The 59,818-nt window shown below is 41.6% G+C and overlaps 3 protein-coding genes and 3 non-coding genes across 8 annotated transcripts; all 6 read right to left on the bottom strand.

Moving 5' to 3' along the window:
• Positions 1–1,050: 1,050 nt before the first annotated feature.
• saga (S-antigen; retina and pineal gland (arrestin) a) lies at positions 1,051–18,560 on the bottom strand. The gene is made up of 16 exons (XM_088914957.1): positions 18,487–18,560; positions 17,890–18,020; positions 16,143–16,203; positions 15,119–15,163; positions 14,584–14,777; positions 13,357–13,416; positions 12,257–12,324; positions 10,643–10,778; positions 8,122–8,206; positions 7,474–7,546; positions 6,827–6,964; positions 6,356–6,433; positions 5,129–5,152; positions 4,399–4,451; positions 3,665–3,674; positions 1,051–2,771 (listed from the first exon to the last, which is right to left on the bottom strand). Exons 2-16 carry the CDS (start codon positions 17,938–17,940, stop codon positions 2,672–2,674), a joined length of 1,176 nt encoding a protein of 391 aa, XP_088771083.1. The 5' UTR covers positions 17,941–18,020; positions 18,487–18,560; the 3' UTR covers positions 1,051–2,671.
• A 3,031-nt stretch (positions 18,561–21,591) lies between these two features.
• On the bottom strand, positions 21,592–42,431 carry atg16l1 (autophagy related 16 like 1). Of its 2 annotated transcripts, XM_088913955.1 has the most exons (20): positions 42,331–42,431; positions 40,966–41,083; positions 40,511–40,604; positions 40,237–40,342; positions 40,044–40,117; positions 38,467–38,718; positions 37,925–37,990; positions 35,982–36,068; positions 35,105–35,164; positions 34,740–34,787; positions 34,136–34,238; positions 33,483–33,588; positions 32,498–32,568; positions 30,705–30,776; positions 29,546–29,666; positions 28,234–28,339; positions 27,171–27,320; positions 26,447–26,494; positions 26,170–26,271; positions 21,592–25,473 (listed from the first exon to the last, which is right to left on the bottom strand). In XM_088913955.1, exons 2-20 carry the CDS (start codon positions 41,075–41,077, stop codon positions 25,380–25,382), a joined length of 1,872 nt encoding a protein of 623 aa, XP_088770081.1. In that variant the 5' UTR covers positions 41,078–41,083; positions 42,331–42,431; the 3' UTR covers positions 21,592–25,379. The 2 variants fall into 2 exon arrangements, with proteins under 2 accessions (XP_088770081.1, XP_088770082.1); XM_088913956.1 differs by lacking the exon at positions 34,740–34,787.
• On the bottom strand, positions 29,845–30,111 carry LOC148836580 (small Cajal body-specific RNA 6). Its single transcript, XR_016091030.1, has one exon.
• LOC148836579 (small Cajal body-specific RNA 6) lies at positions 32,987–33,251 on the bottom strand. Its single transcript, XR_016091031.1, has one exon.
• On the bottom strand, positions 33,833–34,100 carry LOC148836578 (small Cajal body-specific RNA 6). The gene has a single exon (XR_016091032.1).
• Positions 42,432–47,271: 4,840 nt separating the features above from the next.
• cldn15lb (claudin 15-like b) lies at positions 47,272–59,544 on the bottom strand. Of its 2 annotated transcripts, XM_088912522.1 has the most exons (6): positions 59,398–59,544; positions 58,196–58,462; positions 49,869–50,033; positions 49,102–49,183; positions 48,806–48,916; positions 47,272–47,555 (listed from the first exon to the last, which is right to left on the bottom strand). In XM_088912522.1, the coding sequence occupies exons 2-6, from the start codon at positions 58,413–58,415 to the stop codon at positions 47,468–47,470; spliced, it is 666 nt and encodes a 221-aa protein (XP_088768648.1). In that variant the 5' UTR covers positions 58,416–58,462; positions 59,398–59,544; the 3' UTR covers positions 47,272–47,467. The 2 variants fall into 2 exon arrangements, with proteins under 2 accessions (XP_088768648.1, XP_088768649.1); XM_088912523.1 differs by lacking the exons at positions 58,196–58,462; positions 59,398–59,544 and adding an exon at positions 53,581–53,988.
• Between the last annotated feature and the right edge of the window lie 274 nt (positions 59,545–59,818).

The following is a 59,818-nucleotide window of genomic DNA, read 5'->3' as shown; positions in this document are numbered from 1 at the left end:
TGGAAATAAAGCACAACCTTTTCCCTTTGCATTACAGCAGGTCTTCTAGTACATATTCTTATGATACATTGAAACACAAATGATTAAAAAGTCAGAGTGATATCAAATTCACAATAAAAATACAATATGACCTGTAACCTACTTGTTTGTGAAGAAAATGCAGCACCAGTCCTACAATCAATTCAGTGACATATTACTCTAGCAGTTCTATAAATGTTCACTTTCTTCATGTATCATTTTTAAAATACAAAATACTAAGTGTCCTGATGGAAGTGAGAGAGAGCCACTACAAGATCACACGCATTCCTAACTGTATTCCTTTCTCGTGTCCAGTGGATCATGAAGTATCTCAGGTCTTATTCATTTTTACTGATAGACCTATTGTTATTTCATGGAACTAAAACCCTTTTCTTATTTCAAAATTTAGTGTTGCCACTGGAATTGACGACCAGAATAACTTCTACACAATAAATTAAAACGTGAAAGACAATTAATGAATAATAAATTAACACACATTATCCAAACCCTCTATATCACAACTTAAAATTGACCTTATAATTTAAATTGTAATGAATTTGTTCAATGACAGTTTCCCTCTTAACAGGAGACCCTAGGTATACAGATATCCATTTCCCTCAACAGCAAGTATCATGATTGTTAATGGCATGGTAATTAACATGACTCTTAGTCTTGACAGCTGACAGCTTAGTTTGCTGTATTTTTTAATTCCAGTCACATTGTGGGACATGACAACACATTTCAACTTCATAAAATAGGATGTAAAGAAAGAGACCACAGATTAATGTTATTGACCATGTTATTTTCTGGTTTTTGCAAGTTTTACGTACTCCAAACAGGGATTTTCTGTATCTCAGATACTGAATTGGTGCTCTTAAAAATGCTTGTTTCTTGTGCAGTTTCTTGATATACGTCCTTCGCATATGCATCAGAATGTGTTGTGCTTTTTGACAAGACACTCTTTAACAACCATTAATGAATCTGTGCAAGAACACTGTACTAAAGACATCAGCAAAATTGTGCTCATTATAATAAACCTTTATTAAAAAAGAAAAGCCATTACAGACCATGCAGGTAAAAGCTCTGGGAGATTTATGAATGAAAAATAATACATTACAGATAAAGTAAAAGGAATGGAGGAACGCCATCAGATAGCACTCCACCATCAATAATTCAGACGTGATCTGGGATGGCTTTACACTTAACAGACTCCATACAATAACAGGCAGTGCTACTGGACTTTACTCTGTTACCTTAGGTAAAATAGCACTACAGGTCTGTAAGAGTTAACAGCTTTCTCTCCCATATACACTACATCTTCATAACACTTGATGCAGCCAAGATATCTACAATAACTTAACTCCTGCAGTTTTAATATATTTACTACAGTCAGAGTGCAGCAAAGAGCTCTCATACAGATGGTCACATCTTCTCCAGATCACCCAAAACAAACCTAGAAATTAAGGTGAAGGTATAGGATTTCTGTTTTAATTTAGGTCTTATTTTGCACACTTTTTTTATAAGACAACTGTACTGATACCATTCTTGTACACGCTCTACAATTAAGATACTTCTTATTCCTGTTGTAAAGGTCATTAACTTTCTGTGGTTTATCTCAACATCACTACCCTTTTTTGTGCTCATGCTGTTGTTGAGTTACAGCATACTCCCCACTAATCTCCTGTCACAAAACTCACTTTCCAAAACTGGGGAGACTGGAGTACCAGCTCAGCACTCTCAGAACTGTAGCAGACTGCGGCATCTAAAATGTTGTCCTATCATTTGTCCTCTGCGGGGCTATCCAGTCCTGGTGCAGCAGAGTATGTTTGCCATTTGTCATTCCAATCCAGCTGCCTGCTGGTTTAATTGGGCCAGTGTAACAGCATTTCCCAGCTCTTCCTTTAAAGAGATCTGGGAAACCTGCCCCATGCCAGCCCTCCACATGCCAAATTCCACAGTTAGCCCCCAGAATCCCCAGGAGGATACAGTCATTCAGGTCATTGCTGAGAGAGCTACACAACCCGGAGAATAACATTACTGAAATCCTATTATATATATCCTATATTCTCTTTCAGTGGCAAACACTTGCAGATAGCAAGTTATCTGAACAAATGTCTGAACCTACTGTAGAATTCAGAAAAAGTCCTTGTGCCTGGATGACTGAGTGGCAGTCAGCTTGAGCATAAAAGGAGTCAGCTGTGGGTTATGTCCTGGACAAACGACAGCTGAGCTCCTCTCTATTTAAACGCCAGCTGTCTGACTAGCAGGTGTCTGAAGGAGCCAGAAAGAGGAGCTGAGATAACACTAGGGCACTGGAAGAAAGCTGACAAGCTGAACGGACTGACTGGCAGAAGATGACGAGCCAGAGAAAGTTTCTTTGTTTTTCATGTCGTTATTTATATAAACAAATGGATGGAACAGGCGAAAAGACGTTGGCGCGCTGCTGTTACTGACCAGCTGGTCACACCGACCAGTAAGTCCGTGGCCCTTGGATTGTTTAACTACACCACAGCCTGTCACGTTCTGATACTCACTCCCTGGAATACTGATATAAAGTGCAACCACAGGCTCTCGCTACCTAAATTCTCTAGATATTAAAGAGGACGGGCATGTCCACTATGTCAGCTGCAGTGCCCTCTTGCCCTGGCAGCTCTCATTCTGCGGGGGAGATGTTGCCTTCCTCTTCATCCTCCACCATACCCTTCAAGTAGGATCTCTTGAACTCCTCGAACACCATGTCCTCTTCCAGCTCGCTGCCGGGAGACACCATACAGTTTAGACCAGACTGCGCGGCCTGGAAAGAAGTGGCTTTTATGATCTGCCTCCCCCCCCCCATGTAATCCGTTTTTTTAAGAGCTGCCAACAACATGATCACAAGATAGAAACAACGAGAGAAGGAAGTGAAAACAAAGACACAAAACAGGATACAAGCCACCGGGCAGTTTATATAACAGGAAAAAACATCTGCATGAAAAGACCCCTTTTATGTGTCTGGGGAAAAGTCCAGTTTTCCTTGAGCTCCTTGAGTTCTAAAAAAAAATGATACTTTAAATAACTTCCTTTTAGCCTACATTATCACATTTAGCCTACATTTCTCTTTTCACAAACAAAAGTCATTGTAATGGGCTGTTGCTGCAAGTACTAGCAGTTGCTTTTAAAATAAAACTGGACAGTGAAGACAGAAAGGAAGACATTAAAGCTGGGTGGTCACACAGCAGCAAGTCAACTCATTTTTGATAGTGGCCAGTTCCTCTGCTGCCATCATGAATTGGTTTCCTACACCTCAGCAGTTTTAATTGCAAAGGGTAACAGTAACAGCAAATTACACAAGGTTCAATGTCAGTCTCAGGTGTGGAGAACTTATGAATTATTTCTGGAACTGATATTTCAGATTTATGTGGTGTTTAAAGCGGTGCGGTGTCTCTGGTGCCCCTTTATGATCTACAGATCAACACAACAGTGGTTTCCAGTGTCCATTTTGGACTATCAACTCCCCTGAAGAAGCCTTGAATGGAAACTCAGTAAAACAATTAAGGGGGTGAAGTCCTGTTCTACTTGAACACTCCAATATGAAATCTGTCTCACAGTACTTGTAATGGGAAACAGCAATTGGCAGAGCTTAGTGGAAACATCACTGATTCTTTACCTTTCTTTCACTGCGTGTAAGATGCCAATTGAAGCAGAAAAAAAAGAGAAAAGGGAAAACAAATTAGAGAGCAAGAAATTGCATTGGAGCTCAACAATGAAGGATTACATCTATCACTCTCATACAAATTGTTCTCTCCCGCACTTTTTATTAATTTGCCCTTCAGCTTAACAGGATGATTGGCGTGAATGTGAATTCTGAACCAACCCTGTACGTTTCACAGCAAAGCTTTAGACCTTAGAGTAAATAAGAACTGTGAAAGGGAGCAGACCTCTTATCTCTAACAGATCGATTGTATTTTTTCCCCAACGTCCCCGTGTGTAACTGCTCTGCGACCAGCCCACCCACAGCATGTCTGCCCTTGTAACACATCATACTAGTCACAGGTGGAGCGATTTACTTGTTTGCAATAATCAGGTACCAGTAATAAAAACAATTATAGACACTTTCATGCAAGGACTAGGGGACAATCTATGGGGCTCAAAATGCTTTTCTTTCTATTGGCCTTTCATAACATATTATTTGCTCCACTCAGACATTCTCTTTTGCTGCCCCAGTCTTAGACTCACTCCCAGCTTGCACCCAGGCTCATTTTCTTGCTGACAGCAAGCCGATACACAGCTAAGCAACAGGAGCCTTCGCACATTTTTACTCCATTTCCGATTTGAAAACCATCAAGCTTGTTTTTAATTCCACTGAGTATCATTAGCTGCTTTATTTGATCAGCAACGTACCGGATTCAGGTTTAGGATGCATCAGCCTGAAAGGCACTTCCAGCCCAATCTCACTGGAAAGCAGAGACTCAGATTAGAGACCTGGAGTCACCAGTTACAGTTTTTTATGCAACAAATTAGGGGTTGCAAATGTCATTTATAAACATGTTATAGATGGGATATATTAACAGAGTGATAAAGATAATATAATCACCACCTTCTACTGTAGATTATTTGCATGTTAGGAATAAACCCCAGTCCTGAACCATTACCCTAATTCTAGGGCCATTTGGGAAAAGTTGCATCTGTCTTATCTATTTACATATTCTGCAACCCCCGAACTAAAGTGTGATCAAGTCATCTCAATTTTATCCCAAAGTTCCCCAGGAGAGACTTCAATTTACAATCAATAAAGGTACAGGACACTACCCTCACAGAACAGAACAATAGGTCTTAAAAACATTCAGTACTTTTTTTCTCAGCAGTGACCTCTGAATGATGCATTTTGGTTTGCTCAAACTGGAAATAACAGTCACATCACATTTTGGGCAATAAAAACAACATATATTATACATCCTTAGGTTACTTCTCTTAGAGAAAAGACATTTTTTGACAGTAGGTATTGACCAAGAAGTATTTGTTTTGCAGTAGAAAAACTTTTTTTTATCTTTGAGTTTTTGAATCAATAACTGCCTTTCAATAAACTACAAAAAAAGGGCATACACTGAAGAGAAAATATTGAACAACTTGCCTGGCACCCATATCTCCCACAATCCTACAAAGCAAAAGACAAAAGCAGCTTTAAACCTCTATTCAATCAGACATGAACCTACAGTAGATGGTTTTCACAACAAAGCCTTATCACACATTTCTGAGATTCTAGAGCAATGGTGTCAAATTCAGTTCCTGGAGAGCCCAAACTGAGCTCTCAGTTACACAGTGGCTCCAATCATTTCATTAACCACATAAGAGTAATACTGGTAACCTGGCTCTCAGGTGTTTCAGAAGTAACTGTACCTTTAATGAGGTAGGTACTGTATTTAGAGTATTAAAGTGCAAAAGACCTAAATGAACAACCAGTATATGACTAAGATACAGTAAACCATCAGTTAAATGGAGGGCCTGCAGGGCTGGGAAGGATGGAACTGCCTGGTCGAATATGTGCGTCTGCTGCACACTCATGACCCTAACTGATGGCTTAAGATCTGCTGCAGATTCAATTTGCTAGCAGATGTGACCTGCTGTCTCTCAGGCGCCTGCCAGGACCTGAGGTGCACAGCATCATACTGCAGCACCACTGTACCAAACTGTCAGCCTCCCTCTGCTGCTGTCTTGATCGCCGCTTGGAGTCCTGGCAAAAGGTGTCACTCTTCAGTTACATCTTACACTAAGCTCTGCCAAAAAAGGTCACTCTCTACATTCTGGAAGAGCGGTGTGCCAAGAAGTCATACCTGCTGTCCTTAAGCTAGGCCTTTTATGAGGGTTCAAGCAGTGATTTAGATTAAAGTGTAGCTGGTGCTTCCAAATCATGAGGAACATGGAAAGCCATAGCAATAAAGTAAATTTAAATCACATTTTTTCCACAAGCGAAAGTGTCATTACTATCGGTGCTAACATTTCTTATTAAATGGTAATATGAGCCTGCTACTTAAAGTTTGTTAATTTTAAGAAAAAGAGATGAAACGGTTTTGTCCTATGAGGCTGTGTGTGAGGTGGTTAAGGAAGGAGCTGCAGGGCAGTTCGTATTCCAGTCATTATTTCATCTGTTCTCATCTACCAGTGCAGTGTCTTGAAGGCAGAGGAAAAAAAAACCCTTATTCTAAACTTTCCATTTCTGTACTGATATGAAACTCGCATTTAAAAAAAAACTTGTGTGTCAATGTGTTACTCGTCATCCTGGTTCTACTACCACTGGAGCTGCAGTACTGCTGGGGACTGTCCTGCCTGTCTGGATCAGCCGAGTCCCCAGTCTACACACCCGCCAGCAATGATCTTCACCACAATCCTGTAGGCCACCAGGATTCCCAGGATCTCCTTCAGGATACCTTCCTTCACTCTGCAGGATGGGGAAGGAAATCCATTAGCCCTCACAGGAAGGACAGCTCCTCCATCCACGTCACCGCATGTTGTCAGTTGTTCTTTTCCCAGAAGCCAATTAACCTTTAGTTAATTAAGCCTCAGAATAAATCAGTGTAGTGCTCTGTTCTATCCCCTAAGTAGTGACACATTGGAGACAGATGCTTAGAGAGCTGCTGTTTTATAATGAAACATTTTAGTAAAAGCACATGAAGTGGCCTGCTGTTATTTTACCATTTTGAAAGACCAACTCTTTGACACGAACAGTGATGTGACAGTCCTTAATGGAGTGCTATTGTGCCACCTCCTGCTGTGTGGCCTCAGTGCCAGTGAAGGACTGGGACACACTGTCCTGGCGGTTTTGTCCACTCACATGCTGGTAGAAGCCAAATTGGTGTCTTCGTGCTTCAGTTTCCCATCAAGGGACAGGCCCCGCCTCTCCCGGTTGTTAGCCAATAGCGGCAGCAGAGTGTAGACCTTCTTGAGGCTGGTGCCAGGAGGCACGTGGTCACTGGCACACCACAGAAAGCCATGTTAGAGCTGGAGCACGATCACAGGGCAAGATAGCAGAAAGTTTAGCTGTGAGCACATTTAACTAACTATAGAGACAGAAACAGCTCCAGCAAATTGTTTTCTTTGCCTGGACAGGAGAGGGGCTGCTCTGTCTCAGTGAGGACAAGTGCCACCTCTCTCTGTGCCCAGTGTAACCCTGAACTCTACATGGTTCTTCTGAAAGCCACAGTTAAAGGCAATAGTTTGGTACCTTTCATCTGAAGCCGCAATACTTAATGCATCTAGCTAAATGAGGTTTCTTTGCTTTAATACTTTTTAGTTGGTTTATTTTCAAATCTTATTGGCTTCGAAACAGGCAGATCCAATGCTGTAGTCCTCTATGGAAAGAATGCCTTGTAATCCTAGTATTTTCTAGTAATTTCTATTTTATTATTAAGATTACTGCTGGAAGGTATTCTCTTATCATATCCTTTTATGAAGGTACACATTTCTGTTAAGGATAGTCACCTGGGTTCCTCCATAGCCACGGGCTTGACATACTTATCGTTGGAATACAGCACCACATTGGTGACCTGCTCCACTGAGAAAACAGAGCACAGAACAAGGTCAGTCGCAGCTAGCTGGCATCGGCCTAGCAGGCTCACTGAAGAGACCGCGTCTCCACAGCCCTCTCATTGATTTCAATAGGGAAACATGAACCAGGTGCCACAGGTGGCAACTAAGTGGAAATGTATGCACGACCAAGAACAGAAGGCACTTCTTTGCACAGAGGGTTGTAGGAGTCTGGAACAAGCTAAAAAGCAACATCTATGAAGCTGATATCCTGACGTCCTTTGAGAAAAGGCTGGATGAGATTGTCCAGTCCCTCCCCGCAACCAAATGCTGTAAATGGGTGGAAAATAACCTTTCTTATGCTGTTATCTCATTCTTCAGCATCATGGGCATGATTCTATCATGTGCCATTAACGCTAACTGAACACTTTAATATAGGCCTTTTGTCCTACTGCTGTTGTCTTGTATCAGAAGTATAAACCATTCCTTGAGACAAACAGGCACATCATGGCTGAGACACGGTGTCAGGAATAATTGGAACATGGTGTCATACACGTATATTATTTAACAGACCTGAACCAACACCCTAACACATGTCCTCACCTGTTAAAGTTATGTTCTTTACTGTCTTGTTGGAGCTGTTATTAATGGCGACATGAACATTGATGGGCTCTCCATGATAGTATGTCTGGAGACAAAGGAGAGAAGAGAAAGAGGTTCATCATTTTTATTCCTATAAACGTATTCTTCCTTTTTTCAGTTTTGTTGCAACTGTTTTGTTTGCCTGGGAAACACTCCTGCACCCCAGTACTGCAATATCATTTTACTAGTAACACAGATTTTACAAATAACACCAATTTTCATGTTAAAAAAACAAATTGGAATAAGCGTTAAAATTTAAGAAATTTGAGATTGTGTGACTGGGACATCAGCCTTGAGAAGCCCTGTTTTCTTATTGCTTTTTTCCTCTGCAAGTAGCCTGCATAGATTTTGAACCTGCTCTGCATGAGATGACAAAGACAGTGGGGAACTAAATAAAAGGTCAGGAGAAAAATGCATGTGTTTCACCTTACATTCCTTTGAATTTCAAAGCAGATAGTTTAGTTTCCTGTATAAACTCCTGTTAGAACTAAAAGTCAACGGCGATGAATGTCGAGCCGCAGACATCTACAGCACTAATTGTAGTAGAGTAATTGCATGTCTGTAAAACTATAGAACTTTAATTGTATCTGTTCTATCATTCACTGTGGTAGCCTGGTTTGGTAAGGTGAATAGAAACAGACTGAGCAGGATGGTGAAAACAGCCAGCAAACTCATTGGTGCACAACAGCTACAGCGGCCAGACATCTACATCAAACTACTTGTAGCAGTGCAGAGGGCCAGGATAATTACCGACTGTCATGACCGCCCTTTGCACAGCAAATTTAAGCTCCCTCCATCATGAAGTCAGGAAGTTAAACGACCCAGATTTCAGCACAATAGAACTAAGTTAACCTTTATTCCCTGTGTTATTAACCTGCTTAATTTGAACAACTGATTTTACTGTATATTTTACTTTAGTTTTTCATCTTGTCTGCATCTTACTTATTTCACACACTGTTTCTTTGTTTTTCTGTAAATTGGGAAGATTACTTAAGCAGCTAACTTGTTTTATGAAAGCATGTTTCTTATTTGTTAACAGGGTCATAGCGTGAAATGCATTGTGTATTGTGTTATGTCTTTTACCTGCCTGCAAAGCAAATTTCCCATCTGGGACAATAAAGGAAGTAAGTCTGATCTGGGAGTGGTAGATAAAATGCATTTGTTTAACCCCTCAGCCAAATAATTTGCTTTCCTTTCAGCTAGAAATAAATCATTCTCCAGAACTGACTCTACTTCTCACTTTTTGTTCTGTGGTACACAATGAGGAGACACTTACCATGTCACTATCAAATCATCATGCGGATTCTTGCAGATTGGTTTAAACTTTAAAATGACCACAGTTTCCCCACTGGTATTTTAATACCACACAACAAATGGATGACACTTTTGAGAGACAGTTTCAAGCTAATCATTGTTTTAATACTGTACTATTACAGAATCACACTTTTTGGACACAGTTTAAAGCTAAATTGGAGAAATGACTTAATTTTAAGCAAGATATGTTTGTTACATCACAGCTGCATAAATCCCATCTTCAAAAAATAATGAATTGCACACGGAGTTAACTGCTCTAGAGTGTGTTCCACAACACTCTTTTTTTCAGAGGCTTTGGCATTGGAAATCAACCTGGCTTGAAAAGAATTAAATTCACTGCTTAGACACTGTGCCAATTTCATAATGCAAAGTACTAGGCAGAATTGTATTCTTAATGGCAGTCAACCCAGCCACTCTGTAACTCTATCTTAGTGATTCCAATCTGGGCCAATCTGTCATAGGAGCTGAAACCAACCTCACGGGCTGTCCAGGCATCATTGGATCCTGGCTTCTCTTTCATGAGATTTCTATGAAATGTTTGTCTGCTAGGATCCATGGTGCCAGCAGGGGGCAGTGGAGGTTTGGATTGCTGCTGCTGACAGTCAACACTGGTTTCAGGGGGACGCCAGTGTCACTGTGTGACTGGATTGTGGGAGTCCTATGTTGGATGAGTGGGAGGGGGGAGGGTTGTGTGGCGTGAGGTAAAGGCCATTTCCTTTGTCTTTTTGCATTTGGTTTTTTTTTAAATTGACAAAAAAAAACATTTGTGGAACTGCTTTCTTCTTCTCAACCTACACATTAAGTTCAAATCTTCCAATTCCATTCACCTTAAAATCAGAAAATATAGGTAGCAACCATTCTGTTTTGCCTGCTTTTGTCAGACACAAAAACCAAGCCAGAATCATATCTTGCAAGAGATCAGGTGAACCCCACACTGGTGCAGACTGTCTGCGGAGTGTATCCATCAGACTCATCTGGCTGGCAGAAGGAGTCCGAGCTGCTTTTTGAGAAGGCCCATTTGACGTCAGTCAGAGCCTCACAGGTCTGCTGCAAGCATTCACTAATAAATCACCTTACACTAACCATTCAGGATGTTCATCTCTGCAGTCTTTCCACTGGCGCAATATCTTTTTTTCAATTTTTAGATGAATTTCACAAGACTGCATACCTCCTTTTCCAGACTGACTTCCACGTGCAGGGGCTTGTCTGACATGATGAACTCTCTGGTGGTCTCCACCTTGGGCGGGGGGCCTCTCTGCTCTGGGGCGTACTGCACCTTGCGGATCGCAAGGCGGACAGAGCTCCTGGAGAGGGCAAGGTCGGGGAGAGGAGAGAGTGGGGGGTGAATGCTAATGTAAGCAGCGGTCGGGCAGTCCCTCACCATTTAAACCAATTTAACCCACTGATGTGGCCCCTTTTAGTGTTGCTCACTGTCTGAAAGCATTAAAACACCATAGCTCCAGTCCAGGGTGGCACAGCGATACAGTGGTTAACATTGCTGCGTCACAGTGCTGAGGCCCTGAATTCAATTCCAGTCCTGGGGTGCTATCTGTGTGGAATTTGTATGTTCTCCCTGTGTTCACGTGGTTTTCCTATGGGTGCTCTGCTTTCCTCCCACAGACCAAAGACATACTGATAGGTTAATTGGTTTCTGGAGCAAGTGTGTGCCCTGCGATAGACTGGCATCCCGTAAAGGCTGTATTCCACCTCATGCCCGTTGCTTGCCAGGGCTCCAGTTTGCCCTGCAAGCCTGAATTGGATGAAGCAGTTAGAAAATGGAGGGAAGGATGGATCTCCTGTCAAACTCAAATCCACTGTGGCTGACCTGCTGGACTGACTACAGTTTCACATCAAACACAGAAACTCCCCAAATTCCAGCTGATCTGTGCAAAGTGATCCATGCAGTACACCACACGTCACATGGGTGCTTCTGAGCTCCAGGAAAATAAGTGTGATAGGGGTCTGTAGAGTCTTCTGTGTCCTCATTAGGACAATGAGGGAAGCCAACAGAATGTTTAGATGCATAGAAAAAGAGTAAATTTGCATCCAGGAAAGTTATGCTCAAGAGCTTTACAGCAATTATTGAGATCGTATTTAGAATACCAAATTCAGTTTTGGTCACCATATCATAAAACAGATTACAGTCTTAAAAAGGGTTAAAAGAAGAGCAAAAATGATTCCTAGTCTAAGGAGATTATCATAAATTAAAGAACTTAATGCTTCTCAGTCTAGAACAAAGGACAAGAGATTCAAGCAATTCTAAGGCATAAAGAGTCAACCCAGGGGCATTATTTCAGATATGTGACCAGAAAGATACTGGGTCACATTTGGAAGCTGAAAGGAAATTTAATTAGCATGGAGAATAGGAATTGCTTCTTTACTAGGATTACCTGGAACAAGCTTCCCAGCCAAGGAGTTGGGTAGCCAACCAAAATTCTGGGCTCCTTCAAGAAGTAGCTTGATGATATGATAGATTCACCGACACATATTTAACTATTACATGACCCAGATGGTTCAAATGACATCCTCCTTTAATTCTCTTATTTGTTAACAAAAATTGTATAACAGCATCAGAAACTTGTCAGACCCAGGCAAGGGTCTATCCCAGAAGCAAAGGGTATATACCCTGGACAGGAAACCATTCCATCGCAACCTAGTCTGGAATCGAACCCAGAACAATTAGCAGTGCTAGAAGCTTCCCATGGACATCAATCACTTCAGACACTTCGTGCAGAGCAAGGGTGGTTAGAAACCTGACAAGAATAGTTACATCTGCTCTTACCGCTTGTGAACCTTGTCATCCTGGTTATCTGCACAGAAGGCCTTTATCTCAAAATCCACAGCGCAGTACTGTTGACAGAGAAGAGAACAGATGTTACAGATGCCATAGCTAGGAGCTGGAGAGAAGGACAGGCAGGAGGAAAATGGATTAGGAATGAAAAGGGAGGAACGAGCAAGGAGAGAGAAGAATGACTGATCTTCTCTTTCTGCCCTCTCTTTTCTCTTCCATTCCTGTTGGAGCTAAAGCTGTTTTGGAAAGCACACTCCAGAACTTGACTATTCAAACTAAATAAATTGTTTTATGAGCTAGATGTCATAAACATAGCAAAATGGGCTGATAATCAGTGTCTCTTTCTTTCATACAATTCAATTTGAATTCATCCATTTGAGTTAGTGATCAGTTAAATAAAGCTTTAGGCACCTAAACAACACCCTGGCGTTGAGGTAGAATAAAGGCTATTGGTAAGATTACACATGCCCTAGGCTTTGGGATTTCTGAGGAGAATATAGCTTCATGTGAACACCCAGTCTCAGTCTGTTTGAGAGGTGCAAGTCAGAAGGCACGGAGGAGCTGGAAACGTATGAATCGGTCGCCTCTGCGGGTGGATGTACTGCAGGATGTTGTCCACACGGCTCATTCTTTCCTGGGCTGTAGAGAAGCCCCAGCTGAGAAGCTGAGTGATTTACACTTCCAAATCAGTGGAAATAAAAAAAATTATTGCCCTTCCCAATTTTGCAAAACAAATGACTCAACATAAATTATACTTCCCCTTTTTCTGATATTTTTTATTACGCCACAGGCTCTAGAGTTCTTGGTAGTTCACCGCTGGCATTACCCTTCAACACCCATCCAGCAGGAAAGCCGAACCTCACTGTCAGGCCTCACAAGAGCCTTGGAAACACTGCAGTCTTGCAACTGGTCAGCTAGGTTGTTTGAAAAGTGTGCAGGTAGCTGATGAACATTTTTTCTTGTGTGAAGAACAAAAAGCTTGGAACTTACTGGTGGTGTGGGAGCAACAAGAGAAGCACAAAGCCACCTTGTGGTGTAGATACCCCATAAGGCACACTGAGCCCTCATCTTCCGGAATATTCCTGTCTTACCTTTCCCGCATCTGTAGGAGCCGGCTGCAGACCAACGGAACAAGGCAGATTGTCCGGGAACTGAAACAGAAACAACCTCATTACTGTGGCTCTCTATGGTTATACCCCCGCCACTTATTGGAGATTATTCATCTTTGCAGATGCTTGATTCATAATAAAGCATACAGTGGGTTTCACTGAGACTCAAATATTGAACAAACCTGTGCTATACTACAAAATGCTAAAATCTTTTTCCCTACAGAGAGCTTCACCCTTACAGCATGTGTTCTGTAGGGTTTTCTGCAAATTTCTTTGAAGTTTTTTATATGTTAACGTCAATCACAGCAAGTCAGTAAATAGGAAAAGGAATGAAACCAGCAAACCAGGAAAGTGGTAGGGATTATGAAGACACTAGGGGTAAATCCATTAGCCCTATTGTGCAATTGCAACATGAACAAAAAACAAAGAAAGCCCTGGAACTTCAAAGCAAGGAGCAAACAAATATGTAAAACAAAAGAGCAGACAATAGAGAAATAGAAATTGAAATGTTTTCCACATCCATTAATTGGATGACTGGCCATACACTGAGAGGAGGTTCTATCACTGGCATAGAATGTGGGTGACTGTAGGTCTGCAGGTTTTCTAGGTCTCAGCACTTGAAGAGCAGAAAGAAGCTGTTGAATTAATAATCAGTCAGCTGACAAGGCTTGTTAAGTGCTCAGTTGGAATGAAAACCTGCAGACACACTGACATTTGAGGTGCAGAATGGCCAGTCCTGGGCCTTAGATGTTAACTGCTGGAGAGTCATCCTGTTCCATTTTTGTCACACCTGTTATTACAAGTACAAACACCACTCAGCAACTGCAACAGGCCACTTATTACTGGGTTACCCTGGTAACAGTGCACATTTGAGTGTTCTGGGACTAGGATTGGGTGGGGCTTTAGTCACTTAGTGCAAGACGTGCTCCTCCTCCATTTGGCACTAACTCTAGAGCACTCTGGGATGCACAATGTGTTGAAAGACCAATAGGAGAGGGTCTGGGAGGAGTTTGTCCACTGGTGTTTATCTCCTGCCCCTGTGCGGTACTTGAGTTGCAGCATTAAAAGCCGAGTCACCTCCATTAGCAATTCCATATGGGCTCAGGAATACAAAGGAAATTTTGATGGCCATTTCAATGTCTTTTAAAAAACTCATGGCAATTGCGAAGTGCCTGAACCTGTGCTCCCGTGCGCCGACCGGCCCCTCACCTCGAAGAAGAAGGGGTAGGAGTTGTCACCGAGCTTGCGCAGCAAGCGCTCTTGTGTCTTGGTGTGTGTCTTCCTGTCCTGAAGAGGAGGGTACACCTGCCGGGTGGACAGGTAGATATCCCGGCGGAAGGCGATGCCCATGACATCCATGTCATCCCTCCCGTACCGGAAGGTGCAGGACAGCATGATGTACACTAGGGGAAGATTGGGACAGTCGCTGTGGTGAACACACTGTAACACAGGAGGCTTTAGTCTAGCTGCTCAGCCATTGAACATGTACAAAAGGAAAGAGGGCTCCTGCTCTTGAGAGAACAGCCAGCACCCTTTTCACTTCTGCTTTGTTTTTCCACAAAAGTATAGAATGATTTTATTTACCACAAGAAATTAATAATGAATAATATTAATAATGAATGAATTAAACTTTTTTATGTTTTTGCCTCAAGACATGCACCTTAGACATCCTGCTAATGTAACATCAGTTAAGACCATCTTAACTCCAACAAACCAACAAGTGTTTAGGGCTTCACACTCTTACCTTTTTTTCCTTTTAACAACTCAGGGTCCACCAGGACAACACCATCTAATTCACGGAAGGAAGAGAACAGCATCATATTTTAAAATGTACAATGTCTGATAGAGGGCCGTTATTTGATTTAGACAACAAGATACAAAGATGTATCAATAAGAAAAAAATATTGTTCTAATTATTTTCTACTTAAATTCTGTGCATCACAGCAATTTGGCATTCTTTACAGGTTTTAAAAAAACGTTGAGAACCTACTGAAAACCATTAAAAAAAAGGCTGGTGTGTGGGACGATGGAGCCCCCAGACACTTCAAACAAACCTTTAGTCACCCTACTTCAATACAGAAGAGACTGGTGTTTCTTGGTTCTGGTAATGTCTAACTGCTTAGAGAGTAGTGAGCACTTGGGCACGTAAAACTTCACTGAAAATGGGGTGCCTTGAAATCCAACCGTTTTCTAACTGCTTGTTCCAGTTCAGGTTCTTGGGGAATTAAACCCAGGGCCCCAGTGCAGCGAGGCAGCAATGCTACCCACTGCACCACCATGCCGCCCTGCCCTGAAATCTCTTTATGAAAAGATCAACAATATGAAAGGCATCGAGCTATCAGTTCCAAGAAAACTCGAGTGAGGATCCAGCCAGCTTTTGTGATGGATAGAGGTGATGAGACACCACATGCAGCAAATGGACCAGGGGCTCACAGCCAGCACTGGAAAGCATCTTAGCAGTAGAGCAAGCCAGGGTCCCATTAATTTCTGTCCATTAAGAAACCTATTATGATGGCCAGTGCTGATGACCGCCAGATGGAGTTCACCAAGGCATAGCTACAGGGGCAATTTAATGTTCTAATTTACTGGCACAGACACATTGAAGAGAAGTGGTCCACATGCTTTCAAGCCAAAGAGGATTGTATTTGGGAGTTAGGTGAAGACCTGGCAACTAGAACCACTACAAGTATCTTATGTGAATTTATCCACCACCCTAAAACTCTCTGAAATGCATAAGTTCCGGGTCTCCCCTTTGAAAGAGAGCTTACCCACAGGATCCACAAAGTCAACATGGTCCACAAAGTCCCTCTTGCCCATGTAGACGCCAACCTGGAGGGTCAAAGGAGAAAAGAGGGTCAAGCAGGACTTCTAGCAAAGAGGGAGGACTAGGACTGTGCACAAAGGTGATTAACTTACAGAACTAGTGAGCATCTATCATTCTGAAGAAGAAAACACGTGACAGCGTTGACACTGAACTAGTAGGATAAAACAAAAACTGTGTGGGAATCTATTTAGGTTTTGTTTTTTCATCGGAAAATATTCTGGGTAGTAGGTAAACCTAGCTAAACACAAAGAAAAAGGCTAATCTCCATGAGCATGGATTCAAAGAAAAGTCCAAATTTAGAGCATGTAAAAAGAAGCCATTTCCTCTTGAGTGTAAGCAGTGTGCCAGACAGAACATCCCTTGGGGCAGGTGATTTCAGTCTGGCATTGTTCTCCAAATATATACAGCCTGATCGCTGGCTTCTGTCCATGAAGGGGACAGCACAGTGAAGAATGGAAGACTGGAGGGTTTGAAATAGCTGCTGCACCTCTAGACGGAAACGCAAGAGGACCGAGGAACAGGATAGGAAAGCTCTGAGAGAGAGGGGTTATGCTATCTTTTGTTAATGCGGTTTCCTTGGAGGAAGATATTTTTTTATAAAGTAACAGAAGGCCAGTGGCAAACTGCAATGGCTGGTTTAACATATGAAAAATGAATAAAAAGTGCTCACAAGCAGCAAGGAGCAAACTAGCTGAGAGGTGGAAACCAACACCTTCTAACCTCTGTATATATGAAATGCCTTGAATTCCAATCAAAAGTATACCCAGAAGTGCTGTAGATCCAAGTGTTCCCCAGTCAAGATGTTCCTTTCTCAACAGTGTGTTTGAGGCCTGAAGCATTCTCATTTTAACAACAGCTTAAACTAATGTTGCGGTTTTGGATCTGTCTCTTAAGGTGATTATTGAGTTTAACAGAACAGATTAAGAAATAAACATCCTACACAGTGTGTGGGTCAAGAACTGTCCTTTCAAGGAATACTATTGACATATCCTGAAAACAGCCAGGGTTCCTGGCTCCTGATCTAACATGCATATCAGGCTTTGCACTGTCAGTCCGCCCGCGTTTGATAATGATATTAATATATTGCATTTGACTCTCAAAATCTCTTGGTGGCTTGAATAGCCTTAAATCGCTGGGCGTTTGTTTAGTGATTTCCTTAGATTAGCCTTCAGTTGAGTCATGCTGGAGCCATGTATGCCACATAGCCCAACCTGTGGGTGACAAGACTGCTGGTGCAAGATTTCCTGGGCTTTGGAATTAATTCCACAAGGAATATCACTCCCTGGCCACGTTTAAATACCATCTTAACACTCAGATTTAAATTAAAAGTAAATCTTAATTAATTTACTTAAGATTTTATTAATGTAATATCAACAGAACATCAGGGAAAGGTCTCTAGGTGGAAGGAGGCCCTTCACACCATCAAATCCGTTGGAATCTATTTCTCTATAGTCCCACAGCAAACACTCGTTGATCTGAAAGCAACCCCCTTCCACCAACGTACAAACTCCACTTGAAGCCCCTCACCTGGGAAAGAAGCAAAATGAAATTTGTGCATCTTCATGGAACCAAACGTGCACTGATGTGTTCTCTTCCCATGCATAAGTGCACCAGTAGAGAATCTTAGTGAAAGTATACACAATATGCTACATGGCTAGTGCTGCCCTCTTCACAGTGCTTAACCCACTTACCGACTTGTCCCGAGACAGCTTCTTAAAGATGATGTGCCTGGAAGAGCTCATGCTGCTGGCTCTTTAAGACGATCGGCGATTTGTGTGGGAAATCGAGCTGGAGTTCTTGCCAGAGGCACAGACAATCCCGGCTGAAAGGTCAAGAGAAAGAGCTGAGGTGCTTTTGCTGTAGTTCTCCTTTTCTCTCCAGTCTATAGCAGAGTCTTGCCAGTCCTGGCACTCTTCAGTGTCGACTGTGACACACCTCACCTTTAATGACGGCCCTAAATGAGTACTCAAAGTTTCCCTTCTAACCTTCATAGCTACTGCTGCAGCAATGGGTGGACACTTGAGATTTCTAATAATGTCCAGTTCACTAAAGTAAGATTTGTTGATCACTAAATACTGAATTATAACAATCAGTTCCCTTTTCTCATGAATATTGAATCTCCAGTCTCTTATTACTTAGGACTAATACAATATCCCCCCTATACTCCACCCATAACTGATAAACAGTTCTTGGTATCTGCCCTCTGGTGCTTTCCTGCCCTCACACATCTACTGTTTTGAAGCCTTCCCCCCCCGAGATGCCCCACCAGCAGAAGGAAAGATACACACCAATGAAGAGCCAACCAAGTGCAAAGCCTTTTGAAGATTCTGCGTTCTGTCAGAAGCCTTGAACAAGTCGCGAGTCTGTCACCTGAGCCCGGAGTCGTCGCCACAATTTGTAGCCCAGACATATGGATTTCATACGTCATGACTCTCCATCAGGCAAGGGGAGCCGCCCCTCTCTGCAGCCTTTCCATAGGATAATTCCAAGAGTCTCATCAGATTGGGATCATTCCTTGTTGTCAGCAGTGCATCAGATTAGCGGGGCTAGACACCTTGCCATCACATTCACGGGTCTACTATAATAGCTCTGTAATCTGCCCACATTAAGCTACTGAACCTGCACGGGCAAATATGAATCATACTTACCGTGCTTTGAAAATAAAAACACTACATTTCCAGGACACAGGTTTGGAAGACTACAACGTCTGCTTTGAGTGCAATACACGTGCACAGACTGTTTCCTCAACCGTATTAATAATAAACTTTATTTTATGTAGCGCCTTTAAAGGTGGCTTCTCAAAGCGCTTTATTAAGATACTCATGTGCCATAAATATACCTGTCAGGTTTAGATCAACATTTCAGGCTTGCCGACTAATGTCAGACAACAAAATTGCTCACAATACCGACAAGTACTACACAAATTCTTTTTCAAGATAGAGTTACAAGTCTATGATCCCAAAAACCTTACACACATCTAGGTCAACATTACTTGAGACCCTACTGAGGTTCTTCACTCTTGTGATCTCAATGGATCTTTGTCCTTCAAACATATTTTCAAGACTTTGCTGATCTGTGGAATACAGGGCTCAGCCTAAGCAGACAGCACATGCACATAGCAGGTGATGAAGGCACTGCAGGACTAAACACAAGCTCCTGCGATTCCACATTACATCATATCTGAGGATCTAACAAGTATGAGACAAAGCCCCCAGCAGAACTTGCAAGCTCGCAATGTCACAACAAAGAGAATGGAATAATCTGTATTAAGATGCTTCGCCTGAAATCGTAACATTCAATCCCATTTGCTGCATACAGACCATCCATTTTCAAGGATTTGAACATTACTAAAACACGTTTTTGATATTCAGATTGGGTTTAGATAGCATTAACTTCAAGTAGTTCTTAACGGAGGAGCTAAAGCTGTTGTGTTCACAAGCTGTAGCATTCTAAAAAGTATTTTGCTTCAAAAGCCGAATATGCCAAAGATTCACTTATCCTTCATGCTGCACAGCGATTGTGCTTAGTGTCTGTTTACACTACTTCCACAGTCCACCGCCAATTTCAAGTGAGTTGCAAAACTGCCAATGAATTAATGATACACATCCCTCACAATACGAGTACATTTGATTACAAAATGTCTGCCGGTAGGTGAAAACTTGTAAAGCGACACTAAAATCCAATTAAAAGCTTTGATTCATTTCAAGTGCTTGTAACTGGACATAAACCAGTTGAGTTAAGGTACATTCTTGATGTATTTAAATAGCTTGGCACTGCACATTGCTAAGTATGTGACAAATGGAATTCAGCACCACTATTATCCAAGCTGTTGTGTCTAAATGTATTATGGAGCAGTTATGTAGACAAATAATTTACATGAACAAATGAGCTCAGCCAAACAGCTTTTACGAAAGGTTTTTGTTAATTTACAAAACAGTTAAATCTTGTGCAAAGACTAAAACCCATAACTGAAAGGGCAAACCACATGGCAATATCAATACTGTGCCCACCATAAACTTACTGTAACTGCATAAAATGTTAAGACTTTATTTGTATAAATTACACAATTAAAATAGTATAAACACCCTTAATATCTCTATTTGGATAGGCGAGGTAACGGCCAAGGAGAGAATGATGAAAATGGATAAATGAGCCACACTCTTGGAGTCTGCATTAGTGAGGGAAGTTCACGCATGTAACAAATATGCACCGCTTGTTTTGACAAGTACGTGTAGTAAAGAGCTCTTTAAACAAGGGATGAGTAACTCAATCAGTCCACGTGGGCTGCCACAGACCAGGAGCTCTCCGAGCAGGATACCACCTACTTAAAAGTATTTAGCATCTCTGAACCGATCATCCTCTTTGGTGAGTGGTTCCCTATTCGTTTTTTCACTTAGAAACAGCACTACTGAAAACGCTTTTACCACAGTCGGCATCACAGCAGCCATAACATTGAAATGCTATTTAAACTTTCTCCATACTGTCAATCCAAAACGGATGAATTTAAACAAAGTACCTATTAAAGATTAAAGCGCCTTTTGAAGATAAGAATTCCAATATATTAAGGAAAAAATTAACTGCAAAAATATACATTTGTAGTAAAGATACAAAAAAATGAAGCAGGGGGGAGTCCACACTGGGCACAAAATAAAATGCAAAAATTAAGTCACAGGGCATTGAGCACCATAGAACCTGCCAAGACTTAATTTTGGCATTAGCTCCATGTACAATGGGTGTGCCCCTCAACTCCCAAAAACACATGGGGACTCGGGGGTAGCTCAATCTTCACCCTGGAGGACAGGCATTTTTGCCATTAATCTGTGAGGTGGTACTTCACATAAACGGTGGTGGGAGTGCTACCAGTCATGTTGATTAAACCAATACCCTGGCTCTGTTCAAGTAAGAGTCGGAACAGATCCTGATCAATAGACTTTAGGTTCTAAACTTCGACAAGCAAAAAATAGTGGTCACAAAATAACAGTACTCACAGGCCTAAATGTATAATGGTCTGGGCTGATGAGACGAGAAAAAAAAAGGTTCTAGAAGCATGTATCCTGGCTTTAATCCTCTGTGCCACGAGTCAGCAGTTTGCTCTGCTGTGCTCAGCTGCAGGGGTGACATTAAGCGATTAAATCATTTTAGAATGGAAGGCTTAATCTCCAGATCCTTAGTTTTCAGATGCATATTGCTTTCAGGCTGAACCAGGCACTAAGAACTCCCCCTTTTATGTAGCAAGACTAAAACAGCTCAGTTGTATCCTTTATTTACAAATCCAAATAATTGTTTAAGCTTCCCTGTACAAAGTTAATTTTCTGCAAAGGTATAAGGGGCATGCTGGCATCGCTAGGCAAGACCATGATCAAGTAAGATGGAAAAAAAACACAGCAGGCAGGTTTAGTTTAACTTAAAGAGTATATGCAATATTTATTTACAGTGAAGCAAACCAGAGAATACACATTTCTTTAATGCAAATACATTTTCAAATAAAGTGCAACCAAACCACGAGTGTTATTGGCCTTAGACAGGGACACTGACTCGGAGGCAGCTCAGAGAGGGAGACCCCATCTGACAGCCCAATGGGCAGCAGACTTCAGCTTTTTACATGGACTTTTACCCATTACAAAGGCCCACATCAAGAAAAGAAATCTTCCCGCGGATGACCAATCATTACATATTGCACTTTACTTCGAGATGACTGCTATACACGCCCATTTTGGAAATGGGGGTCCAGTCACTTTCTAAAGGGTCACAAGCCGTGCCTTTCACTTCTATTTACGTAAGAAATGACCAAACTGATTTGTCCAAATTTAAACCCATGTTGATTCAAAGATATAAAACACATGCAGGATTGACGCTTATGAACCAGAGTGCTGTATTTAGGATTTAGGACTTCGCCCGGGATCTTCAGTGATGAAAGATGCCTTTCCCAATTTCAGATGGGGAAAAGGGGGCTGTGCAGTAAGTGGGGTAACTGGCTACTAGATTAACTCTGGCTAAGTGTCAGACTGTTCATTGACTACAGGGGATGTGTACAAAGGTGCATGTTTAAAAAGGAAACACCTTTCACAAACTTCCTGTGGCCATACTTCTGAAAGGAAAAATTAAACACGTGCTAGTGATTGAGAAGGCCAAGGGCAGTCAACACTTTCCCCACCATAACATGAGTTCTAGAAAAGCAAGAAAAGTTTGTAAAGGAGAGAGTCCCGACAGGAGTCCCACCCATTGCAATGGTTCACTTTAACATCTACATTGGGTTTATACACCTTGTTTTCAGACAAGCATGCACGTGACATGAGTTTACCAAGTAGTAGAAATTGGAGTTTAAGTAGTTGAGACATACCAGGGGGTCAACAACGGACATTGAGGGATGACCTTTACAGTAACTGGAATGAAAATGCAAAAAACATGGAAAAACAGGATGTGCTTCTTTTCAGAGTTACAGTTACCCTGAATAAAGCTATTCCAGCTAGCACTCTGGACTGTTTAAAAAAACTGGGTAGACAAGACAAGGGTTTATCAAGCAAATCAAACAAGAGGGGTATCACTTCCTATCATCTACTGCCTTTGTGATTGAACCTGAATCCACTGTCCATTCAAAAAGCCAGCCAGACAAAAGTTAAGGCTTCTATAATTCCTTGAACTGGAAAGCTACAATGCATTATATTCAACACCACAAACTAAACTGGAGTTCTACACTAACACCTTCTAAAGCTGCTGTGACTAGCTGAACAACACCCCTGGGCTCCAGCGATAGTTCAAGAACTACTGGGAGTATCTGAACAGCTGAACTCAATGACAGCACACACGGCTCACAACCCTCCTTAGAAGAGATCTAGTACACACAGATCTTGAGGCCATGGATAAAAAAAAATAGCAACTGGTTTAAAAAAAAACAATTCCAAATTGCATGCCTCAGCATTGGAACTCATTTTAACAGTGGTTAAAAAACATTTGGTAAAAAAAAAATGTAGTGCCACACAGATCTTACCATTTAATCTCTTCTAACCGCTTTCTTTATGGCTGCCTACAAAAGGTAGGCATCATTCCAACCTAGCCATTTAAAGGATGCGTTTTTCTTCATAAGACAGCACTGTGGATGTGAAGTAGTTTCTCGATGTACTACAGATGCAGTACTTCAGAAGTGGTTTAGCAGCTAACAGAAGGCATCGTGTACATTTCCTCAGTATCGTACACCACAGAAAAAGACTTCTGCACTGTGGAATACTTTGACACCTGCAGAACCAGAGTATTAGGATGCAATGCAAAGATTAAGCTGCAATCGGAACAATACCATCAGAAAAACAGGACAAGAGGCCAGAAATCTCTATGTTAAGCAAAAATCTAGTGATCCTCAATTTTTGCCTAGCAGTCAAATTCAGACCTATACAAATACTGGTGTTTAGAGATAGGACATACATTTTTCTGAAATGTAAAGATGCCTAGAACACGTCTAAAGCCAGGTAATGTCTGAACATGATTCTTTACTATAAAATCCATAAACTACCAGAGCTCAAAACACTCATTGATAGCACATTTTTTAAAATCAATAAAACTGCTTGGTGCAGTTAAAGGACAGAAACATGACTGCTTGCTTTACTGATTTTGGGCATTATGTGGTACAAAGACTTCAATGCTCAGGGGACATTTGTCTTCAAACAATGAGTCAGAACTGAACAAAATGCATTATTTAACAATGGAATGCTGTGGGTTACCTTTTTAGACAACTCCAATCAGTACTGACTGGATGACAACACCAAATCAAACCCTCTTAGCCTGGTTTCCATATTAAGTGTAAACACACAGCACTTAAAGAAAAGCACAACCAGTAACTCTTGTATTATTTTCATTTGGTGGGGGAGTCATTAATAGTCAATTACATAAAACCAGCTGTCTACATACATCTTTACATAATGACCTGAACCAGCTCTGTTACAGACTCACCCTTGTTGCATCTTCATACAAAGTTCCAACTAAACAACCATCTCTGAATAACCAGCTTCTCTGGACTGGCATACACTGCCACCTTGTGATCAAAACCAAGAACTACAAGAGAACCCCCTCTGAACAGGTGCAAGGGAATCTAGACTTATCCGAGAAAAGCCACTCATTCCTTCCCTGCTTTAACAAAAAAAAAATCCAAATTGAAGCAACTAAATTCAGAAATTGCACTTTGAGTGGTTGTCCACATTAAGAAATAAACATTGGAGATAACAGGCTTACTATTAAGTGCTCATTTTCTTTAACCTGCACACTTTCCTCTTTAGATACAGGGGCTTCATAAAAGGATAAAGCTTGGTTAAATAAAAAGAAAGCTCACTAATAAAACTTGCATGTCACTTCTGACAAGAGAACTGGTTCTGAAAAGCTGCTCTGAGCAATCGGATGTGAGAAGTTACAGGTCTTTAAGCCGCTTCCTCTCCTTTGTGTCAGTACCTCCAGAAAACCCGTATTGTGTACAGATAATTTTACCCCACAACCTTCACATCCAGCCTTTTGAAAAGGGCCTGGTATACTTTGTTTTGAGAGGGATTCAGAGAACAGGTTAACTTGAGGGAATTTCCTCTGTGTGGTCACAAAACACATAGTTAAAGATGTCAGACATCAGCAACATTGTGTTGGCTATAGTCACTGAGGCACATTTACATTCTGGTACCTTTTTCCTATTTAGACCACCTTTCTGTAGACCCTGGATTGTTTAAACAAAATTGTTGGAAGATGCTTTTGAGACGACTTTGTTCCTGCTGTTCAAGCATGCAAATTGACAAAATATGCAATTACTTTCTTACATTGAAAAGTCTATCTGCTATTGGCTTTTCAACCTAAGGTACGGCTAATGGCCAACCAGTCTCCAATAAGTCCAAAAACTAACCGTTGATGGCGATGCTCTTCTGATCAGGGAACAAGTTTAAAAGATTTAAACAATTTCAAACTCCAAGGAATGGTAACCGATTCTTGCTGTACGAAAAGAAAACACTCCATCACATCGCCATACTGCAGGCCAAGTCTGACATTGGAAATTCTGAACTGGAACTCCAGGATAACGATCAGGGGAATCTTCAAGAGGGTCTGGTGAGATCGGCTGTCCGAGGCAGTCCTATCTCCTGCAGTCCCGTGCCCTGCACAGCCCAGTCTCTGACAAAGCTGCACTCCAGAGGAGTTGGCTGGTCAGTCCATCAGCCAGTCACAGGTCCGACCACAACACAGCCTTGCTTCCCTTTTCCACACTGACCACATACGCTCCAGAGGGCGACCAGGCCACGGCATTGATAGTGGAGCTACAATACAAACACAAGCTATTATAATTAGCACAACAAAACAAGGATGGAACAGATAGTGCATAAACTGAAATATTGAACTCATCCACAGTTCTCAACTCAACTAACAAATCCTAGATGTTCAGCGTTCCATTTTTTTTCTTCCAACTTAAGAATTGTAAAGTTATGGAGGCTGATCACAGACCTGTAACAAAGATTTCTGAAGGGTAAACAGATTAAGATAACAGCCTATTGTATTGAATAGTTTAGTTCTAGTTAGTCCATCAGTCACACCCCTTACCTAGTAAAAGCAAACTTTTACTAGATCCCAGGATCTAAAAAAAACAGGACTTTCTTGAAACAAGTGAGGCTTTCTGCTTCAACAGGGCAGGGGATCTTGTTTCAGACTCGCCCAACAAAAACCCTGACTGCTACAAAGCCTCCCAAGCAGTGGTCCAAGACGCGCAAACAAAATAAGTCCGATCCCTAGTCCCATGTGCTTCTCTTTCTAAAGGAATGCATTTATCATACAAGTAAAAAAATTAAAATGCCAAACTCGTCTCCCCCCCCCCCCCCCCCCCCCATTTTCATCAGGGATTAAATACATACCAAGGGCTAGTTTCACCCACCGTTTACCAAAGATAGTCAAATTCTACTGTTTTTCCATTAGGAAAACTGCTACAAACCAATTAACAGCTTGGTCAGAGACGGACTCACCTGTGGTGCTTGCCTAGTGTCCGGTCCAATTTGCCCGTCAACACATTCCACACATACAAGGTGCCGTCAGCAGAGCCTGCGGCGATATAGCTCCCATCGGGGCTGGAGAAGACAGCACGGCATTAACACTGAGGTCTCTACACACCTGCTCCATGACTGTTAATCAGGAAACAGACTCGCTTCTGACTTCAGCAACAGGACCAGGAACACAGATAGTCCACAGCAAATAACAGAAGTTTGCTTAAGGCTATAGGAAATTAAAACATTCTTTTCTTACCTAAAAGTTACTCTTGTCCAGTCGGAGCCACACTTGAATCCTTGAACACTGGGAAGGAAAATAAATTTTTGGGATATTCACCTTTGCCATTGTCTTTTGGCTGCCTGTTTAACTGCCCCCACATCCCATCACCCGAAGGCACAGGTAGAACTTGCCACCAGCTTGATAAAGCCGTTTGTGAAGTCTTATTCAACTCATACCCAAATGAACACCAGCGATTTTCTGATCCATTTTGGCTTTGGAAAGCCAAACTGTAACTGAGTGGAGGGAAAAAAATCTGTAAAAAGGAAACCGCTTTCTAAACAGATTTTAAATTTTTCAATACTTAATTTTCCTTTTTTGGATTTACAAAAAAGGTAATGAACAAGATGGTCATTTAAATAGCCTCTGGTGGAACAATTAGCTTATATACTTGACTAAAAGTTCCCCAATGTCCCAGTATGGTAATATTAGAATACTGTGTTGTGGTAGGTGGGCTTCTACAATGTTAATTCAACCGATGAGAATTTCTTACTTCACTCCATATGCTAATTTAGTGAGGCTACTGGTACATAACGCCCCTGCACTACAGTGGTGGATCAAGTATGTAAGGCACTTCAGGAGCCATTGAGGCGAGAGGTGCTAGGGCTCAGGGAACTATTCTAGATATGAGGAGCCGAGGATGGGTTCCTATAGCTCAAGTGCCATCTCTGACGGCATCTACTCAGCCCGCTAGCTGCCTCACCTGAAGGTCTGGCGCACCGTATTGGTCCGCAGGTCAATAATCTTGATGAGGTCATCGCGGGAGCAGGCGAGCAGCTCCGTCCTCTCAGCATTCAAATCCAGGGAAGTGACTCTGCCGTGCAGCTCCAGCTCGCGCACAATGCTCTCCGCCCTGGGAGCGCCAGCAAAAACAACATACAATTCACATTGCACGTTTCTGCAGAAGTGGGGGTTTAGTTCATCCTGCCAAGGCTCTTAATTTGAACACCGTACAAGTACAAAAAAAAGACTACAGAGCCTATTAAGAAAAACAAAGGACAAATTTTTCTGAAAGATCTGATGACACTTTTTCTCAATAAAATTGTCTTGTCTGATGTGCTACCTTATCAATGCTCTGTTCAAGTTCAGTTCAATTTATTGGTGAGCACTAGGTAGATCTGCAACCTTGTCCTGTAATGTTCACTGAACACCAAGGGAAAGTGAATTTTAGAAATACTTCAATGGCAATACCACCTAATCCTAAACCATTTCAGATCCATCCTCAAAATATACAGATGGGTAAGGATTAAATAATTTCTTGCACAAACCTTGTCCTCTAAACCCCAAAAGGAAACCCACATCAGCCCCCCCCAGCTCTATAAAACAGAGAATCAGGCAGGGAAATTGCTTTGTCAAGTGAAATGAGGACTTTAGGGAGGCTAGATCGTTTTAAGCTCACCATGGAATTGACAAGGATCAATTCCAATGAGCTTAAAACGACCAGTTCACTCCCACTCTGAGAAACGGCAGCAGGGAAACTTTGATGACCCAGCAGTCATGACCTCAGTTTAACATCTTGTCCTACAAGGGCACCTCCTACTGCACACTGTATATGGTCACTATAAGGCAGTACTGGTTCGCAAACTTGCTCTAAAGGAAGAGCACCCCCTACTAGTCTGCCAACACTAATTACAGCTGCAACCTGTTTTAGTAACAAATCTCCCATCCCAGCACAGAAAGCTAAGCACAGCTGGGCCTGGTCAAGGCCAGGCAATGAGGTGGCAATAACCTCACACAACTGATTGACGGAGCTGGCAAGGACTCACCTGATGTCCCAATAGCGCACTTTCTTGTCAAAGTGGCCACTCATGACGCACTGCTCAGTGCAGACGATATCGTTGCAGCTGGACCCTGCGAAGACTGTTTTTATACCTGCGGGTCAAAGACAACACATTTAGAAAAACAACCCCAGTAGCCTACGGTCATAAACACAAGTGGCATTAAAGAAAGGGTAATGGAGGTGGGTACAAAAGTGCATGCCATATTTAAAAGTGGAACTGCAATACTATTTATATTTTGGGGTTGGAAAGAATGATCACTAATGAGTGTATTTCATACTACAAATGTAAAATGCACTAGTACATTGTAAACAATCAAACTTGTGAATACATCTTTTAGCCCAATAAAAATATTGCTTTCATTTCTAGATTGTTTTGCCAACAAATACTTCCTGTTAACGCTGCATGTAGATCACATTAGAACTGACATTGCATTACAATAGTCATTACAGTGACTAGTGAGCAGGAAGGGCCACATTATGTAGCAATTCATGGGAACTTGAATGCGAGTTTACAACACGGAAACTTAGTGTTCATTTTTTTGTGAATTTAAAATTTGTATTTTTTGTCAAAGAATGTTACTGGGTAGAGAAATTGGCACTGCAGTTACCCTTTTAGCATTTTCATGGCATAAGGTTTCGCAGAAGAATGATGTGCAATAAAAATGCAGAAGTGTTACCCTGATTTTAATAACTTCTTTGCACCAATGATTACTAAACAGCAGTAGAGTATCAAAATTAGCAAGAGCACTTGAACAGTAGATGGTCTTGTTCAAATGTGACAGTTTACCTGCAGCTCCACATGCGAGTATATACAGTTCATTTAGCAAAGCCACTATAAATAAAACTCATTTGAGCAAAATCACGAGAGTTTAAAAAGTTAAGGCAAATACTGTATCAATGTATAATAAGGCACCTCTTTGACAATTTAGGTGCCTTATGATACATTAACACCATAGGTCAGATTTGTTTTAAGCTTTCAGGATTATACAACAAATAGAACTTGATGTTTGGACTGAAAAAACTAAATTAACAGAGCACAGTCCAGATGACTAAACTCCTACTTAAAGCTTAAACTGCAGTCAGCACATAGTACAGTTACAGAATGCAAGGTAAATGAATCAGAATAATTATCAGAGACTGACGCTCCAAAAGGAGCTCAGAACATCCTGCTCCAACACGAAAGACAACTAGATACCACACTGGCTAGTGGCTTATTGTATGTATTGTAATGTAAACCCATTCCAAGGGATCTCCCGTGTCCGCCTGTACTACTGTAGGTGCAGTGCTTTCGTTCTTACAGACTTTGCTGCGCAGATCCCAGAGTTTAAGTGTCCTGTCATAGCTCCCTGAAACGATGCGCGCATTGTCCAGTAGGAAGCGGGCAGACAGCACCTTTCCACTGTGTCCTGTGAGAGTGTGCTAGAGGAACAAAGCACATGTGGTTAAAGAGCTCTGGTGTCCAATTTCACACATGACTAACCTATTGAATTCAGCCAAAGCAGATGAAATCATAAGATAAGCATACACAATATGAAACACTCCTTAATCGGGACTTTTTTTAGAATTTGTATCTAAAGCAAATGTTTCACTAAATGAAGGTCTCAGCTTGAAAACTTGAGATCAGGCACCAGTGCCAATCCCTGCACCTGCCACTCCTTGAAAGCTGGCTCTGTCAGATGTCCTTCACTGCCGTGACCCCATGGTCTCTCGGAGACACGGATCAAAAGGTCATCCAGGCTGTCAGGAGCCCCTGGACCCAACACGCACAACTAGAGCATGATGGGAGAAGAGCAGGGGCTTCTGGGAGTCAAAGGGCTGCTGGGATGGCAGTGAGCATCAGACCTTTTACTTCACATCACTGACCTCATGGTGCCCTACCACAACAAGGGCTTCAAGATGGATATGATAAAAAGAGAAGTCTTCTTTAGGAAATGCTACAATCTGCTTTTAGCATTCAAGCAAAGTACAAATGGAATACGATCCCTATGGAATCAAAAACTCAGGCAGATTCAATAGGATTTACCTGCCAAATGAATGCTTATTCATGTCACACTCATACCTAAATGCAGTATTTCCATAATTGTGTGGCTGTACGTCTGCTGTTGCTCTTTTACAATTTACCTTAAAATTCCTCATTCTACAAATAATAAACACGTGTTGCTCTTGTTGGTCATAAGTGCATCATCCAGTAAAAATCAGTCTTCACACATTTAATAAATGACCCACATTTATGAGAGTACTAAAAAGAGACATGGGAACAGACTACAAGAAAGCTAATTAATGGGCACAGGTGCCAAATGCAACCCAGCAAAAGTCCGTCTGAATAATTTATTAATGAATATTTTAATTTTAATGGTCTTTAAAATATATCCCACTCTCTCAGGAGAGGGAGCAGTCCTGCCCTAGCCCACGGGAAGATAGCAAAGTGGGAACTGGGCACTGTGCACTGGTACCTACTCGTAGGCGCTGGTCATCCACTGTCCAAATCCTGCTGGCGAAGTCATTGGAGGCAGCGAGCAGGTACGAACCCTGAGTTACAGAGGAACAAAGGGTCACGTTCAGAATAGCTGCATCAACAAGCTTCTCTTTAGTGAAGAGAATAAAAAAAAAAACAAGAACTATGTCACGCGTCATAGTGGCTGTGAACACCTCACAGCTGAGTGTGAATCCCCATCACTGCAGGCAGTTATAGCGGTAAGCCTTCCTATTCAACGTGCTCTCCTCTATAGCAGCCTTCTGCACAGGCAGAAATAGGACCACAGAGTGACCGAAACAAAAAACCCACTTCAGTTACAGAATAGCACTTTACTTCCTTCAGTTGGCTAGTTCAGCTTCTAAAACTGCACGTTTTATTACGTGAACGCATGCAGGCAATCCGATTTAAGACCAACATAGGTTTTAAACCAATTGAACAGACTAATCTTAACATTTCTCCCTTGCCTTTAACCAGATCATTTAAGTTGTGAAAACCTATCCATCCATATTCTAAGCACTTCTTACAATGCAGGTCCATAGGGAAGCCGGAGCCTATCCCAGCAAGCAACTGGCACAAGGCAGAAATACACCCTGGTTAGGATGCCAGTCCATCCCAGGGCAGACGGACAAGCACATACACCAGGGCCAGTTTTTCCAGGAGCCAATGTACCTAACAGTTTTCACTATGAAAGGCAATCTGAGCACGTGTGGACAATATACAAATTCCACCAGATAACAGCCGAGGTCCAGAATTGAACCCAGGGTCACAACTCGGCAACGATAAATGTGGGGTGACATGGTGGCGCAGTGCCTTTTCCAAATCTACAGTAGACATCTTTTCAAAAAGATGAGGTACACCAGTGTGGCAGAAAATGCTTTACGTATTGGCCAGACTGCAAGATGAGACTTAATTGCCAAAAATTAAACATGGACAATTCTTTCACACTTTGCCTTTGGTATCTAGCCATGGAGAACTACAGTTCCCAAATTTCAATCTCAAACCCAAAATCACCTTCTTCAGAGGTCAAAGTGCAATCATTGCTGGTGTTAAGAAATCAACGATAGCCTGAACTGAAGCCCAGCTCAGCCCCTGCTGGGATTCTAGCACGGTCACTCCCTGGGCAGTGGCGAGCTCCACTGCGACAAGACCAGGTGTTCTGCACCACCTAGGTTTCAAGGGGTTGTCTCACTACAGCAATGTTACTCAACGCAGTTAGCCCTGTTATACACATGCCTCCTGGTACCATTGATACAGAGCCTTATAATCGCATCCTGCGAGCACCACCTGATGCAGACCAATAATGAAATCTAGCCATGAGCAATCGCACATCCTCTCTGCTTGGCGTTTCAAAATCCAGGCAGTTTCAGTGGACTCGGAATTTAGGAAGTGACCGGTTTAGAAGATACGGTACAACAGGGGTTGAGGCTTTAAATCTTGGTTATTAGGAACTGAAAATTGGCTTGAGGAAGAGAGAGATGCCCAATACTACCCACTTCACCCCAAGAAAACTGCACACCACACTTTAAGCAACTTTTGTAACATAATTGCCACAAGAAAAGCAACTTCTGGCCTGCCACTCAGCACAATACCCAGGGCTGTCCAACTTCACAGGTAATTTTCCAGATAGTCTTTCAGGAAGATGTAATTCTCAATGTAGAGGAATACACACCCCATACCAACTACAAACATTTAGCCCCCAGCTCAGCTCACTGAACATCACTAATACTTACCCACCTAACTCCCCCATGAGCACTGTAGACCAGGACATACTCACCGCACTGTCAAACTCAATGCTCGTTATGCCAGCATTACTTCCTGTCAGAGTTCCTTTTAGCTCACAGCGACCTAGAAAGAGACAGGCATTAAGTCTTTGCTCCACACAAAACTCAAGATTTCCTTTATCTTTTGGAAAACCCGTTTGCCAAATGGCTAAGCAGTCGGCAATTACAATAAATCCTTACAATTCACTTTTTTCCCCCCCAAGAAACAATTCCTTTAATAGTAGTAAATCTTCATAAGCAACCTTTAACATGAGTGCACTCACACACAACAAGTTTGCATTTTTCTCATTTATAGATGGAGAAAATAAGTGAAGTCCTACTGAGTAATTACTTTTCCATCTTTAATTCTCACATCCAGAATTACACTTTGACTGATGAGTACTTTAAGTATGCCAAGACTTCCTGCACATTGCTGTGGATTTTTCAAGTAACGTATTAAAACAAAGAGTGAGGTTCTGTTTTGAGTACATTTTCTAAACGAAGGTCTCAGCTTGAAAACTTGAGATCAGGCTCCAACGCCAATCCCAGCCCCCGACACTCCTTAAAAGCTGGCCGTGTTGGATCTCCATCACCGTGACTCCTTGGTCTCTTGGAGACGCGTGTCGAAAGGTTATCCAAGCTGTCAGAAGCCCCTGGACCCAACATGCACAACTAGAGCATGACAGGAGAAGAGCAGGGGCTCCTGGGAGCCCAAGGGCTGCTGGGATGGACAGTGAGCATCAGACCTTTTACTTCACATCACTGACCTCCTTGCGCGCTCAACTCAATTGAAAAGCTGTCTGGGTTGATGTCATTCAGGTTTGACCACCTTGGTTGCTCCCAGGAGGAACAAATTCCACAATGACCCACTATTTTCACAGAATCAGATGTAGCAAAACCAACAAAGGAAAACGTATCAAAAGTAATGTTTAAATGTCACAGGAGGAGGCAGACTCTCGTCTTGTCTAGAAGTAGAAACACCCAGTAAATGGGCTGTACCTGAGATGACCTCCCACAGCTTCACCTTGCGGTCCATCCCTCCTGTGGCCATCAGCCGGGACCCTGGACTGAACCTCACTGCATTCACCTCCCCATCATGAGCATCCTGGACACAGATCACAGAACAAACCCATCACGTGCATTTCTGCCCCACCACTGAAGCACAAATGGCTACATGCGCCAAGCGGAATGTCACCCAATAAAAGAGCGATAAAAAGGATTTCTTACCCCCAGAAAATATTTTGTATATAATGGATAAAAATCCTCAGTTAAAATAAGCACTAAATTGTTAGAGCATCTTAAGTAACAGTTTTGCTAAGGGTTTTGTCATGTCTGACAACTTGAAAAAAGGTCTCAGCTTGAAAACTTGAGATCAGGCTCCAGTCCTCACAACAGACCCAAAAGCTCCTTAATGCTTTGAGGTGTTGGATGTCATTCATGTGTCCAACACCATGGTCTCCGGGTGAAATGGTCAAGAAGACATCCAGGCTGTCAGAAGCACCTGTGCTCAACATGCATATCTAGAGCATGGTGGGAGAAGAGCAGGGGCTTCTGGGAGCCAAAGGGTTGCTGGGACAGGACAGTGGGCATCAGACCTTTTACTTCACATCACAGACCTCTGGAGTGGTCACAGAACTGTGGCAAACACTCACAAAGACATGAAGCGCTGTGGTGGGAACCCGTACTTCCATGCACACCCCAGGGTGCGTCTCGGCATTTTCCGGAGAGCTGCCGAAGGAGTTCAAACTGCGACGCCTGGGTAAGCAGAAATCAACGTAAGGATCACAAAACCCAGATTTCAAAATGTAAAGAATTACCCAGTAAAAATTAATCGCTCCTTAAATCCCTGTGAAATCTTCCTTATGCAGTTTTCTTTGTGCTTGTTTCTCACGTTACAGCAATTGAGTTGCCAGTCACTCTGCATAATTTCAGATCATACTTAACCAGCATTTGACAGTTTCAGATCTTAGTTTTACCTTGATAGTACACTATCAGAATATAAGCAACTTATGGAAAATAGTATTTTGCTTTAGAAGTATCTTTGAACTGACTAGACTGAATATTTACTCATTTTTAGAAGGTGTACAAATCCCTACCATTAAAGGGTTTTAAACTTCAAGCAAAATCACTTGACTCTTTAAAACTATCAGTGGAATCTGCTGTGTTAACCACATCATACTTTCAAACTGAAATATTTGTGCAATAATGGTGCCTGGCATCAAACCTCCCAGCCATGTAATTTTTCCTAAGCTTCACCTGGAACGATCAGAAATATGGTGCCCTAGAATTGGAGACTCAGACAGGCTGCAGTGCAGACAGAGAATCAACCCCATGTTCCAACAGAAAGAACATTCAAGAGGTTGGGGGCAGGAGGGACCGTTGAAGTTGTACAGTTACATTAACAAAAAGCAATAAAAGGAAATGAAGTTGAGGACACAGACGTCAAATTGAAGCCGAAGACGGGAGAGTCCAGGTGGAGAGAGAGTTGGGTTGAAGACACAGGAAGTCAGGACAGGACACAGCAAGGCATGGAAAGAAAGAACAAACTGTATCACTGCAATGCATAACAGCACACCTCTTGCCAATTACAGAACAACTGGCACAGAAACATGCCCACCTACCCAAAGATATTAGAAATGGAGTCCAGAAGACCTCCGGGTGGTTGCTGGGAGTTTCGCTTACTGGAAAAACGAGGTGACAAAGAACAGGCTGAGAAAACTGAAAAATTCTCAATTAAGAGGAAGAATCACAAAAGTAGGTGCACTATTTTCATCAACGGACATTTATTTGTAGATCAGACAGCTGATGCAATTCCATGCTGACCTGATCTGTCCTGTACTGTGAACCCGTAACACAAGCAGCAGAACTCTAGTGCTGAGCAAATAACAGACAGCCCCTTTCTGCTAAATGCAAGCAACAACGGGAACAGCTCCTCCTTCTAACACTGGGCCTAGTTTGAACCATGAGCCCCCAAGCTATAGGGTCAATCCCAACCTCCGACAAAGGGGTCTGTCTTTAGATCAGTCTAGGAGCCTTCCTCCCCACAACCCTTAACTGAGAACATCAAAATTTGAATTAAACTGGAGAACCGTGGAAAGCTGTATTTAAAATACAATGAGCTGCTCTACATTTTAGCACACTGAAATAACCTCAAATATACAGCACAGTTGCTCTAAATGGCACAGAGATCATGTAAGACCGGCACATGATCCACAGATAAAGGGACCATTATGATCCATTCAGATAACCCAGTATCTAAGGCAAAGTGAAGATCGACCCCCTGCTCATATAGGACTCTTTAGGAATTGTTAGGAATCCATTTTAGGGAAAACTTAAACAACCCAAAGCAAAGAATTAGGACATGCAGCATAACACAAAGCCTCAGAAGGGCAATTCTGAATCGGTGAGGATAGATGGGCTTTCATACTCCACATTGACTCCAGATGCTCTGAGGTCCAGCACCCACAATCCAAGCCCTCAAACTCCCATAGATCCTACCTGGGTGTACGGCAGGCTCCTCTGGTGGGTGAGGTGTCCCCTGCCTGCTCTGCAGCCTCCTCTGGTAGCACCTCAATATCATCATCTCTGTGGATGGGGAACAAGATCACACCTGCGCCTGCACTGCCCCCACCCCCGGCTCCTGCAGTAGTGCCCCGTCATTGTAGATGGTTCAGCTAACCACCCCCCCCCCACCTCACTCAGTGTCCGGCTGGCGTTGCCTTCTGACTGCTGGCCTGCTCATGGTCAGAAGCTAAAAAGATGTGAGGGAAGGTAGATCCTTCTCTAGGAACTGAAAGGGAAGGGTGGAGCAAACAGCTGCTGGAGTTAGGACTGGATCTCAGCCACTGGTTGAGGTGGTTAGGTGTTAAAACTGCAAATATTTCAACTGCAGTCTTAGCTTTTATTTTCCACCTCATTTTTAACTTGTGTGCTATAAGTGTCGGAAAGCTTGACTGTTAATTAAACTGCTGGCAGTGAAGTGCGTTTCATTGCAAATTAAACTACTGCTCAATGTTTTTAGCTGAGAAAAATGCATCATTTGGTTGTGAACAATTTGTATTTGGCTTAACTATATGGTATAAAATCTCACTTTGGATTTCTTATGTCTTTGCTAATTATACAATAATTAGTACACATTCAGGGATATGGAGATACAATTGTGGCAAGTACGGCATCACTTCAGAAAGAGAAATTACATAAACATGCCAATTTTACAGGGAAGTTAAACTCTAACCCCACTGTTACAAGTTAAATACTTGTAACTGCACAATGATTTAGTAGCAAAAACATCTGCCCTGAATTTGAAACTTTAGAAATATTTGATTGTATAATGTATATTAACGGAACAAAACCCAATTTGTTTTTGTTGGCTCTACATTATTGCAGTGCAGCTCTCCTATAATAGCAACAGATTAAAAAGCCTTTCAGGATCAAACAGCCTGAAAATGGGCCATCAGCAACCTTCTACTCCCTGACCAGCTGGAACATTGGCTTAGGTTTTCACAGGGCTAGAGTTGCATGCACACAAACCATTTAAAAAATCTGCATAGTTTTGAACTGATTCTTTGTAACAAGATCTCCACCCCAGCTCTGCAGGTGGATTTTAACATGATACACAAAAAAAGAAAAATCACAAGAACAGCTTAATATTTACAAATGAGAGGAAGCCACCAGAACATCTCTATATATATAAGGACACTAATAGAATGAAGAAAATACTGCCAAAAACTGTTCTCACTTAAAATGGGAAGACCTTTGTTCCAAATCTTAAACGTAAAACGCATGCTTCTTGCGGAGCCAGGCATATGCAGCTAGTTCAAGTATTAAACCTGCTGTGCCGCATTCTTTTTGCAGAAGGGTAGTATAACTCAGCTGCATTACAAGACTTGATTTAAACTAGATCTTGCTTTACCAAAGCAAGAACATACATTCCATTCATTTCTTGCACTTCTTGTCTTTTTCCCATTCTTTTGATTTCTTGTGATTCACTTTGCTCATTGTAATTTCACTTTGTAATTGCTTTGTCCATTACCAATTTTTGATTGACACATGATACAATTTCTTCAAGCAGTCATTGTCTAATGCCACTTTAAGTGATGAGAAGCACATATGCCCAGTACACCATGACACTGCCGAGAGATTTTGAATGGTGGACCAGATGCGAAATGATATCTTAACCTTCTGTGTAGTATTAACTTTGTCTACAGTAATGAAAGGAATTCTTACTCATTCTGGCTTGGGTCACTATCCTTTCCTTTAAGCCTAGAGAAGGGAAACCAAACTCTTATCTTCAAAAGGAGAAAAGAGTATTCCAGAACTCATTTTAATTTCACTCCAACTGTTCTCCACGGTTTTGTGTAGGAGAAGAAAGCCTATTCCGACTAAATTGGATTCAGGGAAGCCTAGCTTGCACCAAGGACTCTGGAAAAACATCAACTCACGGATCTATGGGCAGAGGCTCCTTCGCTGCATCTGCGAGCTCCTTCTGCAGTTTGGCTTGTCTGCGCCTGGAAATGAAAGTTACATTGCAATAAACTAAACCCGCCTACTTCAGCAGATTACTCACTCTCCACTAGTGGTTGGGTGGTGAATATTACAAGAAAGGACCTCCTTTGATGCAGGTTTATTTCCGCTCAAAAGGCAAGAAGCCTGCCGTCCACGATTCTATAACTTTCAGGCATTTTAAGAATCCAAGACACTTTACTGCGAGCTGTGACTATACCACACTATTACAGAAAAAAAGGTTCAAAATTACCAAACAGGAGAATTACTCATGTTTCCCAAAACACTTCTGTAACGGATATACTTAGCCTCCATGTTCTAATTATATCACACAAGGCCAGGATGCAAGAAGCTAAAACGCCATTATTGCTACTCTGTTGCATTTTATGACAAGTCCCTCCCTCTCGGATCAATATGACACAGCTGCCTGGAAGTGAGCTTTTGGCTGGCTGGAGAGGCCGGGGGAAGAGCCCTAACTGACCTGCAGTCCTTCTCGTTCTCGGCGTTGAGCCGGTTGGCCTCCTGCGCCTTCTCGGCCATCCAGCGGGAGATGAGCTCCTGGTTCTCCTCCGTGGTGCGGCGCAGCTTCTCCTCCAGGGCGCTGAAGGTGATCTGCAGGGCGTCGTACTCGTCCTTTAGGGTCTGATTGGCCCGCTCCAGGTCCTGCAGGCTGCTCCTCAGCTCCCGGCACTCCCCCTCCAGCTGGGCGATCTGCTGCTGGTACTCCAGCATCCTGCCGGGCCAGAGAGAGAGTCTAGTGAGCCATGAGGCAAGAGCAACTCAAATACACAATCTCAGCCTTTGGACACTCTGATTAATATTTGAGAACTACTCATTAGCGCTTTACCCGCAAAGGCTCTCAAACTAAATACATCAATAGTTGCAAGCATGAGCATATAACAAAAGATCTGGCCAACCAGATGGGTTATGAGAAAACTGCTTGGGTTCTTTCAAAACCACATGCAAGGCCCCATGTGGTCCAAGGGCTCTTAACAGGCACACACTTGTTAGAGCTTTCTGCCAGTAGCAGGAGCAAAAACTGACTTGAGTTTTTATAAAATAAATAATTGAATATGGGTAGGTAATTTTCAGCAACAAGTGCCAACACTTAAATACCTCATTCCTAGAATGGTCAACAGAAAATAAGTATTCATGATCCTGGTATTATTAATATGGTGGACGCTTTTAGTCAAAGCAACTTACATGAGTACCCCCTTCAAACAGCAGGGCATTTACCTGGAGTAAATGGAGTGAAGGACTTTGCTCAAGGGTACAAAAGCAGAGTTTCACCTGGCCTTTGAACCTATTGCCTTCCGGGTCAGAGCCTTAACCCCTCATCTGAAAAAAATACTCTTTGCCTTTTTTCAGGAAGAATGAACCCTAGACTCTTTTACCAGCCATGGCCACAGGACACCAAAACAGTCATGCTAAACCTACCATGCTTAAGGTAGTTCCATAAAAGGTAGACAGGTCATTTTTAGTCAACCTTTGCATCAACCTGCATCTGGCCTTTGTTCTACAATTGACATCTAGAACTATTTTTCATTTCTAATCACTGATATAGAAAATCTAAAGAACTGGGGAAAAAAAAAATCTAATCAATACAGGACCATGGACCAGATCAAATGCAGTCCAGCAGATTAGGCGACTTTACTCCTCAATGCAATACGGCTGAAGCTTTTTCATAGGTTATCAGGTATTCAGATTTTTTGGATGTATTGGATTTCTCCCTCACAGCACAGAGAAGCAGACTGAAGTGCAAAATGAGGAACAACACCTTTCCTTTTTAGCCATGTCAGTGGCAAGCAGACCTCCAATTTTAATGTTCCAGACATTAACTTGGGTGATAACCTGTCACAACTACCACCCTTGATACAAAAAAGGCCAGGAAAAAATAGAGCTTTACATTTGACACCAAAGCAATCAATATGAATAATAAAATTAAAGAGCAGAGATCATTACTACTGTCAGAATTTCAGAACAAGGCAAGGACTAGAACATCCTAGCACAATGTAAACCAGACCTACAGAGTCCACAGGACTGGCCACTGATACTCACTTTGCCTCATTGGCTTGGATCTCCTTATCCTTCTGTTGCATTTGGTTATTCAGTTCTATAACATTTTGGGCCAGCTGTAGCAGGAATGAAAAATGCCACATGAGATTAAAATCCACCCGAAGATTTCAGTGACAGAGACAGATGCACAAAACATCCTGATTCTTTTAACGGCCGGCCAGAGAAGCGCACTGACCTCGCCGCGCTTCTTGTGCAGCTCAGTCAGCTCCTCCTGGTGTTTGATTCGGATCTGGGACATTTCCTGGACCAGGGTCTCACTTCGTCCCCCATCCGCCCCTGGGCTGCAAACCACAGGCAGTGAGCTCTCCTATAGCTCTATGATACAATTCATCTTCTCAACACTCACATGTAGGGTTTTAGTGAAGTATTTAAAAACCACACAACACGATAAACATAGTAAGAGGACAAGTACATGATCATTTACAGCTTAAGTGCAGAGACTTCAATACCTCAGGTCATGTCTGTTCTGGATATCGTATTTCTCAGTCTGGCGTCTTTCTGCAAGAACAGCTTGCAAGTCCGCTTTCTCAAGTAGTCTGTTATCTGTGAGAAAAAAAAGGAAGGAAAATTTCCTACGTAAAATGGCAGTATTTTTAAAAAACCACGATTGTCTTCGGTGAGGAAAATGTTGGACACAACAAGCAACCTAATCGCACATCTGAGCATTTGCACAGCTGTCTCAGAAAACCAGCCCCAGTGTAGACAACCTGCATAAAAAGGCAAAATAAATGGAGCGCTTGAATATTAAAACTTATGCGCTAGCACATAGGTTTACCAATGCAAAAGCGACTTATTTACCTTAAAAACAAAGCAGCAGCTCAAGACTTACAAGGTGTCGTTATACAAGTCCTTGAAACCGAGAATCGGAGCCCCCCGACCGGGTGTGGGGCGCGCAATGACTCACACTGCTGGATGATCTCCTCGAAGGCCTGTCTCTGGACGCGGTCTCTGTGCTTCAGCTGCTCGGCGATGTGCCTCTTCCAGCTGCATTCAGCCCGAAACCGGACCCCGGACATCTTCACCTGCACACAGCACCCGTCGGTGAACACGCCATTTCCAAACTGTGTGGAGCCCTCTCCTTTATAGCTATAACATTACGAGTGTGTATTTTAACACGCCGTTATAAACGGCCGCCTCCATTACCCCGTGTTACTCGCTGCCGATAAGGACAGGGTTGGTGTGCCTCTACACATTTCTTCTTCACATAAACCCTTACGGAACGGAGGCAAGTCTGTCGCAAAAGGCATGGGGTAAAAAGGAGGCCAGGAGGACCTCGGTCTTGAATTGACCACCATGAGGTGAAAGAAAGAGGTCAAGAGAAAGAGTGAGCTGGTGCCCTAGTCAGAAGATCACCCCGCCGGCTCCACGCCCAGAACTACTGGGGCTTTTGAACATCAGGCACGGCCAGCGTCAGCGGTCGCGGCCACAGTCAGCAGCTCAAAAGCGACAGGCTTCCGATTTACTCACTTCAACTACACGTTTACTCGAGGACTACGGCGTGTGCGGCGAGATAGCTGATATTATCGTAAAACTACTCAACTGCAATAAGGGCAAGAGCCAGTCGTACATTTAATACCAAGGTCTCCGTCCGTTCAAAACAGGCTTCACCGAGAGGACAAAGCCAATTTCAGGGACATTTAAAACACGGTTCAATCAAACGTTTAAGACCCAGCTCAGACGATAAAAGACTTTTGGTACGGATAATGAACACGGAAAGAAAGTATTAAAACGTACGTTTCAACAGATTGCTAAAGCACCAGGCAATGTGCACTTTTTACTTTGCGTTCTCTGCATTTTTTTTCCCCAGAGAGGAGGAAAGTTATTCCACGCTTTCTAAAATTGTAGACCGCCATAAATCGAGATTGCTTCATTTCCGACTGCCAGGTACCCTACACAGATCACTTTCAATTTAACTGGGGAAAAAAAATGTAAGGTCACCATCTACTAGTTAAGTACGCATTTCAACAACATGTGCAATCGTTAGCACGATGTTTCAGTCTTATTCAATCCTTCTATTAATAGAACGTTAGAAGGAGCTGCATTAAGAAAATAAGCATGACCCTCTACTTATCACATGAATCGAATAAACAGCGCTTATCTGAAAAGTCGCTTCACGGCACAACGCATTTCTCCAGTACTGCTGCCATTATTTCTCAAAACGCCAATACATATACGTGTGTTTATCCATACGTATCAATTGTGCGGCGCTAAAGAAGGCAGCGCTGCGATACCAAATCAGTACCGCAGCCAAGCATAAAAATTACAGTACCTATTTTTCGGACGGCGATTTATCTTAGACTGCCTTCCCTCCTCCTTCCGCCATCTTGGCTCTCGCTCTACAGCCTCTCCCCCGGCAGGGTCCTACCTGAGCAGCTGTCGCGGAAAAAATGCATCACTGAGGCGTCTTCCTTTTCCGTGTCATTTTGCCACGCAGGAGGAGATTCTCGGATTTTATCGCGAGACGTGGGCTCTAGCTAATTGAACGCGTTAGTAAAGCGAGGCCGAGTTCCCCCTCCAACGCTTAAAACAATAATATACACAACTAGAAAAAGATTGCTATAACTTGTAAAACCATTCTACAAAGTGATACAAAAAATCTTAAACGACTGAATGATGGGCGATTAAAATTGTTCAGTGCTTCAGTTGTTCAATTTTGGTCCTGGGAAGCCTTGTATCTGTTTTTTTGCGCCAACAAAACCCTTCATACAAATATGTATGCGGTTTGTTGTTTGTCGTTATTTTCCTTCGTTCTTCGTCTACACACCAACTGCCGCTGTAAAAACAAAAAGTCACCCTCAAGCATAATAAAGACTCTTAATCACTAGTACCACTTGGCACCAATAACTGATCTGCTTGCTCGTTTAGACATTTTCAGCAAAAGAGACTTGTTAAAAATACCCCCTCCCCCCCATGTAGTCTCTTCTCAGCTTGTTCCAAATTCTGACTAAACAGCTGTTAACAGTTGACCAAATGGTGATGAACCAGTGGAAGTGACACTTATCAGACTCATTCACAGTCAGATTATCCTTCTGCTCAAGTTCAATTGGTTAGCTCACACACCTGAATAAAAGCAGTGCAAAAGATCATTAACAAAGATTACACATCTCATTCAGCTTTTTGGGAGCTGAAGAAAAATGTGAAATAAAATCTCAAATACATCTATCCATTTTCTAACCTCTTCATCCAATACAGGGGAGCTGGAACCATTTCCAGAAACCAAGGCCTTAAATATAAACTAAAAATAAATTATCCTTTGAGAATCACTGTACCAGAGTGCATTAAAACCAAGGTCGGACTACAGAATAAAGTGTCATCTGGTGCACAGATAGGGGTATTGTAGGATCAAGACTGAGAGCCACTGATGTAGTGCGTATTGATTTTAAGAGTGATAATCTTTTACATTTTAAAGCTCTTTTCATGCCAAAGGATTCTGAAGGGTGTTCTATAGGATGCACACACTTCCTTTCACCTGCACTGCTTCTTCAGTTTAAGACTTTGCGTTCACTAGTGTTACTGTTATTTCATGAAAAATACAACCATTGTGACTCACGCACATACACCTATGTGTGTGTTGAAGGGCGGTCAGTGTTTCAAGGCTGTCCTGGAGTGATGAAGCATACAGTATGAAATCAATTAGTTCAGTGGTTCTCAAACTGTGGTACGCGGCGTGCCGCCAGGTGGTACGCCAAATGACCCTGGAACTGTGTTGTGTGCGCTGAAAAATCGGGACAGGTTTTCATATTTTGTATTTTTATACGTGTCGAATACGCAGCCTACGTACTACGATACAGTGCGCGCTAATACTTCAGTGGACACAAGAGATACTCTGTAATTCTATACCACTCTATAGGAATGCGTGCTACAGACGCAAGTGACCAATTGTATTTAAAACAGCTACTGTATCTCCAGCAAATAGGGAGGTAGGAGAATGTGCGTGATTTTGGAACAATGCCAACGTTGTAAACACAGGAATGCATAGAAATGCGTGCTACGAACGCTGGTAATCTTGTGAGCACAGGAAAGCTGTTCTAAGTTAATTTGAGAAAAATACACAGAGCGTCTCTGTGTTTCTCTCCCATGCACATGAAATAAAAACTTAAAATAAACACTGAAATAAAAACGGAAACGTGGAAAAATGCAAGCTTGCGGATTGCTAAAGCAGGTAAGCCCCACACTATTATGTGTGGAGGAAAAGCTGCTGAACAGCTCGACCTGCTGCCCCCCCGAAAGACACAGTCACTCATAGAATTATTGAAATGAAGGACTTTCATCAGAAGTCTTCCATCCCAGCAGTTAAAAAAAAAGATATAACGCCTGTCGATGTGTTGATGTAGATTAGGCATTGTTTTCTTCAATTTTGCACCGTTGAGAGAGTCTGTATACAGGGAGGAGGTTGAAACCCTGGCAGCATGGTGCCAGGAGAACAACCTCTCCCTGAACATCAGTAAGACTAAGGAGATGATTGTGGACTATAGAAAACACCAGAGAGGAGATCACACACCTATCTACATCAGTGGGACTGCAGTGGAGAGGGTCAGCAGTTTTAAGTTCCTGGGAGTTAACATCTCAGAGGACTTAACCTGGACCCACCGCACCAACACCGTGGTCAAAACAGCATGGCAGCGCCTATTCTTTCTCCGTAGGCTAGAGAGGTTTGGCACGCCGTCACCTATCCAGGCCAACTTCTACAGGTGCACTATTGAGAGCATCCTGACTGGCTGCATCACTGCCTGGTATGGGAACTGCTCCGCCCAAGATCGCAAAGTACTGCAGAGGGTGGTGAAGGCAGCGCAGCTCATTACCGGCTGTGAGCTACCAAACATCCAGGATATCTACTCAGCTAGATGTCTGAAGAAGGCCAGGTCCATTCTCAAGGACCCCAGTCATCCCAGTCACAAACTGTTTTCCCTCCTACCGTCCGGTAAACGGTACCAAAGCATTCAGTCCAAGTACAACAGACTACGGAACAGCTTCTACCTCCAGGTAATAAGACTGCTAAATAGCCAACCTGCAGCTCCTTTAGCAAATCACCTGTAATGGCTACATGGACATACAGTTTTCACTGTATTCAGCATAACTGCACTACTTGTATATATTGCATACACCATGGACACATAGCATCTCTACTCATATTGAGTTTTATTCAATTTCTATTACATCTATTATTATGTAAAATTATTTTCATAACCTCAATTTTGTGATTTCTGTGATTCTTGTGATTTTGTGAGCTCGCGGAAAAGACATTTCATTGCCAGCAACTACTGCTGCACGCTGTATTGTTGTGCATTTGATCAATAAACTTTGATTTGATTTGATGTTGATTTTGTAACTATACATCCTGATTGCTTGAATTACAGTATGTGCAATGATATAGTCTACCGTACATATTGACCACAAGGGGGCACTACACTGTAATAGGTGTTCAACGCGGTAGTCTCCGTCCCCTTTTTTAATTTTTTTATTAGACGTGTAAAGAATTTACAAATACAAATACAACCAGAGGATCAGAAATAAATGCACCAAAGATTCCCCTTCAGCCCGACAAAAAACACACATATCATCCTGCTCATGCTTAAATTTAGAGAGCACTAATGTAACTGGAAAATACTTATGAACAATTTTAAACGATATATCTTTATTTGTAATACAATATCTAGCAGGAGTTATCCAAACTAATTTCCAATTTATATTTTCAAACATTGCATTCCAAAAAGAACAACAAGGATGGATACAATGGGGATTACAAATATTTCTTATATGTATTATTACATTTCTTATGCTTTATTTCCACACCATCCAAGAATAAATCAGTTGTAAGACCAGAAAGAAAGTCAGTCCTAATAGCGCTTTGATTTGTTTTTAACAACTTCACTACACCTTCCGGAATGGCATCAAAAACAATTGCATATTCCTTAGGGCTAACAGGGAACTGAAATCTCTCCAGGAATTCAGGATAAGCAATCTACCGTCTTCATTCAACAGTTGAGCCACTAAATACATTTTGTTGTTATACCAAGTCTGTAAAAAAAAAACTTTTATTTTTATACTTAATGTCTTTATTATTCCAAATATAATAGTTTTGCGGTGAAAAAATGTTTGTATAAAAAAGTCCAATATAATAATACCTGTTTATGAAAAATTAGATAGTTTAATTGGGATTTTTATATCAAAGTTACATTTTAACAAAAAGTCAAGATCCCCAACATTCTGAAAAATCATGTTTGGAATAAGATTCCAAATATTGTATTTATTGTTAATATATTTCCTAATCCAATTAATTTAAAATGTTACATTTGACATATAAAAGTCTAACATTCCTGCCACCTTGATTTTTAGGTTTACTCAGGAGGTATATTCTAACATAATGAGGTTTATTTTTTCCAAATAAAGTTATATAATAGTTTGTCAAACTCATCAATAAGATGCGAAGGAACATTCAGTGAAAACGAAGCGTACACAAGAGATACCCTCTGCTTTTGACAGTAGAACGCGACCTGCTAACGATAGGTTCCTCATTAACCAAGACTGGAATCTTTTTTTAGTTTTATCTAAAATAGGTGTAAAGTTCAATTTACATATTTCATCTTGGTCTTTACAGATTATAATACCCAGATAATTAACTACTTTCTTTACAGGTACAGTATATTCATTATTGCATCTAAATAAGAATCCTTAAGAGAAAACATATCACACTTGTCAACATTCAAAGACAGACCTGAGACTGATGAGAACACATTTAAAACCTCAATTGCTTTAGAGATCTCTTCACTATTCTTAAGAAAAATACCAGTCTCCGTCCCTTCGAAAAGTTTCAGGAGGCGAGATGACATCAGACGATTGCCTGAGAACAGCAGTAATGAGTAATCAAGGCGTGGACAGGAGCGATATACCTGGCTATTTCACGTTAGAAGAAGAAATATTACAAGACTTGAATTAGACATACTAGAGAACGACTAGAAGACCAGGAATATTAAATTCGAGGAATGAGATACAAAAACTCCAATCTGCGGTTATATTTTATCTTGCAGTTTACAATAATGGTTTCCACCGGGTCACGTGATGCTGAGAACTCCCGAGGTGCTCTTTGCTAATCTAGATACTAGTTATAAATGCTTATATTACTTATGACCTCAGCTAGTTTATTTAAGCTTCTAAAGTGCTTCGGCACTGGCATGATGTCTTATATGAGGTACAAATGTGACACATCCGATAACTTAATTAAACTTTATTGAAAGGTTCACACACAGCCAAGAAATTAGTACATTGTATTTCTGTAATTTTTAGTTGAAATGATTTCTTTTAAATGCTGGTGATTATCCCCCCACTCCCCCCTCACAAAAAATGTCAAAAGTGTAACAAAAAGTAAGAAAGCGACACGATAAGGAACAAGGCTGAAAGACAACAGACTAAACATAGGCTTTAGAAACCTCGGAAGGTGGGGAGGCCTTGTAGATCTTCTGGGCATTTTGACCCGCAATTGAGTAGTCATATCCCCTGCAGGAACACAACACGAGACAAAACCAGAGCTTGAGACACAAGTAAACTCTGCAATAGTAACAGCACTTTATAAAGCATTCATGGCTAGCCAGCAGCCATATCACTCTGCAGCTCACAACTGGCAATTCACTGAAGCTAAGCAGGTGTGAGCCTGGTACCTGGATGGGAGACCTCCTGGGAAAAACTAAGGTTGCTGCTGGAAGAGGTGTTAGTGGGGCCAGCAGGGGGCGCTCACCCTGTGGTCCATGTGGGTCCTAATGCCCCAGTACAGTGATGGTGACACTATACTGTAAACAGGCGCCATCCTTCGGATGAGATGTAAAACTGAGGTCCTGACTCTCTGTGGTCATTAAAAATCCCAGGATGTTTCTCAAAAAGAGTAGGGGTGTAACCCCGGCGTCCTGGCCAAATTTCCCATTGGCCCTTACCCATCATGGCCTCCTAATAATCCCCATCTATGAATTGGCTTCATTACTCTGCTCTCCTCCCCACTGATAGCTGATGTGTGGTGAGTGTTCTGGCGCACTATGGCTGCCGTCACATCATCCAGGTGAATGCTGCACGTTGGTGGTGGTGGAGGGGAGTCCCCATTACCTGTAAAGTGCTTTGAGTGGAGTGTCTTAAAAGCGCTATATAAGTGTAAGCAATTATTATTATAATTATTCAAACACATAAAGAAAACACAGGCACAATTAAATAGGTTAGTGGAAAAATCAACCTGGCACATTTCATGACATTCACATGTCTCCTAAATAACCTGGAATTAATTGAATACATGGCTTGCTAAATTCAGTTAAATTTAAATAAAGTAAAATTTAGCCAGGACATCAGGGTTCGTACTTTACAATCAGTGCCCTGGGATCTTTAATGACCAAGCAGTCAGGGCCTTGGTTTAACATCCCAACTTAAGGACAGTGACTCCTACAGCACTGTATCCAAATTCATCGTCCTGTAGCACTGGGTTGGAAAATTTGATCCAGAAAGAGGAGTGCCACCTACTGGTCCTAACAGTTACAGCAGCAACCTAGTAATCCTTGGAGGTCAACACCTATGTGCCAACCACACCCAGTCTTGCTGAGCTTCTGAAATCTCACAAGATCACACTTCAAGGTTGTAAAAGTGCTGCAGACAGATGCATCTGTAGGATTTGATGGCCTGCGTTGTCATAGGCCTCCAGAACTACAGTTAGTCACTGCTGATATTGGCAGTGACCAGTCCTCTGACTAAGGTAAGGAGGTGTGGCTCACCTTTTAGAAACTGTGGTTCCTCTTCGGCAGGAACAGCAAAGAAACGACCCTCCCAGGATACCCAAACAGGCACCACCCCAGCCTATGTAGAGTCCTGCCCCCAGCTCAAACCTGCAGGCAGAGAAAAGAAGTACTGTTTGAGAAATGTCTAGGATATTATAAATCATAGTCTGAGTCTGCTACAGGGCTTAAATGTAGCTATAAAAGTTGTAAGCTCTGTCTATAAAAAATATACAATCAAATAAATCAATTCATTCATGTAAATTAATGAAGTACTGAAAGACACAGAAACTTACTTAGTGCCTCCGTAGAAGGGGTCATAGAACTCTTTGACAACCTGGGAGGCGTACCATGACGTAGCCACCAAACAACTCAAACCTAGATGAAGAGTCAAAAAAGTCATTTTTAGAATGCAATTCACAGCTTAAATGATGTGATTATTGTGTGTGGCTGTTAATAAATTAATTTCTTAAAAGACTGGCCTGAAATTAGTCTCTGGTTTGGAAAAAACGATCACCTGGGCTTTTGTCTGATAAAAATTGCATCCTTGCACCGACTGTGTTTATCTTCCATTCTTTAATTCCAAAAATACCTTAACAATATAAGGCTTAGTCTAGATGCAATGAGTTGAAATAGGAATAGAACAGCAGAACGATTTAGAGCAGGCTAATGAAGGCACAGTTTTGTGGACTCACAAATTTGTGAATAACTCAAACTTTTGAGGTCACTTGAAAGATGAAATATTTATTCCTTTGTTGGTCACCATTAGAAACTTCATGAGATTTTAATTGTATATTGCAAATGTGAAAGCCAGAATTTCTATTCACTTAAATATTACAGTACCAGCACAGAACTTGGTACCGCATGTCCAGATACATTTATGAACATACAGGGTGTAAATGTGCAGTTCTCCTTAGGTTTATACAGTATGTAGTGTTACGCTCATGGCTGGGTGGGAATAGACAGACGGACCTGACAGTCACCCATAGCTGTCACTTCTGATTCTGAAGTACATTGTCTGCAATTCTAGGTTCTCAGCCCAGGGCAAATGGCTGCTGCTCACCTGCAGTGATGAAGAGACTTCCCCCCACCAAAGCAATCTTTCCCTTGGCTTGTTCGCTGGAGCTGCCAATCTTGGTGCACTTCAGTCCCAACATTGACACGATTACAGCAACCAGACCCAGGATCAGAGAAATGATCATCAGCGCCCGGCATCCCTGGATATAAGCTGAAAACAAGACAGCCAAAGTAAAAGACAACAAAGATGAGTGGAACTGCTTAGCCTGCAGGGAGCATTTGGGTGGGTCTATTTGGATCATGTGGTAGTTGCATCAGACTGACACTACATTAATGTACCTTTTTTATGCTTCCAGTCTTTCACCAAGTCCTTAAAGATGGACCAATGTCCTATCGCAGGTGAAATGCTTGAAAATCTTGTTTTTGTGTGTTGGAAGCCATGTACATTTGTCAAAGTTATGTTATGTTAAGTTAAAGTTACTGAGTGGCACTGCATGTTTTTTGGTTTTTTAAACTAATTCTTGTTAACAAGGATATTTCTAAATTATGAAATAAAAGCATCACATCAGCACTTTGAGAGGAGCAAATTCTTTTAAAAAAATCCCTTTTTGACTAATCCTGATTAATTCCAAATCCAACGGAAAAGATTCAATTTAAAGAATTCAAAGAACAATTACCTGCATACCTGGCTTTACCTGCTTTGTAGGCATCGCCCCCAAAAGCAGTGCTATTCAGAGATTCCACAAAGGAAGTGGAGAAAAATAAACTATGCATTCAGGCTAAATGACAGACTTAACTTCGTTGTAACTAAACCTATTTATGGAGCATAGCCACACCCTCTAATAAAAAAAAAATTAAAAAGAAAATAATTTAAGAAAAAATAAGTTGCCAGTTTTTTCCCCACACTACTTCACACCCAGGGAAGATGCAGAGCCATGTTAGCAGACACAGATAAAGACACAATTATATGCAGGGTGTTGCCTTGCAGGTCAATGTCAAGACTGTATTAAACTGAGCCCTCAGAATTCATTAACTGAATTACTCAGAGTTCTAAGTACTGCACGGCCATCACACATGGGTAGCAAAAACCATTCACTGCTGCCCTACTTCCACAGAAACCTCTGTCATAAAAGCTTCAGTTTCCAGGATCTCAGACATGGGCAGAGCAATGTAAGACACGTTGTCTTTCCTGGAACTGCACTTTATGGTCCATGGGAAAACTCAATTAATTTAGTTTCTCATAGTAATACTGTAAGTCAATCTCATAAAACAAAGGCAGCAGTGCAGTTTAGGTAACTGCTAGTTAAAAATGGATCACAATTTTCTGCCTTAAACCACACTGTGGAGATGATATTACTATAGGAGGCTGTGAGGGCTCTGGATTCTAGGGGGTACTGCAGGGTGTGATTTCAAATCCCAGGTGGGGATACACCTCTGTTGTACCTTTAAACTAGGGCCTTAGACCAGTGTTTCAGTACAATGCCCAGCTGCATAAATGGGTGCCAATGCACGTTGCTTTGGCCGACAACACCAGCAAAATAAAAATATATTTGAACAAATTACATAAGGCAGGTGCTATGAAACTATGATATTTGCTTATCCTGTCATCATTCTGCAACGTCAGAAAGAAAGGGCTTCTTCAAAAGAAGATATTTTCTCTCTCTAGCCAGGATCATCTGAATGTAACATGAGATTTAAAAAATTACATCTGTATGTCATAAGTTCCTAAATTGTACAAATTTAAGTATCCCATATTGTTTTTGGGACATACTTAACAAAACTAATGTTTTAGCTTTTTATAAGCTGTTTAAGTGCCCTGGCTAGCTCTGCTGGTAGAGCATGACACGCGTAATCTCCGGGTAGTGGGTCTGTGTCTCACAGTGGGGGCCAGGTCCTCCATGTTGGAGGTTGGGCACAAGGCTGACAACCGTGTCCCGTAAAAACCCAATGTTACGTTAACAGCAAAGTGATGTTGCTGCCCCTATGTGCCGGAAGGCATAACAGGCAAACATCCATAAGCTGTTTAAAATGCACATCTAATCAAAGATTTAAGCATTTATCTCCTTTTCTCTTCCTCACTTTTTTTAAAAGCTTTGAATAAAAACAAATTTTATCTATCCACTGTAGGAAGAACCCGAAGTCAACTTTTAAAGCTTGCTGGCTACCTTACCACAGCATTAACAAAGCTTCCATTTTATCATCGATATATATTTCACTCATGCAAATTCTTGGTAGCATCAGTCCCACCAATTACTCTGAAAAGGTGTCATACTGTATATGTTTCACTTTTGCCTTACTTTGAAATGTTAAATTTAAACATTACTTCAAAAAGTTGTAAATGAACAACATATGTTGTATTATGATCAATGAGTTATTATTATCATCAAAGTCTGAATGCATACATTTTTCACTGCAAAATGCAATCTTAACAAAGACTTGTCAATGAAGCACATTATTGTGTTATTAAATCACACATTATTTTGCTGTTTCTGTGAGGTGGGAGTGTGTATCAGATACCATGGATGGAGTTGTAGTGGCTACTGCCATTTCTATGAGTTTCATAGAAACTTAATAGAAATGTATTATCAGCAATCCACAAATTAACACATCCTCAAAATACTCAGCAGATACTGAGAAAATGAACAGGTTTGTTTGGTAAATAAAGGTTTTACCAAGCTTCATGTATTTCATACTACCTTGCAAATGAAAGACCCTTGGGTTGCTAAAAGAAACTTCAGCTTTCTACCGTTATCTACAGTAAGTGCTATTGACTTCGTTGCACAGCTTCACTCCAAAACAGGTTTACAGTACATGTCTGTTATCCAACATTTCACTCTTAATCAGCTCAACAGGTCTACAACATTAGAAGAATGGCATTGTTAAAAGTGGCATTATAAGTAGTGCAGTGTTTGTTATAAAATGTACAAAATCAGATGAAGAACTGACCCCATTTGTTACCCGAAAGATAAAGCACTTTCCAAGTTTTAATTCTGCCTTTCTCAGGATTACAGAAAGATTTATATTGGCAAGTCTAGATGGTATCCTACTGACTGGTGGAATGGCAGTTTGTACATTGCCTCCAGGCTTAAAAAAATGATCAATGAATGCTTTAATTGCAAAAATTGTAATGGTACAATATTGAATAAGTCAATATTAAGATTTCTTGTTGTTTCCTAAATTCATTGTGAATCACCGGGACTCAACACAAGAGCTGGGGGAAAGGAGCTGTGAAATAAAAGCAAGGGGTGAGACAAACTCAACAGCACTTTTCTTTGAGCGCCCAAACTTGGGTGGGTTTGCATATCTCTCTACCAGAAGCTGCCTCACCCAGTCATAAAGACAGAAGGAAGTGAAACTGAGAACTAACACCGAAAGACTTGGTGAAATTTCTGTTCGCCATATTGCCACCTTATACCTGAAAGAAAAATTGTTGAGTTCAACTCCCAAGACAGATTTTATAAGGCTGCATCATGAACAGACACATTCCTTTGCCAAACCATTCTGTGTCTATTGAAGACAAATGTTGGTTTTTTTTTCCCATTCTTGTGTGTGCCATATTTAAAAGATCGCCCAGTAGCACAACATCAAGAAACACGGCTCCTCAGCTTGGTATGCTGAATTTTTTTTTTTTATGGTACCTCCTTGTTTCTGTTAATACACACAGGACTGTCTAGAAAAGCAAATGAAGGTTCTACCTCCTCTGCTGCTCTCGAACAATTACAGACATGAGCGCTCAGCCTTGTGCACAGGATACCCACCAGGCAAAGTCATCATTGACATGAAGTCCCTGCAGTTCTTGACGCTTGTGCTGTCCTCAACACAAGCCATCCAGAGGTTTTCGTACTGCTTGTTGAAGACGTTGGCGCTGCCAGCGTACGAAGACACTTTCCAGTAGTCATTGGACAGACTGACTCCGGTGAGGAGCCAGCATGCTATACAGAGCAAGAACCCCGACAGCTCTAATGCGGTCGACATGATCGCTGTCCACAATATTTCAAATTTTGAAAAAAAAGACTAAAAAGGAGAGATCAGATGGGTACACAAATATTTGATGAAAAAAAATAGAGGGAGAAATCCACAGCTCAAGATGCTCCCACTGTCCTTTCCCTGTGTCCTTAAGCTCTGATGTCCGGCCTGTGGGTGCCACTTCAGTTCTGAAGTACTGTAACTGCGCTCTTTGCTCTGAAGCTATAAAATTATAGCTTCCCCTCCCCTTTCATTTTACAAGGAGGGGCTTCAGAGTCATGGCCATGACTGATCTTTTATGGAGGGGTTGTATATTTTATGGCGAAAGTTGATGACAACATCCTTTTTACATTATTTACTTTTGAATAAACTAAAACAAGGAAGCTGGGGAGGCCAAGGTCCCTTTTTCACCTCATAGATACAACACAAACTCACACATATACATGCCCTTTTTTGGAAACTGATACCTAGAAGGTGAAATCTCGTCAGCAACCAGTTAAGACATAAACAGGATTGCACATGCTAAAAGGCTAAAATTGCTCAATGCTTTGCCAGTTCACAATATTGTGGGTCTTGATCACTACAGGTTCTGCACTGACAGTGTCCGCCCAGATTCAACAAGAAACACCAGGTTTTTTTTTTTACAAGGTAAAAGCAAACAGGGAGCAAATGCTGAGAGCTATGGGAAATATTTAATAACTTCAAAGGAACAGTGGATGATCTGTTGAGTGCACAAAGGGAACCAGGCTTCTCAAAAATTCACGAGATCAATAGTCCATACCTTAGCTTTTCTGAAGTTTCTAGCTGAGCTAGATATCACAAGATATTTATGTATTTCTGCGTAGTGGAGCCTGCAAAAGCAGCTGGCATTCAAGTGAATCAATGCTTCACAATTTTTAACCAATGGACGAGGCCAGATAAGTCCAATTCCTAGTTGTGTGTTGCAGAAAGGGTATGGTGGTACAGTGGTGGCACAGCGCCTGGCAGCGCTGAGGTCCTGGGTCAGTTCTAGGGGTGCTATCCGCATGGAGCTGTACGTTCTCCCCATTTTTGTGTGGGTTTCCATCCAGGTGATCTGGTTTCCTCTCACAGTCCACAGGCATACTGGTAGGTTCATTGGCTTCTGGAACAATTGGCCTGGATGTGAGTGTATCTTCCCTGCAATAGACTGGCATCACATCAAGGGTGTATCCTGCCTTGTGCCTGTTGCTTGTAGGGATAGGCTCCCACTCCTCCATGATCCAGAACCCTTGGGCCCTTGGGTAAAATTTAGGGGTGGTTCAGCCTGTGTCTGGATGAGGGCTTTGTAACTGAAGTCCAATTATTTAACAGTAGAGGTTGGCTATTACATATAATAATGACTTTGTTACTCTTTCACTTTCATTTTGACACTAGGAGGGGTGGATACTGCAGTGAAAGAGCCTGAGTGACACATTATAATAAAATGAATGGAAATATGACAATCAGCTCTTTAAATATCCTATGGAAACCAGTAAGTGACAAGCACAAGTGAAATCCCAGGTCAGGAATCCATTTGATTTAGTGAATGAATGAGGTGACAAGCACAGGAACCACCAGTGGGCATCCAGGTCGCAGATGAAAACTTTGCCACTTCAAAATGGCCTAAAAACTACTGGCTTAAATACTTAAAATGGGATGAAAAGTCTGAAAAGACAACACACGTGCTGGAGAGAAACCCAAACACTCTCTCTAGAGTTAGCAAGTAATAGGATATCTATGTTTTTCAGATAAAGTCACTGTACAGCTGGATGTGTAATATGCGATCAGTTTATTGGCAGTATTACCCTCAAGCTTCAGGGGACTCAGAAACTGTAGCCCTGTTTGCGAGAGTGAGCAACATGAATCACAGGGCAATAGAGAGAGGGAGTTGACACTGTTCAGATGAGACAGAATTTGGGAATCTGCCACACATGTAATCATGATTTCAGCCCAAACAGCCACAGCAATACCTCAGTCAAAACTAAGCTATGAAACACTGGTTGGCACACTTTCATGATAAAGAAAAACATGCTTTGAAATTCATCTACTTCCCGTCTGTCATGTTTTTGCGTTACTGAAAATAATCATCATCACTTAATCTAAACTAATATGAGGTGACCCTATTCTTTTTAAGCAGCTTTTTGGATTTTTCAATTTATGCCAACCCACTTAGGAGTCACCAAAATGTTATTTGCCTGTCTCTTCCCAGTTTGTGGAATATTTGAAATAATACAGTATTTGAAGACAGTCTTCCTACTGAAAGTTATAATACATGGATATATCCCCAACTCTGAGTTCAACTCCACTGCTGCTCTTGCTGAACTTAGTAAATGTTTTACTAATGTTCTGGTAATCACATTTGTAGCAGTAGAAAATTCCTGAATTACCCAACTTTGGTCATTTTATTTTGCTATAAAACAACATGATTAAAAATCCTCAAATTGTTTTTCCAAAAGAAGCTTCTAATTTTAAAAGTATTACTCAAGAAAAAAATATTACTAGTTATTAGAAAACTTGTTCAAATAATATAGTTCTAATAATGAATTCTGAAAACAACATATTTTAAACCCTTGATTATAACACTTGGACTGGTTTATGTTTTTTTAAATAATGTCATCTAAAACCACATAGCCATAAATACAAACTGTGTATATCTACAATGTTCTATGAGAAGTGTTACCACTCTGTCATCTTGTCAGATTTCAGAAGCAAAGAATAACAAGAACATTGTCAGTAATGGGACGGGAGATTACAAAGGAAAACCAAAGTGCTCCAAGCGGTGTTGGTAGACCTGTAGGTGGCGCATTTCCACACCAGTAATGGTGATCTATCTGAGACTAAAAGCACTTTTTGATCCTTTGGGACAAAAGGCACTGTTGAAATTTAAAAAAAATAATAATAAACAGTGAGGTAACCAGAGCACCCTGCAAAAACCCACATGAACCCTCGTTTGTTTGGAAACTATGGGAAAATCAGTTAACACATTCAATGCCAGTTTCTAAAACCGCATGTCTCAATACATATAAATATTGTCAACCACAAAAGTATTCAAACCTAGGATTTCATTTCTCTTTGAAATATTAAAAATACAAAGTGCAAATTGCCCTCTGAAACCTTGGAGAGTCCAGTGGATAAGGAAACAACAACAGCTACTGGAAAGGGCATTCGATAGAACGGTTCAGTAGAGAACATCTTTCTCAGACACACTGTATCCTCATCTGTAACTTTGATGTCTCACACTGGCATCCAAGTCATCTCACAAATGAGCTCATTTACTCACTGGCCTATATGTGAGGAAGGGCACATTAACAATAACATGTTGAGCTTGTGCAGGACATGTGGTTTGTTCTACCAAATTCTGAAATATCAGTAGCTCCCGCCAAGCCTGTCTTTCCAGCACAATGATATTACATTCCATTCAATTCATCCATTGATTTTCCAACCACTTTATCCAACACGGGGTTGTGGGGGGGCTGGAGCCTATCCCAGCAAGAAACGAGCAGAAGACAGGATACACCCATCAATTCAATTCAAATCAAATCAATTCAATTCAACGTATATTTGTTTAACAGAGTCACATCCAACACAACAATACAAAACCAAAAACAGACAAAGATCAGGAACAAAGAAGACAACACAGCAGTGATTTAGGATATAAGAGAGTTCTTTTACTTTGTTTGAGAGTGAGATTGCAGGTGAGAAAAAGATTTTCTGAGTTTATTACTTTTATACCAGGGGAAACAGAGGCATATCCCTGATAGGAGTAGTGGAAATTCACACCCTATTTTCCCAACAGTGTATTTTTCCCAACCTATTTTAATTAACATTACCAATGATTCAGCTGAAGCTTTGATAAGGGGAATGGTGATTGAACTGCACATTTCCATAGTTCCACCGGCTGTCAGGAGGACTGAGGTCTGTGGACGAATGTGATGGAGATCAGTCTCACTCCTCAAGACAACCATCACTCATTGTTTCCCTTAACCAGTCAATCAGTTCACTTGCCAAGGGGTCCTAATATTTTGGCCACTGGGTGTTTTGTTCCATACATTATCATTCATGCAACACATTTAACGAACAGTCTTCCCAATAAACTTTATCTTTAAGTCAGAATTTTTGCCACTTATATTCATACCAAAGAGCTAGAACTTTCAAAGGAAGACTTTTGAGAATGTTACACAGAACATGATGTTTTGAGAATGTTACTCAGCGCACATACTGTCAAGAATCATACCAATTAAATCACTTTGTAAAACGGACAGTTACCCTTGACTTTATTATGTATCACAAGCACAGCAATGCATCACCTAGCTTGTATTGAAACTAGAAGTGAAACATTTGTTTGATAAAAGCAGGGAAATGCCTTTCTTAGGAGGTTGCAAATGGTGTGAGTGTGTAGGCACTTACCATCCAAGCCCAGCACAGTGGGGAACTTCTTGCACTGGATGGACCCCAGGGCGGTAGCAGCACATTGCATCCACAGGCCCTCAAACACCCAGTTGGCCGTGATCACAGAGTCGACCTTGGTGGACACCTTCCAGGTCTGCGAGCTGGTGGCGACAGTGTCCAGGATCCAGCCCAGCACTCCCATGACCAGCCCAAGGATCTGAAGTGCCACCACAGCCATGAGCTCATGTGTTCTCAGCGGCGCAGCTCAAGCGTTCGGGGGAGAACCTGTGGAGACGACAGGCTGGACAGTGAGGGTGAGAGGACGCACTGCACCCATTGGAACTATGGGACACACTACCATTGGGCCGATAGAGCTGGCCCCGCTAGCCAGACTGTACAGTGGGTGGGTTCTACTGGTTTTGAGAAGAAGATACACATTCCAGGCCTGGCAGAAGGGCCCTGCCCAGATTATCAAGCACCTGCTCTGTGCAGGAACCCCCAGGCCCACAAATGAACAATGTGTTCCCTTGCTTGTGACAGAGGCTTGAACATTTTTAGATATCAGTTGCAATGATGAGGTACCCAGTCCAATACTGTGAAACTGCTCCCACAGGCTCTACAGTATGTTGCGCTGGTGAAACTGTTTCATCAGAAGAATCGACTCTTCTGTAGTTGTGTGAGTTAACATCCATCCATTACAAAAGGAGAGCCTGTATCTGTGTCTATATGCCTGAACATATTAGAGTATGGTATATTTAACCATAACTATTCCAATTCTAACTCTAATCCTACAAATGACAAGAAGCCTTTTCTTAAATGCATTCAGCTAAGTATTAATGCGTCCTGTGTGTATAATTTTGAAAGCAGAAAACTGACACAGACAATTTGATTATATAGTATATGTACTTCAGACAGCTTTTCGATAAAAAAACACCTTTACTTGCTCCTGCGTTATATGCCAAATGTACCATGTCCACTGTTATTTTTAAATAAAAACATGTGGATTCATTATAAAAATCCTTGTGAAAAATATTCTCAGTGCTATAGACAGTAAATGTTTTCAGTAAAACCCTTCTAAATGTCTTAAACTGCTTAATATAGAGTGGAATCAATCACTTTGAAAACTTGGAACACTTTATTTACTTTAACCAGTTTATTTAATGTAGAAAAAAGACAATATCAAGCAACAATAAAATAATTTAAAGATTTTTAATACTTACCAGAGCAAGTAATTTTAGTAGAACCAGCTTTAAAAGTAGAATGCAAAGGAGTGACACAACCATCAAAGTTGGAACAGTCAGATGTCGATAGTGAATTCTGCAGCGATGCCTCTGATCCCTCTGAGCAAATATTTCATGATCTCTGGAGGGCCAGTGAACTCTTCAGATTTACCAGCTGGGACAACTGACCATGTGCCTCTATACCTATGACGGTCACCCTTCCCTCCTCTTTTGAGTCGTTAATTTGAAAGGAAACTTAATGGCCACCTTTAAAAAAACTCTTCAAGATGCTGTGTGATGTTGCACTCAGAACATTAACCCAGGCTGTTGAAATACATTAACTTATACCTTTTTGATTGAAACTAGAAAAAACGAATTAGATGGTGGAAGTTTTATAATTATACATAATATCTACACAGCT

The sequence above is a fragment of the Atractosteus spatula genome, chromosome 4 (genome assembly GCF_055471065.1).
Source record: "Atractosteus spatula isolate fAtrSpa1 chromosome 4, fAtrSpa1.hap1, whole genome shotgun sequence".
Classification (NCBI taxonomy): domain Eukaryota; kingdom Metazoa; phylum Chordata; class Actinopteri; order Semionotiformes; family Lepisosteidae; genus Atractosteus; species Atractosteus spatula.
This window is presented reverse-complemented; position numbering and strand designations above follow the sequence as displayed.

Coding starts and splice junctions, on each gene's coding strand:
- saga (XM_088914957.1), bottom strand. CDS start 17,940: ATGAGCTCTTCCAGGCACATCATCTTTAAGAAGCTGTCTCGGGACAAG. Junction 12,325..13,356: donor CTCCTACAGATGCGGGAAAG/GTAAGACAGGAA, acceptor CTCTGTCAACAG/TACTGCGCTGTGGATTTTGA. Junction 8,207..10,642: donor AAGTCAGTCTGGAAAAGGAG/GTATGCAGTCTT, acceptor CTTTGTCTCCAG/ACATACTATCATGGAGAGCC.
- cldn15lb (XM_088912522.1), bottom strand. CDS start 58,415: ATGGCTGTGGTGGCACTTCAGATCCTTGGGCTGGTCATGGGAGTGCTG. Junction 50,034..58,195: donor CACTGTGCTGGGCTTGGATG/GTAAGTGCCTAC, acceptor TCTTGTTTTCAG/CTTATATCCAGGGATGCCGG. Junction 47,556..48,805: donor GGAACCACAGTTTCTAAAAG/GTGAGCCACACC, acceptor GTGTTCCTGCAG/GGGATATGACTACTCAATTG.
- atg16l1 (XM_088913955.1), bottom strand. CDS start 41,077: ATGTCCGGGGTCCGGTTTCGGGCTGAATGCAGCTGGAAGAGGCACATC. Junction 32,569..33,482: donor GCTGTGGGAGGTCATCTCAG/GTACAGCCCATT, acceptor GTCTCTTTCTAG/GTCGCTGTGAGCTAAAAGGA. Junction 30,777..32,497: donor GCATTGAGTTTGACAGTGCG/GTGAGTATGTCC, acceptor TCTGTAACTCAG/GGTTCGTACCTGCTCGCTGC.